General features: G+C 46.2%; 1 protein-coding gene and 1 long non-coding RNA gene across 2 annotated transcripts in view; both read right to left on the reverse strand.

Annotated features, from left to right (window-relative positions):
- Nucleotides 1–29,558: 29,558 nt before the first annotated feature.
- Nucleotides 29,559–31,371, reverse strand: LOC146176813 (uncharacterized). Its single transcript, XR_014701209.1, has 3 exons — nucleotides 31,110–31,371; nucleotides 29,752–29,895; nucleotides 29,559–29,649 (listed from the first exon to the last, which is right to left on the reverse strand). It is a non-coding gene; the product is annotated as an uncharacterized LOC146176813 (long non-coding RNA).
- A 37,784-nt stretch (nucleotides 31,372–69,155) lies between these two features.
- Nucleotides 69,156–72,089, reverse strand: part of LOC146176814 (uncharacterized) — a 9,362-nt gene continuing 6,428 nt past the window's right edge. Inside the window, exon 3 of the mRNA XM_084581400.1 lies at nucleotides 69,156–72,089. This exon is cut by the window's right edge and continues 1,564 nt beyond it. The gene's annotated coding sequence lies outside the window, so the exon portion shown is untranslated.

Below are 72,089 nucleotides of genomic sequence, written 5' to 3' on the forward strand. Positions count from 1 at the left end.
CTCATTGCTAACCTGGCCCATTGGTATCGGCCTCTGGATTCGAGAATCTGGTCGTCGAAAGGCCTTTGAATGCCAGCTTTGCTACCCATCTCCTGAGTGTCCCCACTCAAACTATTCTGTCGTACGAACTTTTGCTGAGCGATGTCGCGGAGACTTTCCGCGTATTATTTACCTAGAAGACTCCTTGTGAAAATGGACGTTGGGAAAGTTTTTCTGTTTTGTGCTGCCATACTGCAAATCCGTAAAATATGTTTATTTTATTAAATTCCGTTTGCGTTTTTTTTATTTCCTGATGAATGTACCACTGAAATTTCGCGGCAGGATGCAGTGTAGGATGCATTTACGTAGGACTAATCAATAGGTATGTCAGCCACATTAGTGCTCTTTCGAATGCAGGCCATAGTGGCACCAATTCTTGCTTGTTTACTGTTCCAGTGAACTGACTTCACGGCATCCTGAACTATGAAATTGTAGTTCTCAGCAATTTCCGCAAGAAATAAATTGCCTCCGTTGGTCTGATCATAATTTTCAGGGTCAGAATATATTTGGACAGAGCTTTACTAATAAAATAGTGCCGTTTCAATTTTTGCAACTTGTCGAGTAGATTCTTTATTGCATGTGCGGCTGATGCAACAATCGTCATCTATTCTCAGAACGCATTCACTGCGTGTATCAAATTTCCTCTTCTGTGAATTTTTAGGTCTGAAACAGTTTGTTGACTGGTTCCAAATCCGGACATCAGGAACATGCGCCGAGTATGTTCCTCTTCAAACGAGCCGAAAAAGACATCAGCTCTCACAACACTGCTAGATGCACAGAGCATATAACATGATCTCAACATTGTGGTGGTAGTCCCATTTTTAAAAACACAGTGTCTACCACGAAAATCTGCGGACACGCACGAGCAGGGCGTAAGGTCGCAAAACATTGAACGGATACTGGCAGCACTGGGTTTCCTAGCCCCCGTTCAACAAAAGCTTTCACAATGTTCAATATAAGCGAATCCGTTTGGCCACATTTCACAACATCATACGTACCAGGAAGGCAGTAGGATATTCTCTTGTCCAGGTTGAAATCCGCCATGAATAACTTACCTTCGGCCGGCAGTTGGCGACATCGCTGATCAAGGCTTTGTAGAATGCCTTTTGAATTTCGAAGACGTCTCGAAGAACCCGCTAAATGTTTGCCGTAACCAAAATAGGAACTTGTTTCTTAAATCGTTAAAGATCATGGATACAAGGCTGAAATTTCCGACATTTTTCTTACTAGTTCACATCTCATTGCAGCTCTGGAAGGAAACTAACACGAACCTGTAGTTCATCATCTGCTGCTTTTCGTTACGTATGGGGTTTGACACCGCATACTGTTCAGTTTGTCTGGTGCACAGCGGCTTACTTTGTTGTCATCATCCCATCTAACAGTGGACTATACTGCTTGTCCACATCGTCATGTGGAGATGATGGCACCCATAACCCTTCTTAGTCCAGAGTCTCGGCAACTTTGCTATTGTTTCTACACTTCACAATGCCACAAACTATTCAACTCTTGATTTGTTACTTTTCGACAGCCGCAGGCATGGAGCCTTATCACTGTGATTTCAGCGCGCGGATACTCTCTGTATCCTTTGTGTGCTCATGCTCATTGCCGCGAGACGTCAGTTTATCAGTTCCTTTTCGCCCAAGATGCATCGAGATGTGTCTCGAAGATTCCGCTTACTGGCATGTATTTTATGCAATGTTCGAGGCTGTGCTAGTCACCGTTTGCGGTTTTATCTAAATGTTCCTCGCCACTTTAGAATGCACGTTGATGGGTGCAACGTTCATTCGTAATTCAGCGACCAGTGAGCACGTTTGCTTCTATCGTCGCCGCCGAGTTCAGTATTTTGAGGGCGTAAGTACGCCTAATAAAGAGATAATTTCAATGCTTTGATACCTGTGTGTTCCCTTGTGTTGACTGTATAGTCACAGCCACGCGACACCTGGCAGAGGTGCTGAATCCCGACACCGTGACTTACCCCGAAGATAGCAGCCGTCGAGCAGAAATCACCTTTATTTTCGTCCAACCCCTTGAAATCCTACTTGCAAGGACGACCGAACGAGGGTGCGGAAGACTGACCCGACCTGTTCGAACGCATGGCAACGTTCAAAGCCTCGAACGACGAAGCGAAGTAAGAGAAATCTTTATTGCTCTTGAAGGATCTGCCCATATATGGTTCGAAACTCACGAGGCAGCTTTGAAAGAATGGTACATTTTCAAGCCTTAGTTTTTGACGGCCTTTGCAAGCATCATCCGCTATGAACGAGACCCGGCCCTACGTCATTCAAGAACTCTAAAATGATCCTTACGTTGAGGAAATAAGCATCTCTTTCGCCGAGCGGACCCTAACATGACCGAATGGGAAATGATGAGATTTTTTATGCGAGCAGTTATAATAGTCACCTTTGCAGGACTTGCCAGATATCTATCAAAGACTGCGGCCAAATTTGAAAGGGAAGCGTCCTCCATGGAGACGATGATGGACACCCGAATGCGTCACTGCAGCGCATCCTCGAGCGAAGACATCACTCGGAACTTATACGCGAAGTCGTCCGGGAAGCCGTCCTCAATAGTCCCATGTAGCGACCGCGAAGTACAGCAGGTCCTTGGTACAACGCGAACACAGATGGCGGCTCTTAAGCGCCCACCAGCCGCGAGCTACGCCGGTGAGCTACAGTGCTTGAATCCCCAAAGTGCGTCGTCAAGCTCCCTTCGCTTTCATCCTGTTTCTGAACGCCGCCCCTCTGTTCCCGCCTGCCAAGCCCATGAACAACGCCAAAACCCCCAAAAATGCGACCCCTGGATGACTTCCATCAACCACCCACTATGCTCTCGTTGCGGTGAGGCCGGCCACATTTTACGCCATTGCCTGTACAGACGCATAGGCCTGCGCGGCTTCGCCACCGACACCGCAGGACCTCCTCCTGGTGAACGGCCAGACGCTATCAAACACTACTTGCGCAGGACAGAGTCATCAAGTCGTCGGTACCACTCCCCATTGCCCTACAAAATCCGATTTCCGTCGCCGGGCCTCGGTTACGTGCAAGGAAGGTCCCCGGCCACCTTAAGGAAACTAAAGGCAGCAACCTTTATAGGTGAGGTTGTTCAACGGTGAAAAACCGAAGATCCTCCTGCGATGACCACTAGAGGTGACGACACCGCATTTACAACGACGCACCCTATGAAGACTACCTCGGCGATCACACGCTCAGGCTCTAAAAAACACATTTGATACATACGACGACATCGACGACAATACGACCAGAAAGAGAGCCAACACCTCCGCCAAGCAAACTGTTGACGGTGTGCCCCGGCTGTAACCTCAAGGAACGACGGATCCGAGACCGGACACCAAGGCCCACCTGCAATGCTATGACGCGAAAAAGCGACCTTGAAGTTGCTTTCGACGGTCGCACAGTACCCTCCCTAGTAGACACCGGAGCTGACTATTTTGTCATCAGTGGAGCGTTCGCCAACCAGCTTAATAGAGTGACGGTCACGTGGGTTAGCCCGCTAATCAGCACCGCTGGCGGTAACCTTATAACACCGTCTGGGCGATGCACCGCAATGTGGCAGTAAAAGGCGTACTTATCCTACGAGTTTTGTATTCTACAGAACTGCTCGCGTAACGTTATTCTAGGTATAGATTTTCCCAATGAACATCAGGCAATCATGTACCTTCGCTCAAAACTCGTCCAGCTCTCAACAAACAACACCATACCGGCCTTCATGCAGACTTGACCGTGCCGCCTCAATAAAGTGTTGTCGCCTGACTGTGCTACCCAGAAGCCAGAACCACCGAAGGCGTCGTAGAGGGAAGCATCCAGCTGCTTTTCACAGAGGGCTCACAGTCGCAAAAGGTGTCACCCGTATCCGAGGATGAAAGGCTGAGGTGCTGGTGACGGACTTCGCAGAAGAAACAGGTATCTTAAACCCGGCACGATGATCTCTTTCTCGAAGAGGTAGTGGAGAGTCGAGATGTCTTCGTCTTCCCCGGTAAACCCGAAGGCCATATAGGCAACCTATCAAAGCCGCCCACTTTCGATATCAACACAGCAGTACCTCAATTCGGGTCTTCTTAAAAGCTACAGAAAGTGCTTTTCTTCGGCGTCAAAGCTGCGACAGACTTCGTTGGCAAAACTCGACATTACCACAGACGAACACGCCTGACTACTTCGTCAAAGCCACTACAGTGTATCGCCTCGAGAACGCCAAGACATTCACGAGGAAGTCGACGAAATACTTTGTGGCGACGTCATCCAGCCATCTAAGAGCCCTCGGGCAGCAGCAGTCGTCTTAATGAAGGAGGAAGACAGCACACTTTGCTTCTTCGTCGATTACCGCCAACTTGAACGTCACGGAGAAGGGTGTCCACCCGCTGTCTCTGATCGACGACACTCTATACCGTCTCTGCAATTCAAGTTATTTCTAGTCCATGGATTTGTAAAACGGGTATTAGCAAGTTGAGACAGAGAGAAGAGTGCATTGATCAGACCAGACGGCGTCTTCGAATTCAAGGTAATGCTATTTGGCATGTGCTCAGCGCCAACCACGTTCCAACGAGTAATGGACACTGTCCTGGTTGGCTTGAACTGACAAATTTGATATAATAAAAGACGCTGTTGCCTTCTCGCAACATTTTTAATACCACATTAAACGGCTGCAGACAGTGCTGAATGCCATCAAGATATATGGATTAACGTTAAAACAAGAGAAATGCCACTTCGTCTACCAGGAACTGAGGTTCCTAGGTCACATTGTTAGCAAGGTTGGCGCTCGTCGAGGCCGAGAGAAAACCGCTGAGATCGCATAGTTTCCATCACTTTACGACAAGAAAGTTGTGCGGAGATTCTTCAGGCTGTGCGCTTATTATCAATGATTTCTCATAAACTTTTCGCGCATCGCCAAACCGTTTATGCAGCTTACAAAGCCTGACGTACCTTTTCAATAGGAAGCACTGCAAGGTGAAGCATTCGACGAACTTAAACGCCCCCTTTAGTCCCCTCTTGTTCTTTCCCACTTTGATGAAAACGCTGAGACCGAATTTCTTACCGACACGAGAGTGTGGGCGTAGGCGCCCCTCTCATTCAAAAGAGTGTCGGACAGGCGAAAGTAGTCGCCTATGCTAGGAAGTCCCTCTCAAACGTCTAAATCAATACTCGACGAACAAAATGGAGTGCCTCCCGATTATCTGGACCACTTCAAAGTTCCATTCATACCTATACGGTTGACCATACAAAGTGGAAAGCGTTCAGTATGCGCACTTTAGACTGGCTGATTTGATGGACTCATCCTGCCGCCTTGCTCGGTGGTGCTTACGACTTTGACATGACAATAGTGTATATGTCGGGTCGCAAGCATTCCGACGCAGTCTGCTTAACCACGATCCCGTCGACGCTCCCCCGAAAGACGATGGCGCCTTTCTGGGACTGGTAAGCGCCAGCAGCTTTGCACAACAGCAGTGAATTGATCCAGAGTTGAGACCCAGCCGATTACTTGGAAGACGAGACCGCTTCCCCTCCTGCTGTGTTTAGGCGTTAGTAGTCATCGTCCGCCTTGAGCAAGGACGTCCTCGTGAAGAACTTCGCTCCCAACAAGACCGCGCTGCTTCTTGCGGCGCGTTAAATCCTCAGGCAGACAATTCTTTATGCTTTGCACGACGAGCCAAAAGCAGGGCTTCTACAGCTTGTACACACATTGCATCGAATTCAGTAGTTCTAGTGGGTGCGACTGCCAGCCGACGCTTCCCATTATGTGAAAACGTGCCTTGAGAGCCACCGCCGATCAGACCAACTGAACTACTGAACCCGATACCGCCAAAAACCCTCCTCTTTCTACAAATTGTGATGAATTCGCTAGGCCGCTTTCTATCATTATCTGCGGGTAGCAAGTGGATCATTTTTGCCACCATCTACTTTACTCGCTACGCAGAAGCAAAAACACTTCCCAATAGTACCGCGGCGAAAGTCGCCAAATTTTGTAGCGAGAGCTATACTGCCCACAGTCTCGCTATTTCGCCGTGCCTCTGTCCTAAGAGCATGTGCCTGCTCGGAAGAAGAAAAAGAAGAAAATTAAGAAGAGAAAGAAGAAGGAAAATGTAAGGATAAGAAGCAAAAAGAAGCAAAAAAAAAGAAAAAAAGATAAGACAGATAACTCGGTAGTTCGTAGAGGCGAACGACAACAGCGAATTGCTAGAACAGAAGATCTCTTCAATCGTTGTGACGGCGGTGTACCCAGGTTTTGATGTAGAGACGATTTCACAACACTAGAAGTCTTGTACAGCTGAGTGAGAATGGTCAACTACGAGAGGCAAGGGGTGCTCATACGTGAAGTGATTGCCTCTTGGTATACAAAAGCTGAAATCATAGAGTCAGCCATGTCTTTCCTTTCAAGCCGAATTTAGGCGTAACCACACAGATTGCTCTCGCGTTACTCCAGGTTTAACCACAAGCTAAATAAAGCACAGCTAATTTTTTGTCGAACAAATTCTTTTGCGACACAGAGCCCCAGAAGTGGTCATCACGGGCAGGAGAACGGAATTTATGGCAGAACTGACGCAAGTCATCCTGGAATACACCCATACAAGTCATTGACGAAAAATTGCGTACCATCCTCAGAAAAATGGACGTAATGAGTATCTCAACAAAACTATTGCGGACATTATTGCAATGTACGTCGACGCCAAACACAAGACATAGGACGCCAGTCTACCCTACTTAGTCTTCGGTTATAGCACCACCGTCCAGAACACAACTAGGTCCACACCATTCAGCCTTGTGTACGGCAGGGAATCTCTGGCGAGGAGAACATGGACGTCGTCGCCTATCTTCAGCGCGCAGCGGACAACTCGCCCGGATGCACATTCAAGAGCAGCTACGCAGCGCTGCCCGACGATACAACTTGAGACGACGCGACGCAAAGTAGTGTGGACATCTAGTGTGGGTTTGGACGTCGACACGCCGCCGCGGACTGCATGAAAAGCTCTTGCGGCTTACTTCGGCCCATACCTGTGTCCTTCAACGCATCGGACAGCTTAACTATGAGGTCATCCCCGACGGCACGACCATATCGCAGCGGCGCCGGGCGCACCCAAAAATCATCCATGTTGTTCACCTCAAACATTACACGCGCTGAAGCCTTAGTTCTTTGAATTTCTTGTATTTTGTTTAGCTCTCTGTGTTAATTTGTAAGCATCGAGACGATGCACTTTAAGGGGGTAGTAATGCGCGAACTATTGGAGTCTTTTATTTGTTCTTATTCGACTGCCGCCTGTTCACTGTGATTCTATCGGGTGGATAGTTTTGCACTCTTTGTTCACGCTCGAGACGCCGCTTTACGAGTTCCTTCTTGCGTAAGTTGCGTCGAGATGTGTCTCGAAGAATCCGGCTACTCGCATGTGCTTTCTGATGTTCGAGGTTCAGCCAGTCATCGTTTCTGGCTTTTTCTTGATGTATACTTGCAGCCCCTACATTGAACGTTGACGGGTAAACGGGCATTCGTATTTCGGCGACAAGCGAGCACGTTTGCTGCCATCGCCACCGTTGAGGTGTTCACTGCCATCGCCCCCATCGGAGGCGTTTAAATCTCATCAAGCAGTGCCCTCAAGGTTCTGTCGGACGCAGTAACTTATGTTCCACCAAAACCCCTGGGCTCTGCGCGCCGGTTCTACTTGTCGGCAAGAACACAAGCTTCCAAGGTCAGAGTCCCCCTGGATGCAGTCGGCTAACCACGTTCTTGTAATTACGGCCTCTGACGGAAAACAAATCCATCCTTTCTAACTGCACAGGAAACAGTCTTCCACTATCCTTTTCTTTCTGGAAATAATATTACGTCCAAAATTGTATGAAATGCAAGAGATGAAAACTATGAATGCAATTTTCCAGCAAAATTTGAATATCAAATCATGCCTTATAAAACAATTTTTTTTTTGCAAAAAACATTTTAGCAAACCTTGAATAAAATTTGTAAATATATCTCTACCTTAAAAAAAATTAACTTTAGAAATATGCGAATTGATAATGAAACTATATTAGTCACTTTCTGTTAACAAAGATACTACTAATCTTTTATCTACAACCAGCCGTTGTTCTCTAGCTACGCTAGTGAACTCGAGTTTCCTAACTACCTCCAGGATGCTCGAGTCAACGTGGCTAGGGTTCCATCTTACACTCTGATAAAGGTAATCTTCATCTAATACAACCCTGCGGTGTGCTCGTGTGCGTATCTAGAGAGGCTTTTCTTCATTTGCGTCGCTTTTAACACGCCCACATCGCGCTCTTCTCAATAACGTTCAGCCATTTTATCTTTCTTGCTTTCCTTCTAGCTTTTAAAAATATGAAGAGCTTCAAAAGTTTGTTATCGCACTAATGGCAATATAACTGCCCAGTTTTTCGAACGCACTCAGGTTGCACCTTTGTATTTGTATGTATAGCAAATAAGGCAAACAGGTCGGTTCGCTTGAAGAGCATTAATTCAAAGAAATATTTCGCTAGGCTGCTTGTGGAAGCAATCGCTTAACTGTAACCATGGCTTCAATTCAATGTGAAGTTCTGACAAGGACAGCTGCCCAAACAATAACTCCGTGCTGGCATATTCCATTAAGCCCTTTGAGAGTAACTGCGCCAGAGAAAGGCTTTAAAGAATCCAGAAAGCAAGGTAAGATTTCCTAATGCCGCTAATAGTATTAGTACCACCTTTTTTATGTTAGCATTTCAGTGATGTATCAAAGTGTCGACGATATAATACCGAGTATCAGTATCGAAACTTGATATCGATCCTGTATCTTGTATCGGTATCAGAAATACAATTTTTCAGAGTATCGAGTATCTGTATCGAAGATACCTTTTTAAAGTATTTTTCCCTGCCCTGCCGACAACTTGCGACCCGATTGCACACAAATACCGCGTGTCATGGGTCCATAGCAAACTACTGCACGGGAGACGAGCGAGGTGCGCAACAGGAAGCTTCAGCGCTTAAACACAAACTTTTTTTAAGAACTAATGTCTTCCCAACTACAATATGTAATAAAAAAATTAAGTAGGGCTATGCTATAGTTAAGCCCGGTAGGTTGCGAAATCAATAATAGCGTGGCTACGCTATAGTACAGCTCATAGTGTAGACAATTGTGGTGTACCATGTTGACCGTGCAATTAACACAGGACACACATTGTAGTTTCGAGAACCTAAACGCAAGGCTGCAATTTATTTCTGTAAACTTCACCCGCCAAGTGCGCAGTCATAACAAAGATGCGTCTCTTGATGTTCACAAACACAGAGCGTTGCTCCTCATTGCCTCTAGGCAGTTGTTTCGCGGTGTTCGCGGGAACGTTCACAGTCCGACCTTTGATTCCATATTGCCCGTTCTTCCAGTTCGTTAGCCGCCTGATAGGTACAAATGGAATGCGTGGATACAGTAGTCGTTCAGCAACTGGATTCCAATGTGGCAGGCCCTCGGGAATAGGCGGGTAACGATACCCGTTTGAAACACTGTAGAGGGGGACCTTCTGACCTTTAAGGCTCGCTCTACACGTTCTACACACCACAGCACTTCTCACAGTCTTCTCGTCCCATTCTGGATAAGCTAGGTGAAGAGTAGGATACATGAGCTCGCTTACCGGAGCCAAGCAGTATTTATTCAATAGGCGACCACACACTGAGCGCACACTTCCGGAGGGGTTATTCATGAATCGTCCATGAAATTCATGAGTACCCGAGTCAAATTCACTAACTCTTCTCGCATACTCTGAACGTCGTTGCTCTTCCAAATCCCCCGTTGACAGAGTGAAACCAGCCTTCAGAAGTGACGCCTCCCGTCTCTTTTTCAAATGTACAGCTCGTTCTTGCGACAACTCTTATGCACGCTGTTTCCTCCCGGTCTCGTTATTCTTTACTTGTCGAGCAGCACGACCAACTTGCTCCTTTTCAAGGCGTCGTTGCCGTTCTTCTGTGTCCTGAACGTGTCATTGCCACCTTGTTGCATTTTAAAGTTCTTAACTGCTGTGTGAACACGTTAACAGGGTCTTCTCTATTCAAAGCGTTAATTACAGTGTCGTTTTTCCCGTCTTCCTCCCAACTTTGACAAAAGAGGTGACAGCAGCGCCTCCACTCGGTATCAGCTCGGATCCAGTTGCAGAGCGCCGTGCCTATCTACCGCCGCCACCACCCGACGACTCGACTTGGCAGCCCTCTCCCATATCTCTCTTACCACATGTCGCTCAGCGGGAACACTCAGGTGGACACTCTCGCTCGAGGTCTCAACTGCCGAGCCGAGTGTAAGTTCAGCCACCCTACTTCCGCTGACAATAATATCTCACGCACTTCTCTACTCATCCCTTACACGAACATGGTAAAACACTACCGACTCCGAACGCGCACATAATCTACCGCACGCCACGATCTAACAAGACGCTAGGCTGTCCAATGGCGCAAACTACAAACTGGCAGCTAACCACACCCCCTCTTATACAGCAGGATCTTTTCGTAACAGATAACCCCCATGTGTAAGCAGTGCTCAAATCCGGCCACTCTCATACACACGGCATAGACTTGTACACAATAAAACACAGACAACTCAAACATCCCAGAGACGTGGGAGTCTCTCCTGCGTACGTCCGAGCCGGCCGACCAGCGCTGGCTTATCCAGCGCGCGGTGGAGGCAGCGACATCCAAAGGGATCCCCACCGACCACCTCTAAGCGAGCGCAGCCGGTTCCTTGACTGGTTCCCTGTTTTTGGGCGCAATAAAGAGTTCACCATTACCACACGGACACATCTTCGTTTCGCCTGCACCTTTGCAGTTTTATTGAGAAGGCAAAAATACTTCCTTTTCCAGCCCTTCGCGTGGCCACAGTCGGTAGGCACGTGATGACTGTGACCTCAATACCAGCTGCGAGAGATCAGCTACTAAGTCGAGTCGTCGGGTGGTGGCGGCGGTCGATAGGCATGGCGTGCTGCAGCTGGGGCCGCGCTGCTACTGAGTGGAAGCGCTGCTGTCTCCTCTTTTGTCAAAGTTGGGAGGAAGAGGAAAACGATACTGTAATGGACGTTTTGAACAGAGAAGACACTGCCGACCTGTTCAAGCAGCAGCCAAGAACTTTGAAATGCAACAAGGTGGCAACGACGCGTTCAGGAAACAGAAGAAGAATGTCAACAACGCCTTGAAAAGAAGCTTGTTGGTCGTGCTGCTCGACAAATAAAGTATAACGAGACCGGGAGGAAACAGTGCATAAGAGACGTCGCAAGAACGAGCTGTACGTTTGAAAAAGAGACGGGGGGCGTCACTTGTGAAGGCTGGTACTCTGTGTCAACGGGGGACGTGGAAGAGCAATGACCATCACAGTATGCGAGAAGAGTTCGTGAATTTGACTCAGCTGCGCGTGAATTTCATGGACGATTCACGAATACTCCTTCGGAAGTGTGTGCTCGGTGTGGATCGCTTATGGCCGGTAAGCGCGTTCATGTTTCCTGCTCTTCTCCTAGCTTATCCAGAATGGGACGAGGAGACAATAAGAACTGCTGTGGTGTGTAGAGCGTGTCAAGCGAGCCTTGATGACCAGAAGGTCCCCCTCTAAAGAGTGTTAAATGGGTGTCGTTTCCCACCTATTCCCGAGGGCCTATCACATTTGAATCCAGTAGGTGAACGACTATTGCCTCCACGCATTCTATTTGTGAAAATCCGGCAACTAATGAACTGGACGAACGGGTAATATGGCATCAAAAGTCCGATAGTGAAAGTTCCCGTGAACAGTAATGACATGTTGAAAGAACTGCCTAGATTAATTGAGGAACAACGCTCTGTGTTTGTGAACATCAAGAGACGCCTCTTTGCTACGTCTGTGTACTTAGAGCATGAAGTTACAAGAGATAAACTGCTTTTTTAGGTTGAGGTTCTCGAAACTACAATGGGTGCCCTGTGTTAATCGTACGATCAACATGGTACACCACAATTGGCTGCACTACGATCTGAACTATAGCCATGCTAGTATTGCTTTCGCAACCTACCGGGCTTAATTAAAGCTAAGCCTACCTAATTTTTTTTATATCTTGAGCAGAAGAGGTGGTCCAAACTTTGGATTACTGCAGAAGTTAAGGGATCTTAGCCCTCACGTGGTTTTTGAGCCCTCCACATGGTCCTGGATGGCGGCGGTTGCGTTTCGATTATAGTGAACTAAATCTATTATATTCTAGTTCACTGTAGTTTCAAACAAAGCGAAATGTAGTGGCGTCCGCTGTGCAATGTCAGTCCACGTTATAGAATAATAATTGGTTCACATGAAGGGAAATTCGCAGTGTCTGTCACATTTGCTCTGTGGACACCTGAACCACGCAGTAAGGGAAGAAAGGAAGATGGGAGTGAAAGTGGAAAGAGAGAAAGGGGAGCCGTAGTGGATGGTTATGGAGTAATTTCGACCACCTGGGGATCTTTAACGTGCGCTGACATCATTGCTACTGTGGCAGTAGGAAGGAGGAATAGAAAACGGACTGGCCTGCTACTGGCTCTGTAGCTGAGCCACCTCCGCTGCCTCGTGCGGACAGAAGATAAAACTCAGAATAAAAAAAACTAAAGGTACAGAAAGACGCGCGCCACAACAGCTTCGTCCACCACCGAAGCGGTGGCGGGTACAATGATGGTCTACAACAGATAAAAATTCGGTGGCAGGCTAGCAAGGATCAGGCACAGCCCACGGACACAATCCATCCTCCGTATCTGAGTGCTGTATTTTCCTTCACAGATGCCGATAAATCGTGCGAAGTATTTTTGGACATCTTCAAAAAGCACTACTACGCATGTTTCCCAATAAGAACACAACGGGCAGATAAAAAGTCACGTAAGCCTTGGATTACCAGGGAACGCCTAAAACTCATTCGTGTAAAAACTAGAATGTATCAAACATTCATACAAAGTCGGGACGAGCAGAAGATGCATGAATTTAGAACATTTAGGAACAAATTAAATAGCCCCATAAAAAGTTCTCGAGAAAATTATTACAAACAAATGTTTCCGACATGTGGACATTATAAAAGTGACGTAATGTGGAATAACCTAGATAAGGCTCTCAATAGGCAAACAGCACTTAGCAGCAATACCTGCATTGTAACAAATGGCATTGAAGTTTCAGGGACAAGCCTTGCAAACAAATTCAACGATTTCTTTGCCGAATTAGGTAGTTCTAAAACTTCTCCAGAAGCAGCACTGTCCATTCTGCCTTTGCCACAATCAATTTTTTTTTCCACCCTACGAGTGTCTCGGAAGTTACTTCACTTTTCCAAGCAATTAAATATAGCTACAGCCGAAATTCAAATGATGTGGAACTCAGGCCGGTTAAATACGTACATGACATAATAGCTCTTATGTTAACAAATATTTATAGCTGCTCACTTTCCATAGGTGTTTTTCCAAACAGTACGAAAACAGCAAGGGTAACTGCTATCCACAAGCATGGTGACAAAAATGCTCTTGGCAATTACCGGCCAGTTTCAATACTGCCTATTTTTTCTAAGGGCCTTGGGAAGGTGATTAAAATGCGCATTGACAAATTTTCCCAGAAACATTAACTCTTAACTAGGCATCACTTTGGCTTTAGGAAAACCCGTACAACAGAAACAGCCTTGCTGGTACAAACCGAACTAATACTAAAAAATTTCGAGAATAAATTACAGGTTCTCGGACATTATCTAGACTTTAGTAAAGCCTTTGATTGCGTGAATCATTCAATTTTACTCGATAAACTTGAGATATGGCTTCAGAGGAACGGCTGATGGTCTTATCTTGAAGGTCGGTTCCAATTCACTGATATAAATAATAACAGGTCACGTTTGAGATGTATAGAATCAGGAGTTCCGCAAGGTAGTATTCTTCGGCCTATTTTGTTTCTTTACTATATTAATGACATTGTAAAAATATACGATATTTGCCGTTTGTTATATACGCAGATGATTGTACTGTTTTTTTCTCGGAAAGAACATGGCGAAAATAGAAACAAAAGCAAGTGCTTTTTATTGTAAACTGAAAGCTTGGAGTGAAAACAATTCGCTTATTTTAAATGAGGCGAAAACGAAATGCGTTGTATTTCGTTCCCGCGGCTCATTAGTTGGTGTACCGAAAACACTTGTTTTAGGTCCGTATGTAGTTTGTACAGAAAAATGTGTCAAATCACTTGGAGTGATCTTTCAAGAACATCTGTCGTGGAATGATCATGTCGACTACCTTTCATCAAAATTAAGTAGGGACGCAGGAATGATAAACCGTTGTCGCCATTTTTCTCCCAGCTGTAGTAAAACGCATGATCTACTATGCTCTTTTCCATTTCCATCTGTGTTATTGTGTTTTAATTTGGGGCAATACCACTGCGACAAATATACATAAACTTTCCGTCCTCCAGAAACGAGCTCTCCGCACAGTTGGAAATGTGTCAGCCTTGGAACACACTGCACCACGTTTTCGTACACACAGGATCATTAAGGCGCAAGATATATATACGCATAAATTACTTTGCACCTATAAACTGATCATTAAAGATACCTCAGACCTACTTTTAGATTTAGTTCAACTAACAAAATCTTCCGGTAACTATTGTTTTCGTAATTTATCAACTTGGCTGGTTCCGTCAACACAAACTGATTATGGTATAATGATGACTCAACATATGTTACCAACACTACTAAATCAGTACGATACGCTTCAGATTGATATTGTAGAACTGTCCCAAAACGGTATTTCTGAACTGTTTATATAGTGTCGTTTACTGCCCCCGTATATAATGTATTTGGGTACAATATACTATGTGTGTCCTAGAAATTGGAGTCTTTGATCATGTACACATTTTTACTTATGTATTTTGCATGTTCAATTCTCTTTGATCATGTACACCTTTTTATTTATGTATTTGGCAACTCATTTTTTTGCGTTATGTGTAAGTGTGTTATGTATAAATAGTGTAGTCGAATTATGTATAAACGTAACTTGTGCATCGTTCGTCAATGCTGCTGGGTGACTGGAGCTCAGTCAAGCTGCAAAAAAGCAGCTTTTTCTCCAGTCATTCTTTTTCGCTGTATATTGTATGCGAAAATATACTCATTGATTGATTGATTGATTGATTGATTGATTGATTGATTGACATATCTACCGGTCAACGTCTGGACTACCTACAGTCGTGCCGACTTATAAAAGACCCCAGTGATGCCGGCTGCCTTATAGATGGAAATTTGCGTTCCCTCATACGCATCATGATCAGAGAGGAGCATTACGGCCTCACCAACCTAATTGTATCTCCAACCCTTGCGCCAGCAACCGTGAATTTGTGCAGCATTATCAAAGATGAACTGATCAATTTCAACTGCACTGTGGCGCCTGCTCCGCCTCCCATCGCCTCCCAACCTCCCTCGCCAACCTCACGCCCACCCTCCCTGCCTTCTCCGTCTTGTTCGGCACCCGTGTGCGGTCACGTCGCTGTCATGGCATCATATCCTACAGTGCCTCGTCCTATTTCCACCTGGCGCCCTTCCCGCCCTGTGTGCTACTATTGTGGGATGTGGGGCCAAATTGCCCGTGTCTGTTACCGCCGCCGGCAAGACCAGCAACGGTGTTATGCTCCCTTTGAATGTGCCCGCGTGCGCCATAAAAATGATTCTACTCTGCCCTACTCAGAGTTTTCCCGGCGTTCTTCATCTCCTCTGAATTCCACCGATGTTTCTCGGCTCTCGCGTCCTTCTCGGCGCCGATCCCCTTCGCCTTTTCGCCCCAAGTCACCGCTTCGTCCTGCCTCGCAACCCTTCCAACCTATAACCGAAAACTAACCGAAGCAGTTTTTGGAGGGAAAGCTGCTTCGATTTCAAACTCTACAATTCCTTCTGGGCAACCGTTGAATATGTTAGTAGTGATTATTAAAAGGTTCTACGTTGAGGCCCTCATCGACACCGGCGCCGCTTATTCCGTCATGCATTTCTCTCTCTGTTCTCACCTGCGAAAAGTTCATCATCATCATCATCATCATCATCATCATCATCATCATCATCAGCCTGATTATACCCACTGCAGGGCGAAGGCCTCTCCCATATTTCTCGACTTAACCCGGTTCTGTGCTAGCTGCATCCACTTGACCCCTGCGAACTTCTTAATCTCATCCGCCCACCTAACTTTCTGCCGCCCCCTGCTACGCTTTCCTTCCCTTGGAATCCAGTTTGTTACCCTCAGCGACCATTGGTTACCCTCTCTTCGTACTACATGTCCTGCCCATGTTCATTTCTTCTTCTTAATTTCTACTAGAATGTCGGTAACTTGAGTTATTTCTCTGACCCACTCTGCACGCTTTCTATCTCTTAATGCGAAAAGTTCACCTTACAATATAAACTCGTTATACTACATTCAGCTTATAACAGTTGTGCGTTTATTTTCTTATTGGCCAGCGCTTTCATTGGCACTTTTTCTCTTCCTTAAAGCGTAACAGGTGTCCGATGCCTTCTAGCAGTCAAGCGTTCTGAGTGTCTTTTCCATGAAACTGCGAAATAATTATTTCTTCTTAGACCTCTTCACGGGTTTTGGGACCATAAACTCCGTCGCTGCACACAAACTTCGCCTTGCACCTCAAAGAAATTACGATAACGTGTCTTGCATTTTGTTCCCACTAATTGACTGCGGTTGCTTAACGTTATATGGCTTGTTCTCTTGCCTAAAAGCGCTCCGCTTTTTGCATAAACGGAAATAAAGCAGAAATGGAACCTGTGACAAGTTTACTAAAGTCGCACACGCATGGTTTTCATATACGGCACAAGAGGTGTTTTTTAGCAAGAAAGGTTTTTGTTTTGATGCTTACCGAACCCAATCTCAATCATTGTTTCCATGCATTGCTGGCTTATAACGCCAAAACACACGCAAAAAAACATCTACCTAGGTGGTGCGAGTACAAACTGAGAAACTTCGCTGCGAAATAAAATGATTAAGAAAATATCATTTCTGCAAGGTTATGAAAGGTAGTCTGCTGCTGAGATCTCTCTGACGGAGCTACGACACATTATACCTGCCCGTGGGGAGCCCCGGAAAAAGTATGTCTTTATTTTCTCTTTGTTTCTGCAGACGCGATATTTATTACAAGGACGACATCAACATCGCTAAAATACAGCTATTAATCATCAGATGAATTCCCGTGGCAATCGACCACGGCAGAGGCCGGAAGAGACATCTGGTAGAGTTGCTTTCTCAGATGGCACCTGGAACTGCCCACCATTTAGCCCCTTGCTCAGTTCTGCGACAATACCGGTGCCGCAATTCGAAACCGCCACACTCACTAGAGACCTAAAGACAGGTGTTGCGTCCCCTAAATCGCCACTGGGCCTTCCAGTGAGCCTGGCACCGGTCAGAACTTCCGCACCGGACCTTATTCAATCCTCTGAGCCATATTTGCGCGCTCTTTTATTACTAAATAAAAAAACCATCATTCACAATACGTATTATCTGTTTACTACTTGCCTTCGTTCAATTTCCACTGAGTTGCACAAACAGCTCTATGCATGTGAACGCCTCCAGCAAAGGATTCGCGAAAAACATGAAACCAATATATCAATCCCGATCCCAACATTATGCATGTCAATAGGTAGACTTCGCTTATAAATATTGCAGCGCCAATGATCTTGAGAGCATGAAAATATTTAGAAACCACTGAGACATCGGACGGTAAATATTACGACAGCCGACAAATGCGGTTGGGTTCCCAATATAGCACAACCATTCAATACGAATATATATACCTATGGCTTTGAAACTCGAAGACCAGCATCGTATATATATGCCGACTTTTTCGTAGGCTAAATATGGGTCCTACATCTGTTTTTAGGCCGGCTATATATTGGCTGGGGTTGCAATTGAGTCGGATTCTAATGAAGATGCGACGTTAGTGCCATTTTTTCAGAGGCTGAGCCGGTATTGGTCCAATGCTGTTGTGCTATTTCGGGTATGAAAACGACCAGTAACCGCGCCTCGACTGAGAGCCATCCATGGATTTCAGTTGTGATGTTGCTACGTTTAGTGCATTGTACCGATGCCAGTTGAGTTGGACTAAGAAAATTCTATCTAGCACAACCATGCTCTGAAGATTTTTCTGAATACGATGTTTACCTATGCTAAAACTATGATATTTTGTCGGCCGCTGAAAGCGCGCACGTGGTTCAAACTTTCTGCAGAAAGAACCACTCCTGTCCGCTCAATCACCCAGCCACCGTATGCGCTGACCCCTGTCGCTAGTGAATAGCGTCGTCTAAAAAAAGCACAAAATTCGTCTTCCGCTTTAGATTGCGCTTACCCCTTTTGATGGTTCAGGTCTTACCCCTCCCCTACATGAGCAGGACGTTCGTTTGCTGCGGCGGTTCTTCATGAGCACTGTGGTGCGTGCCATTACTCGGTCGCCTCTGCTACAACTCGCATTTCTCACCTGTGGCCTGCATTTGGCGAGATGGCGACTTGCCACACTAAGGGTTGGGGGTCGATGCTGTGATATTTATGAATGCAAAGCTGGTGCGGAAAGGCGGGGACCACGTCTAGCCGTTCTGAAGCTTTATTACAGATATAGCATCACATCCATAAAGGGTTTGGCATACCTAATTTCAGGCCGTAATTTTATATTTTAAATAGTGCGTAGTGATTCTGAAACCTAGAACACGGTTTTAAAAGCCCAAAATGTCATTATATAATTCAATATTGTATTATTAGTACGCAGCAGTTTCTGTTTCGGTTTGTAGTTGCCAGATTTTTACTTGACGTCAAAAAACAGACACAACATTGAAATATCACGTGGGCCAAAAACTCGTGACGTCCACTAATAGGCCCATCATCTGCTCTGTTCCAGTGCGACCCTGTCATGTGCCCTCATGACGGAGTGATAATACGGAAAATGTAGCTCCACTGCATCCATAAGCATAATATTTGCGTTGTTTGGCGGTCCTGTCACGCCGCGCCAACAAAACATCTAAATCCGGCTCATACATTCAAAGATATCGTAAATTACTACCAATCTAGCCACAGCCTTTACCCCCGCCCATGTAAAGGCCTTTCAAATGTGGATGAGCGGCTCTTACTCCGCCTCTATACCAACACACTGCTGTGCCCGGCAGCTCTAAAACACTTCGACCCTGCTTTCTCTGGCAGCTGCCCGCACTGTGGGGTGGTGTCTTCGGACATCTACCACATGGTGTGGGCCTGCCTCTCAAATACGGCTATCCCCCCTCACCCCAACCCAACCCGGGAGGACTGGGAGGCAACCCTGCTCGGCTGCTCCGACCTGAAGGCCCAACGGGCCTTAGTCGGGCTAGCCCGAGCGGCGGCAGACGCCACTGGGGTCCCGAACTAGGGACCTCCACCTAGTGTTTGTGAGGGTTGGCCCCTTCAGGGTCAGCTCACGCATAACCTCCTGTATTTGTCCTATATAAATGTTTTCTGCCACCACCAACAAAACAGATTCGGAAACATGCCGTTATCGCCTGTGAAGAGGTGTCACCAACTCACTCTCCGACAACTTGTTGCTCGTATTAGCGACGATGTCGGTTGCCCGTTTAGCTAAAGTTTTGCCCAAATTCCAACGCAATGCGAGCGGCTGGGACAAACAGCGGGAGATGCTTTTTTTTAATATTGTAACCCGCGCTAACCGTGTCAGTTCTGGAGGGAGAAGAAGACGAAGTTCTGCGGAGTGCGCTTGGTTCTGGGACGCCGCTGCTTTTGCCTGGTCAAGCGCTTGCTCTCTGCCTCATGTGCCTCAACCCCGTCCTTTGACCCTGTCCTTCTGGACTGCCGTCCGGGTAGCGGTATAACCCGTGACATTCTGGTGGAGGTGCGGGGTAAATGCAGCACAGCCCCTCAAAACCCGCTACTCTGAGTTCGCCCCCAAGTCTCAGCCGCCGCCCCTTCGACGAGGAGGCCGAGATACGTGCCAGCCGGCGACTTCAAGGGCTTCCTCCTGAATTTGGTCTGTTGCCGAACTCCGGCTCTCCACAACTTACAATGGCCCGGAGTACCACGACCCAATGTCAACAGACGGACTCGTTTCTCGAACCGTCCGTGGTGTACCTACCGATGGCTCCTCGAGCGGCTGCCACGTTCCATGGCGATGCCTCCGAAGATGTGGAGGATTGGCTGGAGCAGTAAGAACGTGTGGCCCGCCACAATGGTTGGAATGTCGAAAACTGTCTTCAGAATTTGTATTTCTGCCTGGACAGTACGGCTCGGCACTGGTTCGAAAACCACGAGGCCTCCCTTACATCCTGGGACACCTGTAAGGAAGAGCTGCGACGGACGTTCGCCAATCAGTATCGGCGACAGCGAGCAGAAGACCTTCTGCAAATAAGAGTACAACGACCCGACGAAACTGTAACGAGTTTTGTTCAAGACGTCCTACGACTTAGCTCCCGTGCCGACCCCCGTGCCACCGAGGAAAAAAAGGTGCGTGCACTCATGCGGGGCGTCAAGAGTGACATTTTCGGCGGGCTTATTCGTGATCCGCCGACTACAGTGGCACAATTTGTAAATGAGGCGACGAACATTGAGCGAGCCTTGGTTACGCGAGCGGACCATTATCGTCGCCTTGCTGGAGGTCCCAGCGTTTCGGACCTTTCAGCTGCTCGCTTCCCTGTTGGTTCCCTCGACACCGCAAACCTACGCGAGATCATCCGCGAAGTTGTACGCGAGGATATACGGCAGCTGCTTCCACCTGCTGATGGTACGGCATCCTGCGCCCTCACGGATACTGTCCGCGAAAAATTACAACGTGCCTTTTATCCACAGTGCTCCGTTGCTTCACCTACTCAGCCCATTGAGACGTACGCGTCCGTTGCTAGTCGCCCGCCGCCGCAGCAGCCACCACCGCCGCCTGCTCGCCGTCAGTACTTGCCTGCACAACCCCGTATCCCTGTGTACGATCTTCGTCCGCAGCAGCAATGGATGAGCAAGGCTGACGCATGGAGAACAACCGCCCAACGCCCACTATGCTTCCACTGCGGAGAAGCAGGCCATGTCTACCGTCGCTGCCCTTACCGCGAGCTTGGTCTTCGCGGTTTCCAGCGGAATGCTCCCCGCCCGGAGTTCGGCGAGCAACCCCGTGACATCGCAAATTATCTGCGCCGTTCACCACCACCCGACCGGTCTTCACGTCGCGACCTTCGCTCGACACCGTCCCGTCGATACGAATCTCCCCTTCGCAGCAATCGACGGCAAAGCCTGTCCCCTCATCGGGAAAACTAAACCCGGCGACGTCTGGAGGTGACGTTGCCGAACCCGTTCCTGTTAAAGAGCCTCCACGTTTTTCGCCCCGCTCCCCCACGCGAACCGACGATCAACCCGACGACCTTCCCGACGAACTTCGCGCCGAACTTCTCGCCGAACTTCCCGCCGAGCTTTCCGACGAGCTTTCTGACGAGCTTTCTGACGAACTTCACGACGAACTCCCCGACGGAGCTTCCGACGACCGTCGCGCCACAGTGTACAATAACCTCGATGTTGTGATCGACGGATACGACGTGATGGCGCTCGTTGACACCGGTGCAGACTATTCTGTTATGAGTGGGGAGCTATGCAGCCGACTTCGCAAGGTAACGACGCAGTGGGATGGCCCCGATATCAGAACCGCTGGAGGCCACCTCGTGAGACCAATCGGTAGATGCACTGCTCGTATTGAGATTAGCGGTCTCAGGTGCCCGGTTACCTTTGTTGTACTATCGAAATGTTCCAGAGACATTATTCTCGGCATGGATTTTTTGAGTGATTGGTAATCGACTTTACCAACCGCCGCCTCACGCTTCGTCAACCTCGATATACCTCGGCGTAAACAAAGCCCCAAGTTTGCACGGCACGCGTTTTGGCGGAGCACGTAACCGTACCGCCCCAGTCTAGCGTATTTCTCCCTCTCACGTCCGACCACGTTGCTTCTGGCGAAGTTCTGCTGGAAGGAAGTGCTCAGCTTCTTCTTGAACGGGGTCTTTGTGTTGCTCGAGGTATCGCGCAGCTGGATACTGGCTGCGTACACGTCCTAGTCACCAACTTTTGTGGCACTCCACAGCGCCTTACGAAAGGCACGGCTCTCGGTACCATGGAGAGCATTACCGCCCCTATTCAAGTTGTTGCCCTCTCCGAAGGTGCATTCTCCTCTTTCTCTTCGCAGCAGAACGATGCACCTTTGGGTGTAAGCATTGCACCTAATCTCTCTGTGAGCGAGAGGGCCAAATTGATAGCGTTGCTTGCAGAATTCCAAGACTGCTTCTCTACGTCATCCGGAGTTCGCCAGACGACCATTGCCAAACACAGAATAATTACCGATGACGCTGCTCACCCTGTTCGTCAGTCGCCTTACCGAGTTTCTTTCAAAGAACGTGAAGTTATTCAGAACCAAGTGCAAGAAATGCTGGCCGACGATATAATCCAACCCTCGCACAGCCCATGGGCAGCTCCAGTGGTACTAGTAAAGAAAAAGGATGGCACTCTTCGATTCTGCGTTGACTACAGCCGTCTCAACAACGTCACCAAGAAGGATGTTTATCCCCTTCCTCGCATTGATGACGCACTGGACCATCTACGACATGCCCGTTACTTTTCATCCATAGATCTGAAAAGTGGTTATTGGCAAATCGAAGTTGATGAGCGCGACCGAGAGAAGACTGCTTTTATCACCCCGGATGGTCTATATGAGTTTAAAGTGATGCCGTTCGGCCTCTGTACCGCCCCAGCAACCTTTCAGAGCGTTATGGACACCTTCTTGGCCGGAATGAAGTGGCAAACTTGTCTGGTCTACCTTGACGATGTTGTAATCTTCTCAAGCACGTTCTCCGATCATCTCCTTCGCCTGAGAGCAGTACTACAAGCTATAAGAAGCGCAGGCCTCACTTTGAAGCCAACAAAGTTCAAGTTTGCCTACGATGAATTAAAATTTCTTGGCCACGTCGTCAGTAGCGCGGGCGTTCGTTCAGATCCCGATAAAACAGCCGCCGTCGCCTCCTTTCCTAAACCATCGGACAAGAACGCCGTACGGAGGTTTCTGGGCCTCTGTGCCTACTATGGGCGCTTTGTTCCCAATTTTTCTCATGTCGCTGCACCACTTACTCATCTCACGAAGGAGAACGTCGCCTTCCAGTGGTCGGATGAAAAGCAGCGTGCATTCGACCACCTTAAACAAAGCTTACAGACCTCCCCTGTACTCGGGCACTTTGACCAGGACGCCGAGACTGAAGTTCATACAGACGCCAGCAACAAGGGCCTCGGAGCCGTGCTCATTCAAAAACAGAACGGGACCGAGCGTGTAATCGCTTACGCAAGTCGAACATTATCGAAGGCGGAGACTAACTACTCGACCACTGAAAAAGAATGCCTCGCGGTAGTTTGGGCGATTAATAAGTTCAGACCCTACTTGTACGGACGCCCATTTCAGGTGGTTACCGACCATCACTCTCTATGTTGGCTCAGCACTCTGAGAGACCCTTCAGGGCGACTTGCACGGTGGGCCCTTCGGTTGCAAGAATTCGATGCTACAATAGTTTATAAGTCCGGTTGCAGGCACACAGATGCTGACTGCCTCTCGAGAGCTCCTATAGAATCAGCGTCTGACGGTCAAGACGACGAGTATGAAGATGCTTTTATAGGTACCATAAGCATGGTCGATATGGCAGTGCGGCAGCGACACGACACTGAACTCCGTGAAGTAATCGCCCATCTGGAAGGTCAAGAAGGCACCATTCCACGCGTCTTCTTGCGCGTTCTACCCGCATTACGTCTTCGCAACAATGTGCTATACAAAAAGAGCTTCGCAGCGAGTGCGAGGTCTTGGCTACTGGTTATTCCGGCTGACCTACGTAATGAAATTATGGACGCCTGTCATGACGACCCAACTTCCGGGCATTTGGGATACAGCCGAACACTCGCACGAATTCGTTCCAAGCATTACTGGCCTCAACTTGCTAAGACTGTTCGTCACGATACCCGGACCTGCCGCGATTGTCAAAGACGTAAGACCCCGCCCGTACAACCCGCAGGACATCTTCACCCCATTCCGTCGCCTATGACTCCATTCCAGCAGGTAGGAATGGACCTGCTCGGACCTTTTCCTACGTCCAACTCGGGACACCGCTGGATTGCTGTTGCTACTGATTACCTCACACGATATGCTGAATCGCGAGCTTTACCTTCTGCAATAGCAGCTGATGTAGCGAAGTTTTTCGTCGAGTCCATCGTCCTCCGTCACGGTGCTACCGAAATCTTGATCACAGATCGCGGTGCCGCGTTCGTGTCCCAGCTAATGGCAGAGATCTTGTGTTTAAGCAACACGCACCACCGGAAAACTACCGCATACCACCCCCAAACGAATGGGCTCACAGAGCGCCTTAATAAGACTATGGCCGACATGATATCTATGTATGTGGACGTCGAGCACCGTACATGGGACGATATTTTTCCCTATGTAACTTTCGCTTATAACACCGCAACTCAGGAAACAACCGGGTTTTCGCCGTTCCGCCTGGTGCATGGCCGAGAGGTGACTACCATGCTTCCCCATGAGCCGGAGGCCTACTCTTACGGCGATGTCCAACTGGTAACCCAGCATGCAGAAGAAGCCCGACAGTTGGCACGACTACGCATCCAAGACCGCCAGCACGTCGATGCACGCAGGTACAACCTCCGGCATCGTGAAGTTCATTTTGCACATGGTGATAAAGTGTGGGTGTGGACTCCCGTTCGCCGTCGCGGTCTCAGCGAGAGGCTGCTAAAACGTTACTTTGGCCAATACGAGGTCGTTCGCCATATAAGCGACGTGAATTACGAGGTGATTCCGATTGTTCCGAGCACATCTCGTCGGCCCACTCATCCTGAAGTGGTGCATGTGGTTCGCCACAAAACTTACTGTGAACGCTAGAACCACGTATTCTGACTCTGAGCTCTGCTTGATTTAACGTTTCAGTTACGCTGGAGCGCGCATCGGGACGATGCGCCTTTCAGGGGGAGGAGTAGTGTAACCTGCGCTAACCGTGCCAGTTCTGGAGGGAGAAGAAGACGAAGTTCTGCGGAGTGCGCCTGGTTGTGGGACGCCGCTGCTTTTGCCTGGTCAAGCGCCTGCTCTCTGCCTCCTGTGCCTCAACCCCGTCCTTTGACCCTGTCCTTCTGGACTGCCGTCCGGGTAGCGATAGAACCCGTGACAATATGAATAAGCACGCGTTGATGCTCGCGAGTATTATTTTAAGTCGCACTGATCAATGCACACGGCGTACGCCGTTTTGAGCGCCGCTTCATGTGTACGAATCTGGCCATTGTTGAGAGAAAAATCATAAATTTTACCGAATGAAAAGGGTCACCGAATGTAGTTTTGGCAACAGTTAACTGAAATCGATCTTTGCGTACAAGCACCATGATCCCATGAAGCGCCGGTGTGACACGGGTGCGCCGAGAAATGCTGCAAGCAGCCCGGAACAGTCGTCGGCGCTTCTTGTGGACAGCAAATCAGGCCAATCGAAGACAGTCGCCACACGCTGGTAGGTTTTATCGATGTTATTTTATTGTGACATAGGCTTCCTATAATAAAGCGGTGACGGAAGACCAACTTTTATTGCAGCGTTGAGTCGCTGACCCGTTCCGAAGTGCCGTCCGGCGTAAGCGACTAGGCGTAGGGACGAGTAGGGCAAGCAGAGATCAGCGTATTTCGTCCCCTGGAGCGCCCGCGGGAGGCGCCATTGCCGAAGGCTCCGCAATTATGCAAGCATGCTACTGTTGCACGAGTACATCAGCATTCCTGATGACGTTTGTATATTTTGATACAAATCCGAGGGGTGCTACGTTGCCTCATTGCTGCGCCGACCACCCCGGTCTGGGCATACGGCGACAGAGAACAATACCGTCCGACGACCATTGACGCGCCATTGGTGGTAGCCTTCGTAGATTTCAGTGAATGAATATTGCCATCGAGCACAATTCTGGCTACAGTGAGACATCGTGCTGTCCGTGCGTTATATATGTTAGAGCGTTGCCAAGAACAGCCGTAATGAGCTTACCAGCAGCATCGTCTCTTACTTCAGAAAACTATACAATGACGTCACAAATAACTGATTATGGTTTTTTCAGTGAACCTACGGCACAGTCAATTCGCCAGCAATGAGTCTGTAATGCGTGAGCGAACATTTCCACAATGGTTATAAAATGAATAAATTATTTTATACGGCTCATTTGAGTCTAATACTTGGCTGAGATGGTCTTCAAACATAAAGGAAGCACGTGACAGGCTTTGAACAACCTTGGAATTCGGTGTCTCGTTCCCTATAAAGAAACGCTGAACGTTACGGAACTTCAGAAAAGACTTGTGACCGAAAAGGAAAGTACCAAAGCACTATAAACAACTAATCACAATTATGTCTAATTTATTCACATAGGCAACAGCCCAATCTTGTTATCTCTGTTAAACCTAAAGCGCCAATCCACGGCTTTTTGTATTTCTTTTATTTAGGTTGAATTGCTGTTTTCTATATGATACTTGCTCATACATAATTAGTGGCCTACGAGTCTAAAGCAAAACAATTTCAGGTGTGCATGTAGAACCATATGGGAGGAACCGTGACAGGTTGATCCGGCGCAACAGCGCACTGATGCCTTTGGGCAAAGGTTAAAATTATAGTTACTGTATACACATTGTCAGAGCTGCGCAAAGATGGCGTATGAGAAACGAAGTTGTGCAGCGAAGCCATACATCGTATTTGCAGCTGTCGAGCAGCGATACTGGAAAGAGAGTTGATATATGATTACTTTGGTAGTCCTAATTAAAATACGCCGGCATCGGTGCCGTTCGCACTGAGTGCAGCACTCCGTCCCCACGAACGTTGACATACTGCTGTCGTGTGCCCGACGTGTGGGTTTTACGGTTTCACGCGGTCGCTTATCAACGAAAGAAAAGAAAAGCGGAATAGGTTAACCCAATTTGCAACTCCACTTCGGAGCCGCTCGGCTACGGAACGCAAGTACCCGCGCTCGAACACGGCCCGTTGGGATCTTTCGCGATCGTTCGATGTGAAAGCATTACAATGAGACATTGTCAGTTATTGGCCAGTCATAAGATCCATCGTTCTCATTGTTGGCTGGCGTACTTGTAAGACCAGACTCGCACGTTGGAGCCTCCATGTCACGGTTGTCATCTCCTAAAACAGATTAGCAATTAGACTAAAGTCACTAACAATGTCGAAAAAATTTCTGATCGGTGGTCAAGAGCATATTAATTTATTCGCAATAAAAGGTCAGGCCACGGCGTAGAAGCCACAAACCTCATTCATTATCTTTGAATAATACAAAATCCATTATGGCGAATTGAAACTTAAAATTTTTCATCGAACTTCACAGTAAATATATAGAAGCATTGCTGCGAGATCTCACATGCAAGGGTTTAAAAAAAATGATAAACGTTCAAGGCTGCTAACCGAATCTGGAGTGAAAGCATTCGCGGTGGGCACCAAGCGTGCTTCTTTCACTTCGTCTTCTTCATGTTCGTGTGCTTCTTTATCTTCTTCTTCGTCTTCTTCTTGTTCTTTGTCGTCATCTTTGACTTCTTCATCATCGTCTTCTTATTTATCGTCTCTTTTTCTTCTTCTTCTTCTAATTCTTCTCGTAGCTACGCCTGTTCAAGACGTAGCTGCGGCTACCCGAGGTCTCGCTTTAGGTGTGGTAGCGTTGAGTTCCCCAAAAAAACATTTTATGAATAAACAAAATGTGAGAAGGATGCAGCTCCCGCAGACAACAGTCGTGCGACTATTGACATCCCCACTGATATAACCGAAAACACCCACCGAGATGTGAACATTCACTGCCTCGTCAGTGTGAACATTCATAGTCGCATGCCTATGTAAAGTGTAATGGATTCAGAAGAGCGAGCCCTTCAACCGTCGTCGAATGTCCGGGCCAACCGCAGGTGTCCTCAGACCGATGCACGCACAAACGGCGGTGAAGGCCGGTTGACATTCGTGCATACGAGCTCAGCCCGTCTACGAACCCCTGCACCGCACACGAGTAGTCCCAAATCAGGACCATCACACACCCAGCCGGCGTAACCATATCCACAATATGAACAGACACCTGCCCCAGAAAAGCCGATATCAAGTTGGAGTGTTAACATCCCACACATTATAGACACTGGCCGCCTCCCACAGCCGCAAACGTCCTATAGAGAACGTATAACGATTGTGGTGGTTAACAACACTTTATGGAGCGCTATATATGTGACCCTTTCTGGGATGGAAAGTAACGTTCAACGCAATATTGCCCATTACCATCTATGATCGTGCTGAAACTATACTCCTTGCCTCTGTTAGTGCCAGGTGCATGTCTCCACTTGCCCGTGGTGCATATACGTGGAGCATTTTGCTAGACGAAAAAATGTGCTCCTTCGATAGCATTTATCCGCTATGGTACGTAACATGTGTCTAGCCCCACACGGGCATGCACTGTTATGATTTTTCCCTTAGCACGCGCAGTTAAGTACATCATGAAGAAAATTAATTCCGTTGCTCGCAAGAAATATGAGAGATGAATAGGTAACTTCTGACGGCAAAGTAATGTTATGGACATAAATGTCCCACTCCGCAGAATGTCCGTTGCGGTCGGAGCTGTGTAGTGTTCTGCTGGCATATTCGGCAACACACGTGGATTAGGCCTTTGCATGGGGTGGATGCAGTGACTGCATGCGATAAAATATTGTTATCTGACTTGAAAGCAGTGTTGCGTAGTGCAGTGGTTTTCTGCAATGGCTCGAAAATTGAGCCGTGATTTTATTACGCATCCTTGGGGGAGTCGTCAAACGCCTTCCCAAGCAGCACGCCGTCAATGGACCGCCAATGGTCCAATATTGGGATATATTGGTCCCAATATTGGTCAATATTGGCGTCTGATTGGGGCGCACAAAGAGCCAAGATATATGCCAACCAATTTGATCGGCTCTCCTATCAAAACCAGTATTGGCATACTACCTTGTTTACTGGCATTCAACGGCACTCAATGGCTACTCAATGGCTACTCAATATCTTCCACCCAAGCTCACTCACTGGCTGTTATATCACGGCCATCCCGCCAAGCTCACTGGCCATCCAATATCTTGTATCCATGCTTATTCACTGGATATTCACAACTGGCATCCAGCCAGATTTATCGGCTACCCATAATTTTCAATCCAATCTTGCCCAGTGGTTTTGCATTATTGGCATCCAGCCAGAGCAATTGGCAATCCGGCTAGTTGCTTTTTTGTGCTATGACTAATAGGCACCTGCAAAGCCATCCCCTACTTATGCAGTGCAGATATTTTTCATGCAGCTTTTTATTTAAATAAAGCATGCTGAGGATATCCATGCACAGAAAATAATACAGCTGAAAGGTTCACTGCATGGTGATTTATTAGGTGTGCACGTGTTACAGGGCATGGTAACATTTAGGCAGAACTCTTAGACTTCAGTGCTCCTTCTGTCTTTGCGTCCCTTGGCAAGGTGTTCTCAGGTCCCAGGTTGGAGGAAGGCGCTGCGTTCATCGCAGATTTTTTTGTGGTCGGTTGTAGGGGCAGCAGCTCCATGCAGCCTTTAAAGATATGGACTTGAGCAGCGTGCATAACAATGTATTTCCTTTCGCAGATGGCACCTGGAAATAAAAGCAACATTCATAAATCCATTAAGACAGAAAACTTTTGGAAAGTGGAAGTGCAGCTAGACCGTGGAGTAAAAATGCAAAATAAAGCACTACCTGTTGGCCCTCAGGCAACTTTCTTGTCTGATTTACTCAGGTTGAAATAAGCTGCATGCTCAGTGAGGCCGGCCATATTAACTTGGTTACATTGGTTGCGACATCTGGCAGTGCACGGCTTCCCATGTGGATGTGTTGTTGACGCTGGAAACATAAAACAAAATGATATTTGCCGTTATCTATTCGGTAAACGGTAGTCAGTGCTTGCCCCCTTATACTTGCAGTGCCTTTGTGATCGAACACCTGTAGAAGAAAGACGTCGTCATAACTGGAAGCTTCAAATCAATAGCTTTCCTTTGAATAGATTGCAGCAAGAACTAAAAAGAAACTACAAAGGAAAAAACAGACACAAAAAATGGCAGTCGCACTCCGACCGCGGCTGCTAAATTTAGTGTGCACCGCATCATTACTGCAAACAGAACGTTTTAAAAGTTGTCAAAGCTGCAGCCAAAACAACGTACGACACAGATGCTTTGGGGTTTGTATGATACACTCGAACTGAAAAAATAAAGAAATCCGTAACTTAGCATCACGTTTGTTGTGGGAACAAGTTTGTACATGTAGTAAAGTATAAGAACTATGGTAACAACTGTAAATAACCTATTTTAAGCGGCTATTTTGTGACACTTCTACTACTCGGAATTAGCCCAATAGAAAGATCAAACAAGTTAATAAGCTACGCGTCGTTTAGACCATTCCAATAGCGCATTCATAACGGCAAATTGCAATATTAAATATTCGCTCGCAACTAAAAATCATGTCTCAGAAAGCTAGACTTAACTCTGAGTTTATGGCCACTTCAGACACACAACACACGCGCGATGAAGTTGTAACCTGAAAATCACACAAAACACGCGTCACGTTTTACAGGACAACGTTTTTCTTTTGCAATACAAATTGGCCACCTCTGCGCCGTAAATTTTGTCATTATGACCAGAGTTTATGCATACAAAATAGTGCGCTGAAAATACAGTTCGGAACTGACTGGCGTGGTGCGGTCGAAATAAATGACTTTCCGTTCTCGCAAGCATATCGGTTATTGACATGATGATCAAGGCTGACAACATACTGCACCAAATAATGCAAAAAAAAGTTGGTTGGTTGGTTGGTTTGCGGGGTTTAACGTCCCAAAGCAACTCAGGCTATGAGAGACGCCGTAGTGGAGGACTCCGGAAATTTCGACCACCTGGGGTTCTTTAACGTGCACTGACATCGCACAGCACACGGACGCCTTGCTTTTCGCCTCCACCGAAAAGCTGCCGCCGAGGCCGGGATTCGATCCCGCGTCCTTGGGAACAGTAGTCGAGCGTCGTAACCACTGCGCCACCCCGGCGGGGTTGCAAAAAAAAGTATCTTACCATACGGCTAGCGCAGATTTGCAGACCTCAGTTGCAACAATCCAAAATGAATGCTGCCACGCAAAGTACATCCCAGGGATCTGATGCTTTATACACCTGGTAAGAAAAAGTAGCGATCTTACAAGGAGACAAAGCAAGAAATAATCTCAGAGAGCTCAGTTATGAACAAACAACTTAAAAAGCTGGTGGTACTCACAAATATCCTCTTTCAGGCATGGCCATTAAAACGAATCGGAACTTTCACAAGGCTTGGTTTTTCGGTTCTGCTGTCCAAAGCTGCTGGAGCTCGAGCAGCTCGAGCGGGTGGGGATTGTGTGGCCGACCAGACGCCTCTGAATCAGCGGCTTGTGTCGAGTTTTGAGGCACGGTTGGAAGGGGGCAGAAGCATGGTTGTGTTTTCTCTCCCTCTTTTTTTTTTTTTTTTTGCTTGAGATCTGTCGAAAGAGTAGGCATAAAGCTCGAAAGGGGGTGAGAGAAATGAAAGAGGTCCCGCAGGACCACGTGAGCCCAGAAGGCTGCCGGCCAGGAAAGTTGGCGGGAAGGAAGGGAAGAGTGAGGGGGAGTAGAGTGGGGGGCATTGTGAGCAACGCCTGCCTAGCCGGGAGGAAAGAGAGGGCAGTGAAGGTCGCTGCCCTTCCGCGATGACTGCTTTACGGGGAGAAAAGGCTACAAGACGGGAAGTTGAAAGCGGTTTGGAGAATTGCTTTAGTCAAGGCCCTCGGGCGGAGAGGCGACAAAAGGACGAGAGAATGGAAACCATATGTTTTTTGCGCCAAGCTTGTGAGGAGGAAGGCGCAGAGTTTTGCCCTTGGCTTCGCTAAAACAACGAGGAGTGCGTTCGGAGCTCTTTGGTCGCCTCGACTGTTGGCTCGGTAACATTTTCAGTGGAATGATAATTTCGCTATATTTTTTTTTTTTGTTAATGCAAAATACGTTTTACCTCATAGTTTCAAATAATGATCACATACGTAAAACAATCTTCAGTTTTCACGGAATCGTCCTCGGTTCAAACAAATGGACATATTTTTTTTTTATTAAAGATGGCACACAGGTCGCTGTTCATGACGGAGTGCTCTTGAAACGTCATCACGCGCAACTGAGCGATGCAACAGCCCGTATACTTGCTGTATTCCTATTAAGGAAAAGAAAAGCGAAAACGACCATAACTACGAGTACTTCAAGGTTAAAAATTCCCATGTTATTCATTTTTATTTTTTTTAATCAGGTGGACATTTAGAGCAAGAAAAAATCCGCGTAGAACTAAGCGTGGGCATATCAAGAAATACAAAATACTCGACGAGCTAAGATCTGAAGAACTAAATTTGCAGTAAAGAAAAAGTAGAAAGAAAGCAAGGGTCAACATTGAAACTATATCTACGAACTTGGGACAAGGTTGTCCTCAGAAAGAAGCGCGGTATAATCATCTTTCAGCCCGCGGAAGCAGCGCTTGTGAAAGCGGCAGAATATTTCACAAAGGAACCCTAATTCTCAATCATGTGTTAAATTATTCGAGAGTGGTGTTCTCTAAAAATGCCTCAAAACTGCTAAAGTAACGCACTCGCATTATTTTTAATATATATGAATTGCAATTAGCTGTCTGGTTGACATGATGGGATAGAATTATTTAGTTCTCTGAAGGGAAACGCCTTCGGTGCGGTGATTATATGGTTGGATAATAAGGCAATGAATGTTTGAAGAATAGTTTCTGAAGAATGCTTAAGAGAGCGCTGTCAAACGCTGTGGTCAAATGCATCATTATGAGCTATATATTACAGCTTTCGAACAAAAATAACTTCCGTAAAGAACATCGTTATTATGCAATTTCAATTTTGTTACCATATAGGGAGCCCAAGCTCAAGTTTCGCCGTGCGATGGCAGCGCCGCATTCCTGGCAAGGTGGCGAAATGTGAAACGATGGGGCTTCGCCGGAGCAGACGCTCCGCTAGACTCCTGTGCACGCGCGGCGATCGCGTTGCGTCTGGCGGTTATTTGGCAATACAAAAACGCTTCCGCTGATGCGGAACGGATGTACTAAGTAGCATTGTGTCATGGGAAGCCAGAATAGTAGGCGAAGCACCAAAATTCGAGGCTCACGTGTGAAACTTTGCAGATTCCTGTGGAAGCGTGTCCGCAAGACCTGTTTTCCAACACCATGACAGCGTTCTGAGAAGTCTCGCGTTCTTTGTGGAAACAAATAGAGCCAATTTCCCCTTTCTTCGTAAACTCAGAAATGTTGACAGTTGACAAAGACGGCTTGGAGAGCCATCAAAAAAGTACAGTGGTTAAACACCATGCATAAAAAGTGAAGAGGATGGAAGATTATCCTGCTCGTCGCTCTCCGCGTGTCTAGTTTTGCCGATTTTTTTGTGCTCTCTCCCTGCTTTGAGTGCTCTGAGAGCAACCAAATCAACAGATGTGACGTCCGCAATCGAGACTGATGTGTGAATGTGCCCTAAGTGTCCACAGCTGCCTTTTCATTTTTAGATTGACCAAGAAAATATCTAGGAGGGAGGCCTCTTTTTTCTTTTTTTTTTGGGGGGGGGGGGGGGGCGGCGTTGGAAAACATGCCTTGCTGAGACGCTTTTACAGATTTTCGCAAACTGGCCAATAAGTGAACCAATTATTATTATATTATTATTATTATTATTATTATTATTATTATTATTATTATTATTATTATTATTATTATTATTATTATTATTATTATTATTATTATTAACGAAGATACGTCGGAAGTGCAGTACAAAAGTGATCCTGGCTATGGCTCGACTAACACTACTCGCACGGAGCATCCCATTCGCGTCGCAAGGTTCGTGAGTGCAAACCAAATATTATCATAAATGAAGCGCAACCATTTAATAAGAACCGAAATAAAACACTGTGTAGTACAAGCTTGGATTTCACCTGCCTTCCGAGCCAGCGAGCCGGTTATATCGCGTGTAGCGCACGGAGCACGCATGTGCTTATGAGATTGCTAGCGTTCTTGTCTTTGATGAAACATCTCCTTCGGAGTATATACTTATTCTTCTACTGCGAAATTTCCTTTGCTAACGTCGTAATAATAAAAAAACAAATCCGTATACAGATCGCATGCTACCGGCCAAAACGATGGTCAACGAGCGGGCCACTTTATTCCACAGTACTGATGATACTTTAGCAGTTTTTAAAGATATTATGTACGACAATATAATTACATAGCGGACTTGCCTCGAGATGCATTCCTACCTTTTTGCTAATGTGGGACGCATTCACAATCAATATTTGCTCATCCCCGTCTGTCGTCTGCTCTACAGTGCAGACGTGAATAAAAAGTTTCCCGCTTATAATAAAGTATCATTCATGGAAGTACGCGTCAGGTTGCCCAATCAAGACGGAATGCGGGTTGCATGTCGCGGTGCGCCTGCGGGGGCGCGTCAATGCGCGTGCTCGTGCGAGAGAAAGCGCACGGCGCACGCCGTGAAGGCAGCTAGCGAGCCGGCGGCGTCCAGTGAGTGCCCGCGCGACAAAGCAGCGCGAGACGTCTGCACGTGCGCAGAAGCGAGCGAGCGAAAGGAGAAAACTTGCACGGGATGCCTAGGTGGTGCCGCCGCGTTTATCCCCAGTTTCTATTTCTCTGTCAGAGATGGCGCTCCCTGTTAGGAGCAGCAGCGCCGCACGACGGTGCTTTGGAAGCCTATATGCTGGCGACACATGTGCGCGCATTCATTACACTGTAGGTAATTGTTTTAAATTTTTTTTCGTTTGCCTTGCCCCATGCAGTGCTGTTGATTTTTTTTATTATCTTTTACATGTACACTACTTTTTGGCAGTGTGCGATTTACGTCGCATTAGAATACGAACCATTCCAGGACAGTTCAGATTTGTTTTCTTGTCATCTAGACATAACGTAGAATACATGTTGCTTGTATTTTTTCTTTTAGCTGAAATATTTTACGCGCTGCTGCACCGATGGCCAAAGTCGTTCAGTCTTTGTCTGTTGCTGAAGCCCACAGCAGAGCGCAAAAGAGTACAGTGCAAATTTGTGTTTCGTAGATATTAGAACTCGAAGGCCCTGAAAGCAGCCCAACATATCTGTCTATAAGAACAGCTAGTACTGAGGCGTGGTATAGTCGGTGCTTATGCTGAATGCCGGAAACAGCTAGGGTAATGGCGAATCATGCAGTGCGTGCTTGATTGGCTAGCGCGATCAATCTCTCCCACCTCTGCTTAGCTTGAACATGTTGGGTTTCTTTCCATCGCGTAAAAAAAGACGGAAATAATGATGCTACGTGTGCGTGTTTCCAATCATGGGCAAACGTTTACAGGATGTGGATTCACCGGATATATTCGATCGTTTCTGCGTTTCCTATCCAAACGTGACCCCTGGTGTTTGTTCAAGCGACACACACACGTTCTGTTGCGTTCTTCGCATTTGAGTACCTTGCGTTTCTTGACTGCGCAGGATTTTTTTCGCGGACACGCATCTATTAAACATTTGCTTGTCAGATCAGATGTGTGCTTGAGCGTGCGCGTATGCTTGTACTCGCATGCGTATAAATAGGCCCATGGAACGAAATCCCGTGCGCGAGAGTTGTGCGAGAGATATGTTCGAGATCTGTGCATGGATATATCTGTGCATCGGATCTGTGCATTGATGTGTCAATCACTTTCAATCATCCTGATTTGACGAGATCAGAAAAACAAATCGTCTCCACCGGGAATCGAATTCCTAGCCTAGTTAACGCTTTAACCAACTGCGCTAAACCCTGGATCGCGAAACTAGCCCCATACGTAATTCTCCTTGTCTACCGTGAGGATAGCGACGAGAATGACGCTGCAGTTAGTGATAATGACAATGATGACAGAATCAATGGTAATGACGCTGCGTTTAGTTGATAACGGTAATGATACGTAATGCACCGCATGCAGTAGCATTTATCTCGCCTTCGCTAATTTCTGCAGTGTAGATTCCACGTGCTGTCAGAATTTTTTCAACACTTGGCTAAAGTTTGGAACACTATCTGTGTTAGCTACGTCCACGCGTGATCGACATCCGGGCCTCTAGTCTGCAGGAATTGTCTCGAAGATATTATATGGAGAATTTTATATAACAATTAATCGTGCCTAAAGTCGTAAATAAAAGAGTTCTTTACCAAAATTGTCAAGTATAATCGCAGGTCATCCACAACAATTAGCGAATCACGAAAAATGTATTCAGAAAAATATATTCTACATTTTCCGTTATGGGCACTTCTGTTCATTTTGTCTGGTCAGCTCAGTCAAACAATTTTAGGACAATCTATACATTAACCCCAATAAACATTATATATATGGTGGCCCAAATTACGTATGGCGTATGAATATCTTCTACAGTTGAACGTAAACTGACGTCCGGGCCAGCGAAAAATTTAGCTGCGAAGAAATTAGCCCCAACACACTGTCATATTGAGATGCAAGCATTAGAAATGTCTCTGTCGGTCAGAGCTGCTTCTACTATTTTTTTAGCGCCGCCGCAGCCTAAAATGTGCAAAGGTGGCCAGCCATCAAAGCTCGTTAGACAATATCGACCACTAGAAACCATGATATATACAATGTTGGGATGCCATCAAAGCTGATGGGACAATATTGACCAATCTATGTCAAGATATATGCAATGTTGACAAGCCATCCATATTGGCAGAACATTATTGCCCAACCTATGCCATTAAGGTGCAATGCTGGCTAGCCACCACAGTCCATCGAACAATATTGAACAATATAATGCATATGTATACATTGTTGGCAGGCCGCCATGACAGGCGGGTCACTATTGACCAATATATGCCATGATTTATTTATTGCTGACAAGACAACCATAATGGCCGGACAATATTAACCTATTTATGCCATTATATGTGCAATGCTGGCCAGCCATCAGACCTCATTAGGCAATATTGACCGCTATAATCCAAGATATATACAATGTTAGGATGCCACCAAAGCTGGTGGGGCAATATTGACCAATGTATGCCAAGATATATTCAATGTTGATGAGGCAACCTTAATGGCCGGACAATATTAGCCAAGCTATGCCATGATATGTGCAATGCTGGTCAGCCATCAAGGCTCATTAGACAATATCGACCACTAGAAACCAAGATATTACAATGTTAGGAAGCCGGGAAAGTTGGTTGGACATTATTGACCACTGTATGCCTAGATATATTCAATATTGAGAAGCCGTTGTTATTGACCGGACAATATTTACCAGGTTATACCATGGTGTGGAAGATATTGGCAAACAATTGCAGCTGGTTGGCCAATAATGACCAGGCTGCCTCATTGTGTATACAATAATGGCAAACTGTTCAATATGAATAGGCATTATTGACCGCTCTTAGCCGGTTGAATGCCAATAACGGATATGGGTGAAGTTCACTGGGCCAATAATGATTATGGTATAGCGTGGCTGCACATTATTGGTACCTCAATGGCACCATTGGGCCACTTGTGGGCCAGTAATCCCCAATCAATCCCCATTATTGGGCCGATGAAATGTGCTGCCTGGGTTAACTCCTACATCACCACGGCGGGGCTTTCGTAACTTGATACGATTTGTAATAGCGCTGTTGTGCTGAGAGATTCCATGATTCGCTTTTTGCAATAAATAAATATCATGCTACAGTGTTTAATTTAAATATAAATTATTGTCAGCGAAATTTATATCGAATTTTTAATAAGGCTTTTATACATTTAGCTTAGTTCAATATCGTTCTTTTCAATATTTTATCAGTCGATGTTGAATGAAAAGCGCTACAATGCGAAGCATTCCCTCTTTGTCTTAGTGGGGTGTATAGCAGCGAAACGCTAATACTATGAATCAGTTATGGTTTAAAGCATCACTTGAAATATTTTTTCGTCCGGCGAAGTTGACGTCCCCTTCATTGCCACGTGTCCTTCTTCTCGACGGAAAAAATCATGCCATTCTCGAGGTTTGGGAATTGCTTTGGCTATTTCATGACCTATGATTAGCGATTGATTTTCTTCAGTTACGACACTGTTGGCGACGCAGTTGAATTTCACACGTCTCATCGCTAACCTCGCCTAGTTTGTCCAGAATGGGACGAGGAAACAATGAGAAGTGCTCTGGTGTGTAGAGCGTGTCAAGAGAGCCTTAAAGACCAGAAGGTTTCCCTCCACAGAGTGTCAAATGGGTATCGTTTCCCACCTATTTCCGAGGGTCTATCACATTTGAAGCTGTGACAGATTTTCTGTTCTTGGGCGCCGAGATTACCTCGGAAGGAGACTGCAGCCATGAAATTAGGAGACGCCTGCTACTGGGAAAGAGAGCAATGGTTAGCCTTGCCCGCCTAGTAAAGAGCAGAGACATTAGTCTGCCAACCAAGATCCGTATAACCCGTGCTATGGTCTTTCCAGTTGTGATGTATGGATGCGAGAGTTGGACTGTGAAAAAGGCTGACCGCCGAAGAATTGACGCGTTTGAATTGTGGTGCTGGCGAAGACTCTTAAGAGTTCCTTGGACTGCCAGAAGATCAAATCAGTCGATATTGTCGACCATAAACCCTGACTGCTCATTGGAGGGTCAAATTCTAAAGTTAAAGCTCAGCTACTTTGGTCATCTGATGCGAAGAGAGGAGTCGCTGGAGAAAGATTTGATGTTGGGAAAGGTTGAGGGTCGCCGGAGAAGGGGTAGGCAGCGAACGCGATGGTTAGATGGCATTCTCGAGGCATTGCAGATGAAGCTATGTGATGTTAAGAAGATAGTGAGAGACCAGAAAGCGTGGCGTGACATGGTCCATAGGGTCACGAAGAGTCGGACACGACTGAACGCCTGAACTGAACTGATCACATTTGAATCCAGTGGCTGAACGACTACTGCCTCCATGCATTCCATCTGTCCAAATCAGGCGGCTGATGAACTGGAAGAACGGGCAATATGGCATCAAAAGAAGATAGTGAAAGTTCCCGTGAACACTGACGACATGTTGAAAGAACTGCCTAGATGCATTGAGGAACAACGCTCTGTGTTTGTGAACATCAAGAGACGCCTCTTTGCTAAGACTGTGTCTTAGGTTAAGGTTCTCGAAACTCCAATGTGTGTCCTATGTAAATTGCACGGTCAACATGGTACACCACAATTGGCTACAGTACGATCTGAACTATAGCGTAGCCATGCTATTATTGCTTTCGCAACCTACCGGGCTGGACTAAAGCTAACACCATCTATTTGTTTAATATATTGAGCAGAAGAGGTGGTCCAAACGTTTGGATTACTGTAGAAGTTAAGGGATCATAGCCCACACGTGGTTTTCGAGCCCTCCACGTGGTCCTGGCTTGCGGCGGCTGCGTTTCAATTATAGTGAACTAGAATCTATTATATTCTAGTTTACTGTAGTTTCGATTAAGGCGAAATGGAGTGGCGTCCATATGCTGTGCAATTCCCCCCCCCCCCCCAGTGCACGTTATAGGATAATAATTGGTTCACAGGAAGGGAAATTCGCAATGCCTATCACATTTGCTCTTTGGACACCTGAACCGCGCAGTAAGGGAAGAAAGGAAGATGGGCGTGAAAGTGGAAAGAGAGAAAGGGGAGCCGTAGTGGATGGCTATGGAGTAATTTTGACCGCCTGGGGATCTTTAAATTGCGCTTACATCGTTGTTGTTGTGGCAGTAAGAAGAATGAAAAGAAAACGCACGGGCCTGCTACTGGCTTTATGGCTGAGCTCTCTCTGTAGGAAGGAAAAGAAAATGCACGCCCCGCCGGGCCCGACTACTGTGCCGGAGTACCTGGGTTCGAACCCGACCTCGGCGGCTGCGTTTCGATGGAGGCGAAACGAAGAGGCGTCCGTGTGCTGTGCGATGTCAGCGCACGTTAAAGATCGCCAGGTGGTCGAAATTACTCCGTAGCCCTCCACTACGGCTCCTCTGTCTCTCTTTCCACTTTCACTCCCCCCTACCTCCCTTCCCTTACAGCGCGGTTGCGGTGTCCACAGAAAACAAGTGAGACAGTTACCGCGCCTTTCCCTTCCTATAAATCAATCAGTTGAAAGAAAATGCACGGGCCTGCTACTGGCTCTGTAACTGAGCCACCTCGGCTGCCTCGTGCAGACAGATGAGAAAATAGAGAAGAAAGAAAAGGAAGAGGGAAAGACGCGCGCCACAACAGCAGCCGTCGTCCACCACCGAAGCGGTGGCGGGTACAATGATGGCCTACAAAAGATAAAACTTCGGTGGCAGGCTAGACCCCGCCGCAAGCGGCGTTGTTGTTGTTGTGGCTGTAGGAAGAAAGAAAAAAAATGCACGGGCCTGCTACTGGCTCTGTAGCTGAGCCACCTCCGCTGCCTCGTGCGGACAGAAGAGAAAATAGACAAGAAAGAAAAGAAGAGGGAGAGGAAGACGCGCGCCGCAGCAACAGCCGTCGTCCACCACCACCGAAGCGGTGGCGGGTGCAATGACGGCCTACAACGGATAAAAATCAGTGGCTGGCTAGCCCCCGCCGCAAGCGGCGTTGACCTACCGTCCCAGCCACGTAGGGACAGGAACTGCCACCCTTCGCCACCTCTCTCGCCCGCAAGCGGCGGTGACCTACCTGTCCCAGCCCCATCAGGGGGTGAACTATAGCTGAGCCACCTCCGCTGCCTAAAGGTATTCCCCTGATGAGGCTGGGACTGGTAGGTCACCGCCGCTTGCGGCAGGAGTCATTGCACCCGCCACCGCTTCGGTGGTGGACGACGGCTGTTGTTGCAGTGCGCGTCTTTCTCTCCCTCTTCCTTTTCTTTATATTGTATTTTTTCTTCTGTCTGTACGAGGCAGCGGAGGTGGCTCAACTACAGAGCCAGTAGCAGGCCCGTGCATTTTCTTTTCCTTCTCCCTACAGCCACAACAACAACAGAAGAAAAAACAGAGAGTAAAAAACGTACAGAAAGACGCGCCCCGCAACAACCGTCGTCCACCACCGAAGCGGTGGCGGGTACAATGAGGGCCTACAATAATCGAAAATTCGGTGGCAGACTAGCCAGGATAATGCACAGCCCACGGACGCCACTTCGTTTCTCCTCCATCGAAATGCAGCCGCCTAGGTCTGGATCGATCCTGGAACTGCGGCAGGGTAGTCGGGTTTCTAGTCTGCCGGAGTTCCCGGCTTCGATCCCGACCAAGTGGTGGAAATTTCCAGAGTCTTCCACTAGAGTTTCTCTCTAGCCTGAGTCGCTTTGGCAAATTTAAATTATACAAATCAGACCAAACTTTCATGTGGTCGTTTTGGCGAAATTTCGGTCTCTTGCCACTTTTTTTTTACAAACCCATGCAATTAAAGTCTAGAGTTCAAACACAAAATAAAAACAAAAAATTGGGCATACACAAAACATTTAAAATCTTAGCGATGTATGCCTGTAAACAATTATGTCATTGAAGTTGCATATTTTTAGTATGAAAGCGCGCACATTTATATTTTCAAATGTCGCCATGGACTTTAACATGTTTTAACGAAAATTGTGAGACATTAAAATATGTATCGCATCTTCCAAATGATGTAAGCCAACATATTTTATTTTTCTAAAAAAAAATAATAGTTCTGCCACTTTTTTCACACTGGTCTTAAATCGAAGTAATATTAGCGACTCAAAATAAAAATACTTTCATTTTTGTCTCCTTTCACATGGAATGACGCACATGTAATTCTATGGAATTTTGTCTTCGGCGCACAATAATACCAATAAACGCAAGCACGCTCTAGCTGTTCTGAATATTTATTGCAGGCATATATTGTTTCTTGGATGGTGTACAGAAGTCGATTGTGGAAGGTCACTGTGCTTTTGGTATCGACGAAATTTGATAATAAAATTTTCCCGAACTTCTTCACTGGCCATGTTTGAACTTCAAAAAATATTTATTTCAGTTTCAAATTGCTCTTTCAATGACATGGAGAGATCCGGTAATGAAGGCACAATATTGATTACCTGGGTATTATAAGTAATACTTTTCAAAACATCCTAATAGAACTCCTAAACACGGCACGTAATTCCTACCCCGGTAGATCTATTCTTTCAGCATGGGTGTAAGGCTTTAAGCAACACTAATCACTCCGAAGACCCAAAGTCAATTTTCTTTCAATTTTGGGTGTTTTGTGTCTCGAAACGGGAGAGAAGCATTAAAGCGCGTAACACTCCTGCGGGCCGGATACGTGTTATAGACACTTTAAAACTGCCGTAAATATGTTTTATTTTCACAGTGTTGCCATTCTCGTATTCTGCGGCGACTGTGTAAATTGATCCTGGTTACCTCTCCAACTAGTACTCCAACTTTCTCCGACTCCTACCAGTACGGACACGCAGAAGTCGCTGGCACTGGAATCCTCAAAACGCTTCCATGTGTTCATTGACAGAGTTGGATACTTTGAAGCATAGAAGCTTGCTAATGGACGCGTTTTGAGGAACACCAAGTGTCGTTTTAGTCCACATGTTGATACCAAATGTCCTGCTGCTCGTTGTATGCCTTGTCCCGCTTTAGGCAAGGGCAGCCGTTTATAATACTGCTGCTCACGACACACTGCACCAGTCTAAGGAGATTGGTCTCCCTCATGTCAGTGTGCCACAAAGCTGTTTTATCGAGAAAACTGCACTTTTGGATCAAGCTGGCTTCGATTTTTCTGGACCACCGAATAATTTTGCAATTCACCTGAACTTGCAATCCCATGACGCGCATACTCACCGCCCTAGGAATGATATTGCCGTTTATCCTTAGAATAATCCTATCATTCGACTTATAAAACCCCGGCCCTCAGTTGCCAGCGGCTTCGGAGCAACTGACCACGGCGGCGGTCAGACCTGTGACGCAACCGGGGTTGCTAAAAATTTCTGGCTCCGCTGGACAGGCTGCCATTGGATATTCACCCTGGAAACGTTTAACGCTAGCACAATAGCTAGTGAAGCTAGTTTAGCAGTGTTGTTAGAGGAACTAGAGGGTATGAAATGGGAAGTCATAGGGCTGAGTGAGGTTAGAAGGCGGAAGAAGGCATATACTGTACTGAAGGACGGGCATGTACTGCATTACCGAGGTTTACCGGAGAGGCGAGAACTAGGCGTAGGTTTACGTGTCAATAATGATATAACGTGTAATATAAAGAAATTTATTAACATTAATGAGAGGGTGGCCGGAATTGTAATTAAGCTTAATAATCAGTACAATCTGAACGTTGTACATGCCTACGCACTTACATGTAGTCATAATGACCAGGCATTAGAAAGCTTCTACGAAGACGTAGAATCGGCAATGTGGAAAGAAAAGACGCAGTTTATTGTACTAATGGGCAAATTTACTGCGAAGGTAGAGCACCAGCAGGCCAGAAAACAGGCAGTGGGTGACTGTGGTATTGGTTCTAGGAATAGCAGGTGTAGTTATTATATGAGTTCGCACAGCGCAATGACATAAGAATCATGAATATCTTCTTCAGAAAACGGAAGAACCGAACATGGACATGGAAAAGTCATAACGGGGTGACTAAAAATGAAATTCACTTCATACTGCGTTCTAACCCCCACCGTTATGCAGTATGCAGAGCTAATCGGGAAAGTGCGATGCAATGACCAGAGGATGCAGGTACGGTCTTGCAATAGTCTAAATCTGAAGAGGGAAGGAAACAGATTAGTGAGAAGGAAGTACATCAACGAATTAGCGGTGAGGAGGAGAGCGGAAGAGTTCAGTATCTCGCTACAGAATATTCTAACCGAGAATGAGTACATTAGCTGAGAAGCAATGAACAATTATTTCAGAGATATCAGTACTGAGAGCTGTGTTGAAGAAGGCGGTAGGATAGTTAAAGAGGATACCGGTACGCGTATTTGGGTTTGCTCGGTACGGTGGCTCCGCAAGGGACAAAACGACAGAAGAGACGAAGAAAGCGGGCTGTTCCGACTAGCATCTACCGCCCCCAGGAGCCGAGCAGCCTAGCGATTAGCTGCGCATGCTTTTTCAATGGGCGTCACGTTTGACGCGGCACTAGCTTGAGAAATCCTATACTATACTACTACTACTACTACTACTATTATTAATAGTAGTAGTAGTAGTAGTAGTAGTAGTAGTAGTAGTAGTAGTAGTAGTAGTAGTAGTAGTAGTAGTAGTAGTAGTAGTAGTAGTCGTAGTAGTAGTAGTAGTATAGAGGAAGACTCGTTTCACTAAGTTGGCACTGAATTGTCTGTAGGTAACGGCCAAATTAACTGGCTAAATATCTTCTCAGTTTTAATTATTAATGATAATAATATTAAATGGTTCACAGGAAGGGAAAGGCGCAGTATCTGTCACACTTGTGTCTGTGGACACCAAGGGATGAAGGTGTCCACAGACACAAGTGTGACAGATACTGCGCCTTTCCCTTCCTGTGAACCAATCATTATTATTATTATTAATTAAATCTGTGAAGATAATATTTAGCCAGTTAATTCGGCCGTTAACTAGACCATTCAGTGCCAACTTGAAACGAGTCTTCCTCTATACTATTACTACTACTAATGATAATAATAATAATTAGCAGAGAAATATTACTGTGAATTGTTATTATTATTTAGTAGTAGTAGTAGTAGTAGTAGTAGTAATAGTAATAGTATTATAGGCCATCTCAAGCTAGTGCCGCGTCCAACGCGACACCCACTGAAAAAGCATGCGCCGCTAATCGCTAAGCTTCTCGGCTCCTGGGGGCGGTAGATGCTAGTCGGAACAGCCCATTTTCTTCGTCTCTTCTGTTGCTTTGTCCCTTGCGGAGCCACCGTACCGATCAAACCCAAATACGCGGTTTTCTTCGTCTCTTCTGTTGCTTTGTCCCTTGCGGAGCCACCGTTCCGAGCAAACCCAAATACGCTACCGGTACGCTGTCTGAGGAGGCGAAAGATTTGATTAAGAAACGCCAAAATATGAAAATTTCCAATCCAAGAGACAAGGTAGAATGGGCATAGATATCAAAGCTAATCAATAATCGCTAAGTGGCCAATATAAGGAAGTATGAATGAATGAATGAATCCTTTATTTAAATGGAAGGATGGCTCTCGGCCGCTTTTTGGATAATAACATAGAAAAAATTGATCATGCTGTAGAAAATGCGGCATGCCTTAAAAAAGCGATGAAGAAAATTGGGCATAGGCATATCTCAGATGTATGCTCTAAAGGACAAAGCGGGCAATGTCGTCACGAATATGGACAAGATAGTAAAAGTATCCGAGGAGTTCTCTACTGATCTCTAATGTAGCCAAAGAAGGCAGGACAATAATGAGATTGGCAGTAGGCAAAAGCAATCAGACATTCCGCCAGTGACGAAGGACAAGGTTAAGAAAGCATTAGAAACTGAAAAGGGGGAAGCAGCCAGAGAGGATCAGGTAACTATAGATTTGTTGAAGGACGGAGGTTATCATTCTAGACAAACTGGCCACCTAATTGTATACGCAGTGCTTGATGTCTTTGACGGTACTGGAGCCATTGAAGACCACAAACATATCTTAATGCTAAAGAAAGACACGCTAAGGACCTGAAAAATTGCATACCAATCAACTTACTGTCGCCCCGCCGGGGTGGTGCAGTGGTAAGACGCCCGACTACTGTGCCGGAGTTCCCGGGATCGAATCCCGGCCTCGGCGGCTGCGTTTCGATGGAGGCGAAACGAAGTGGCGTCCGTGTGCTGTGCGATGTCAGCGCACGTTAAAGATCCCCAGGTGGTCGAAATTACTCCGTAGCCCTCCACTACGGCCCCCCTTTCTCTCTATCCACTTTCACTCCCACCTTTATCCCTTCCCTTACGGCGCGGTTCAGGTGTCCACAGAGCAAGTGTGACAGATACTGCGCCTTTCCCTTCCCATGAACCAACCAACCAACCAATCAACTTACTGTGTGTTACGTATACGATATCTACTAAAGCAATCGCTAATAAAATTCAGCACAACTCTAGCCTAAAATAAAGCAAATATCAAGCAGGTTTTCGGAAAGGGCACTCTACTATCTATCATGTCCATACCAACAACTACGTGATAGAAAATTGCTCTGAATATAACCAGCCATTATACATTGCATTCGTTGATTACAAAAAAATTATTTGACAGTAGAAATCTCGTAGTCATGCAGGCACTGCGATATCAGGGTGTAGACGAGCCGTAGGTGAAAGTGTTGAAAGATATATATAGTGGCGGCTGCATACTTCTGCATTAAGAAACACAATTCCTACAAAAAAGATGTTAGGCATTGAGAATTGATCTCCCTCGTATTACTCACAGCTTGCTTAGAGGAAGTATTCGTAGACTTGGAATGGGAGCAGTCACGGATAAGAGTAGATGAAGAATACCTCAGTAATTGCGATTTGCTAAAGGCATTCGTTTGCTAAGTAATCAGGGATGCACTGCAAAGAAATATTGATGACAGACAGAAAAAGCAGAAAGGTAGGCTTGAAAATCAAAATGCAGAAGACTACGATAATGTTCAACAGCCTCGGGAAGGAACAGCAGTTTACATTAGGTAGCGAAGTACTGGAGGTTGTAGGCGGATATATCTACTTAGGACAGGTAGTAACCGCAGATCCGGATCATGAAAAGGAAATAACAAGAAGAATAAGATTGGGATGGAGCGCATTTGGCCAGCACTCGCAGAATATGATAAGCATCTTACCGGTATCGCTAAAGAGGAAAGTATATAACAGTTGCATCTTACCTGTACTCACCCCCCCCCCCCCCCTCAAATTGTGATCCAGCGTAGTTTGGCTGGTTTCTAACGTGATCGTTTTCATGGGGTCCGTAATCAGGATCAAGCCATAAGGCTGATTACTGTTTCAGAGCTCCGTGCCGGACAATTTGTTTGGCGGCGGCAGCCACAAGCAGTATCCCCGATTTCGGGAACTTTTGCAAAAGCATCGTCCAAGGCGCAGTTACAATTCTGTCTTGGCAAGCTATATAATATTAGCACCAAGCGTCGAGTATTACCGTTTATGAAGTGCTATCTCGTTCAGTACCTGGTCCAGATTCGTTATGCTCTCTCATGGTGCGACATCGCGACATTTCTCTTGGCCAATGTGACCACATTATAGAGTCTACCTGGCAAGCACACCGCTTGTTACTGATGCATCAGCCGTTTCGGCCACACTCCTGCACAGCAATGGTATCAGGTTAGTCCTCGTTGGGCAGCAATGTCCGAAGAACCAAGCGTTTGCGAAGGAAACCCCCCTGCAAAATTTCAAATTTTGTTCCTCTCTTCAGCAGCCGTGATAAGAATATAATATATATTTTTACATTTTGACAAAGCACCTTCATGTGTGCAGACTACTCTTCAATAATCACTCCAATCCTTTAAAAGGCAGTGCTAACTTGCTTCTGAAATAGCTGACAGTCGTGCTAAAGCTGCGCAATTTCCTGTTCCTTGTTAATTTTTGTATGTACTAAGTTGTTAGTATTATCCTTGCCCTTCATTTTCCTTTTGGCAGGAGGAGGATCTAATTGGAATCTTTCCGCTTTCGTTCGAGACTGCAAACTTCCGTACTGATTTTGATAACTGATCAACAAAGTGACTTCGTCTTAAATTCTTGATTATGGTGTCCAATTGATTTCATTTGAGTCCCCGTCAACTTTATTTGATCCTTAAAATTTCTGTTCTGCTCCTGTATGGCCTCATTCTGTTCCTTCCGCGCCTAAATATTTTCTGCACCCAAGGAGACCGTGTTATCTCGAAATATCTTCGATTGCAGGGCCGTCTTCTGCTCACCGTGTTGAGCAGAAAAAGCCTTGAGCAGAAAAAGCCTACCGGCTCCTTGATATCTAAGAGAATTCTCGTGGGGGCTCCCATCCCTTCGACTGAAGCGCACGGGAGGAGGGAGGTGGTGAAGGGTGACTCATCCTGGACCTGATGGGGCTGGGACTGGTAGGTCACTGCCGCTTGCGGTGGGGACTAGCCTGCCACTATATTTTTATCTGTTGTAGGCCGTCATTGCACCCGCTACCGTTTCGGTGGTGAACGACTAGCTGTTGCGACACGCGTCTTTCTTTCCCTCTTCTTTTTCTTTCTTTTATATTTTCTCTTGTGTCCGCACGAGGAGTCGGAGATGGCTCAGCTACAGAGCTAGTAGCAGGCCCGTGCATTAACACGCCAATTACACGCACTTCGTCCACAAACGATAACGCGGCAACTAAAGGGCCCCTGAATTGACCGAAGCGGAGTGCGTTAATTTCCTTCGTGTTGAGCGGCGCTCCAGATACACCTGCGTATTCTGTAAAGATGTTCAAAAACAACGAAACTTTCACTGTCACTGTCATCCGCGTAAGCAGATACAACGACCGTCTCCTGTCCTACTGATGTAAAACCTCGAATACGACTGTCCACGGCGACCCTAGGCAGCAGCGGGTCGAGCGAAAGTATGAAGAGTACCGGCGAGAGCGGGCACCCCTGACGTACTCCCCGCATAATCGAAAAGCTGCCGACAATTTGGCAATTCAGTACTCGTTCGCTGCTAAGGTTTGTGTAACGGCCGCGTAGGAGCTGAACGATTTCGTCAGGAAAGCCAAATGGGCTGAGCACGGCGAACAAGTAACCATGTTCAAGGCAGTCGAAGGCCTTCGCCTGGTTCAAGACAACGAAAATTTGGAGGACGCTTAAGCATCGCCTTCAACAGTGGAACGCGATAGCGTATTCGCACCTCGTTCGCACCGCCCACTCATTCGCTCGATATGCTGTTGAGTCGCACAAAGACATAGTTTTCATACTCAACACTTCTAAGTGCACTCGGTGTCTCGGAGGGAGAAAGCCGGGCAGCGACGCGCCATGACGCGATCATGGGGCTGGCGGCTTGATGGGATCGTCCTCTATCACGCTTGGGAGCACCACGCAGAAGCATGATTCCTCGGGAGCAGCTCGGCACACATCGCAGGGGACGCTTTCCCAGCAGAAGCGCTACGGCGCAGCGATCACGTCAGAGGCGTCCGGCATCAGACGCTGCACCTAGCAATCGCGCTGTGAGCGGAAAGAGGAGCCGCGTCGCCTAAACACCACTGTTCGAGGGACGCACGCTGGATGTTGGAAGGGGAGAGAGCGAGAAAACTTATTAACGCGGTAGCGTTAAGGAGCTCGTGTCGCAGAAAAGCCGGTGTCGTCGGCGTCCAGTGAGCGATAAATCCCGGCATGCACTTCATAAATAAACATGCACTTCATAAATAAAAAGCAACTTCCAAGAAGGGCTGGGTGGGAATCGAACCAGGGTCTCCGGAGTGTGAGACGGAGACGCTACCACTCAGCCACGAGTTTTTTTTTTCTTTATTTCCTGGCTTTGGTTCATACCATTTCACAAGAACACAACACGAATAACACAAAACAAAGTACATATTGGAAGGTCATCATCAGCCAATGTCAGGCTGGCTTCGTCTCAGTACATTAAAACTCCCGCAACGACAGCAAAGGCTCTACCCTTGAGAGCCATTCGGGAGGTTCAGCAGCCACTTTCTGTATGGCAATAAACCAATTCACACTTTCTCGAAAGTATATTCTAGCGGGTCGAGCATCCCTGTCGCAGTGATAGCCCACCATTCTGGAGCGCCATATAGAGTGGAGGCCCATGAGCATGATTAAATCATACGGAACGCCATCTTCATTATCAATGCTTAAATACCGGATGCCGTGGGAGTCTAGTGGAAATTCTTTCTTTATCGTACGTTGCAAAACATCCCAGAAATAAACCCCTTCCCAACAATGCAAAAAAACATGGTCTATTGTTTCCGGCTGCTTGCAGATTAAACAGTGCGCCCCGCTTTCAAGCATCGAACTCGTGGCTGAGTGGTAAAAAAAAAAAAAGGGATTTTTTTTTTTACCACTCAGCCACGAGTTCGATGCTTGAAAGCGGTACAAAAGCGCTTCTAGTGAATGCGGTGTTGCCTTAGAAACATGCCGTAGAACGTTATACTGCAGTGTATATCGGTAATTATGAGCATGTTACTTACAGAAGTCGCAGTTACACGAGTAGCGAAGTACGTTTCCGCTACATTTCTTCTGCGCTCTGCGCACATGCAGAGCCATCTTGCGGCAAACACAGAAGAACCCCTCCTCGCAATGTGCGGCGCTGCCCCGACACGTGGCGCGCCACTCGCCCCTGACGTTTCGCCGTGCACCCTCACAGGTTGTAGAATCAAGCGTCTTTCTTTAGATCACTATCTTCGCTCACCCGCTTCTCCCCTTCGGGCCGCGCGGGTACCAGTGCGAGGATGCCCCAATACCCTTGCGTTTAGTAAGTTTTCTCGACGAGGTGCAATAACGCTGTCGCGTTCCACTCTTGAAGGCGAAGCTTAAGCGTCCTCCAAATTTTAAACGCAAGGGTATTGGGGCATCCTCGCACCGGTACCCGCGCGGCCCGAAGGGGAGAAGAGGGTGAGCGAAGATCTAAAGGAAGGCAAAGACGCTTGATTCTACAACTCATGAGGGTGCACGGCGTAACGTCAGGGGCGAGTGGCGCGCCACGTGTCGGGGCAGCGCCGCACATTGCGAGGAGGGCTTCTTCTGTGTTTGCCGCAAGATGGCTCTGCATGTGCGCAGAGCGCAAAAAAACTCGGGACACCGCTGGATTGCTGTTGCTACTGATTACCTCACACGGTATGCTGAATCGCGAGCTTTACCTTCTACAATAGCGGCTGATGTAGCGAAGTTTTTCGTCGAGTCCATCGTCCTTCGTCACGGTGCTCCCGAAGTCTTGATCACAGATCGCGGTGCCGCGTTCGTGTCCCAGCTAATGGCAGAAATCTTGCGTTTAAGCAACACGCACCACCGGAAAACTACCGCATACCACCCCCAAACGAATGGGCTCACAGAGCGCCTTAACAAGACTATGACCGACATGATATCTATGTATGTGGACGTCGAGCACCGTACATGGGACGATATTTTTCCCTATGTAACTTTCGCTTATAACACCGCAACTCAGGAAACAACCGGGTTTTCGCCGTTCCGTCTGGTGCATGGCCGAGAGGTGACTACTATGCTTGACCTCTTCTTTATCTCTGAGGCTTCAGTGAGGTCCTTGCCTCGTTTGTGCTTTATCACGCCAAGCTTAGCACAGAAGCTTCCTTTGATATCTTTGATTGTCTTATACAGAGCTCTTGTGTTCCTTAATTGGCTGTTGTCCTCATTACTATGATTTTGTTCCGTCCTCGCCATCTTACAGTTTTCAATCCGGTTGCTACGCTGCTCTTCTCTACTTTTTACAGATTATGACCTTTTCACGTAACGGTAGCGAACCCTTTAGCCTCAATTGAAGACTCTGACGTTGAACTTGAATGGCTCTTTTTGGGCTGACTTGCGCCCTCAAAAGAACTAGACGAATCGGCGGCGGCGTCAACAGCAAAAGTGTTCGTCGGTCGTCAAACTAAGAATGCCCATCTCGGCGCATTTTAGCGACACAGAAACTGATAAATCTGCGCCTCGCGACAACCAGCATGAACAAAAAATACAGAATCGATCCGAGTGCTAGAATCAGAGTGATAAGGCCGCATTCTGGTGGCTGTCGAAAAAAAGAAATGAATATTTGAATGGTTTGCCGCAATATTAATGTTTACTAAATGCCTTGCAGCCCTATCCCTCTGTTAATAGCGTAATCCCCAAAAGCGAAACGCCTCAAGGAACGCTATATGCGTTTTGAAAAACACCCGTTGCAGCAGTTTTCTATCAAAGTTTTATACACCTCAGTTTTCATTGTCTGACGCTGCGAATAACCAGTCTCGCAGGGGCCTCATTGTTCTTGAGCACGAAGACATGCATTAGCACTTAATGGTTAAAAACATTATTGCTTACGTTGCCTTGAAACGTGTGTTCTTACTCTTGTAGATATCATGTTTGCGTGGTATTGATGGTTTTCTATTTCCAGCAAAAAGTGTTTCTGTGGGGCATAAAAGTGTTGGCACATATTACACATTTGACGCCATCTCAGAAAGTGTTTGTGTTTATGCTATATCGTATGCCGTCAGAAAAAGACGAGTCGTTTCGGCGTGGCCGTTTCACTATGTTGTTGCGAACATTACAATTCGGATATGGAGCTTTAGTTTTGGGTACATGGCAACAATGAATAATGCATGAGAGGAAAAAATCACAATGGAGTAAATTCTTTACTTCTTGCTTCGTAAGCAGTTTCTTAATTTTTCGTCATTTGCATAGTAAGCGTTAAATCCATTGCCGCTTTCTGGTCAAGAACCCGCCTACACGTACTTCGTGAAAGCATGTACACATATAATTAGGCATAGCTTTAAGAGCACAAGCGCAGCCTCTGATTGATGATATGATATTCCATTTTTTGTGGCTGATTAATAGGGCGAATTTCTAATGCGATCAAACAATTAAAAAAAATCATCCGTCGTTTCTCTATGACTAATATACGCCGACCCGGCACTCTTTCTTATTGACCTTGCCTGCTTGCTCAAAATGGAAACTGCCTTGTTTTATGTGGTCCTGGTCTTAACATTTGCAGGAGCAGTCCAGTAAGTAGACATCAATTTATCCAGGTGAAAAACAAGAAGCTCTTTTCAGTAATATACGTGCGCAAAAAGACGAGACAAAGAGGAGAAGTGGACAACAATCTGCGCCGTTGTTGTCCACTTCTCTTTGTCTGGTCTTTTTGCGCACGTATATTACTGTCCATCATGGTTCACCAACTCGCCCAATCAGCCGTTCTTCTAAAGCTCTTTTCATGCCGAAATTTAATTGGTCCCCATAAATACATATTATTGGGGCGGATAACAGTCTTTTTCTTAGTGAGCTAACACGTTTTTGTAAAATATTGAACAATAGAAATAAGAGCCGTATTGTAACTAGAATAACAAAGAGAATTATTATTTCGCCCGAATAGAAATACAATTTATCCTTTACAATTGGATTATTATTTTTATTCAGAGCAAGCAAGCTCGAATGGGCTCAGAGAAACAAAGCCAGGTGTGTTTCAATGTTTTTTTATAACCGTTGAAAATATGCGGACTCCAACAACAAAATAAAAACACGATACGTGCACGAAGACAGTTTTATAATGTTGTCAGATTTTTCTTTACGTAGCAGATAGGTATTCATTTTTTTTTTTTTTGAGCAGGACCTTATGTGTTTCATGGAATAGATACATTTTACTTCTTCTAGTCTGTCTTTTTACGCAACTATAAATATGGTTTTTCTTTTTTAAAAGGGAGGGAGGGCGGGGTTTAACATTTCAAATCGACTCAGGCTATGAGAGACTCCGTTTATTCCGGAAATATTGATCACCTAGGGATTTTCAACCTGTACTGACATCGCACAGCACGCGGGCGCCTAGCTTGTAGCTTCCATCGGAAAGCGGTCCCAGCGGTCAGATTCAATCCTGCATTTTGGGCACAGCAGTCGAGCACCCTAAACACTGCACCACAACGGCGGGGCTAATTATAAATTTGTTGCAGAACAAACATGATTGGAGATTTGAGTTTCTTTGCATGACATACTCATGGTTGCATTGCTTGATTTTCTGGCTGTTTGAAAGCGATGCGCACATGTGCGGGCCAACCAGTGCGCCAACTCAACCAGAATGCTAGCAGGAAGTACTTCAAAATTAAATGCATGTCGAAGGAAAGCTAGTGGAAACTGAGGACTAATGATATGGCTCGATGACATCTCTGGCTGCACCAATAGTTGTTGTTTTTTTAAATTTTACCTCAATGTGTACCATGTAACGTTTTCATTCACCTTCTACATAAGAAAGCTAGATCAGCGCAAACCATTAGCTACGTGAATCAAAGGTTTACTCTTAGTGGTTTCACCCCAGTTCAGAATTGCGTATGCATGTTCAAAAAAAGGTAAATTGAAAGGAGCATATACAGACACTTTAGCAATATAAAATTGGAGATGCCTAAAAGCTGGTTATCATATCATGCCGCGTGGCTGACGGGTTCATTCTTGGCTCTCTTGCTTCAGTCGTTTTGTATTTTCGTGTTTTCGTACTCCCAAGCATGATTACAGATTTATTTTACTGCGTTGCTGAGTCATTTACCGACAATAATTTACAGTCCCTATTTCAACATGTCTGTTCGTCTTGACAAATTAGGCATTGCTAGCAGTTTTCATTTAAATAAAACGAAACAGAGCATTCAAGTTCATAGCCAATCATCGGTTCTAGACTGTTTCTTCTTGGTAATTTCAATCGGGGATAATAATATGCTGTCGCTTTTCCTTACAATTGGTGCACTGAAGGAATGGCTTTCGTTTCAGAGAGTGAATACATGTTCCCGAAACTATTGAGAGGAACATTGATAACGGGTCTCAGGTGCTTGTTTCAGACATTCATCACTGCCTACCTGAGAGCTTTCGACACCACTTTTATTTTCAAACTACGTGATATGGCGACCTCCTAAACCTTAATTTCGACAGACACATGGCAGGAATTACATGTTTCAATTTCTAATGACCGGAATGATCAGTATCGTTCGGAGTATTTAAAATTGGCGCAAAAATAGTGCCAATATTTTATTTCGAGTGGAAGGAGCGTGACGAATTAGCCTGTCGTCAAGTATCGACGATTTTCCCAGGACCCTCCAGGGATTTCTGTTATAAAAACGATCATTCTACTCTTCCTTCCTGCACCAACCCAATTTTAAACTCTGTCTGGGATATATATATTCACAATGGACGCCCAGGACGTTTTTGGACCACAGGTTGCCAAGACACGATGGCGGAGGAGAAGGAACGCACCGTTTGGCATAGGCAGGGGAGGATGTCTTCAAGTGTTGCGACGTCTTGGGTAGTGTGGTCTTTGGTAGCCACACCTGGTCAGTCGGGTCACATATGGTCGTTCGGTTCTCTCGAGGTTTGCGGTCATAATTGGCGTCTCGCGTGAGTGTCTCCTTCGTCGTGTCTTGTGGTCGGGGCGGGGGACAGGGCGGAGGAACGGCAAAGTCTTGCTGGGTCCGGTAGGCTGGGGACCAGCCATACGTTGCCTCCTAACCTTCTGCCGATGGAGCAAGAAATCGCAGCAAGCCGAAGCTCTGGGGCAGGTGAAGATGACATACCCCTCAGCTCCAATCAAATGTTACGGAGCGGCAAACCGATGAAAACAGGAGGACAGAGAACAGAGAGATGTTCGATGACCGTGAGATGGCATTTAATGAACTTCAGCAGGCCTAACGCCAGCGCTCCGGTTGCTTCACTGCCCGCTTCTTTGTCGTCCATAACAATATATAAATTTTTATGATGACTTAGTTCCATCACTTTTTTGAACAACTCAGGATGACTGCGTATCCCTTCTACTTTTAGCAAATAGCGAATAGCTATTTCCAAGCAGAGGTTTTCATTAAATAAGAAGGAAGTCAGGTTCTCTTTCACCTTGGATATTCTGTTAGTGTCTGTGGCTAAAATTAATCTTCCCCTGCAATAACGCATGTCATACTGATGCAGCGCTCTGATGCTTTTTGGCGTGTAGCTCTTATGACACGAAAATAGCTATCTGAAAAATTCACTCGTATATATTGGAGAATAGTGTACTTTTTTCGGAATGCAATATCGTTCCACAAAGCATCCCGTTTTGCCAAACTCCGGAAGCCACTCACCTTTGGTGGTGCCAGCTTGCTCAAATATTCTCGCTTCTCGCTGGGAATCATGGCCATGTACAATAGTAAAGAGATAGGTGTACAGTCGGTCCCGAATACAATAAACCAGGATATATCAAATTATATCGAACTATCAGAATATCGTCTTCCAAATTCAATGAAAAAGTATAGACGTGTTCGTGCTTAACGAACTCCATACAGCATAACATTGTATATAACGAAATTATCCACATGCCCCAGCAAGGTACGTTTCTCCTAATGGCGCCCCACGATCAGCTCTCCCGCTTCGATCCGGTTCCACAGTGCAACCAGCTTCGGGCGCTTACTGACAACACTAACACGAAAAAAATTGCTTTTTCAGATGAAGTAAACCCAGTTGAAAGTGGCTTTTGATACTGTGTGCTTGTTTTCAATACAACACTGCTTTCATACGAGAGAGGCGGAGTTCAGTACACTGGTAGTCATGCGGAGAAGCCGGCCTTGATGATCGAAGATTTTCGGCGGCTCTCGCGCCAGCTTGGGTGCTGAAGTAGACTAAGTAATAAAACATTAATTTTAACGTAATTACCATAGCTCATACAGTGTGCCTGTAATAGACGTAGACCTCTTATGACCAGTCGTAACTTTTCCCAACGTACTGTCCGCGGCATCTTTGATGTGAATCCCAACCTCAATGGCTTTTTTGCCACGCGGCACTAAACACGAAGAGCCAACAGCTCGACCTCCTGCCTTATTAAATATCTGCCCCTATTAAATATTCTAGAAAACGCTACACTAAGCTAGCAAAGCCAGTTTCGACGTGCCTGTACAGCACATGCGCCGTAACCATGGCAACCAGCCCCGCCGTTCCACAGGTGATGCGCCCCTGCGCCGTACCGGTCTTCACTACTGCACCCACTCTTGACGTCACAAGCCTCGTTAAACAGCTCCCTGCGCATTCGCAGACCTTCTGTGGACCCCCAGTCACTCGTCAGGTACGGGGCGCTCGCCACACTGAGGAGAAGCAGGTTAGCCGCATTCCAGCAGATGCGAGCGCCAGCGCGGATAAAAGGGTAATTACCACGCTGCGCATGCGCAAGCCGCTGCGAAGAGCTGACCGAGTGGATCCAGAACGAGTGCTGCATCGCACGCGCAGGGAACAAAAATGGGTTTGATGAGAGTAACGCTGGCTGTGTTCGATGCGACGCTCGGTTGCCCACAGCAAAAAATTTCACTCCACATTCGGTTCTGTAACGTTTATCGATTGTAATTTTGGAGCGCGTGCTTTCGTCCACGGACCGTCACATGAAGGTGCGCCCAGTTTGACTCTTTTTGAAGCTTTTCACGGAATGACGCTCAGCGTGAGGATGCGCCTCACGGCTCACAGCACCCACAGCGGACGGTGGGCTGCCACTACTGTATAGTGTAGCTGCCACCATGGCGGCGGGCAGCACATCGCTTAAGGAAGTGGCCCGCTAGTGTGGGTACACCTTATTCATAAATCTATATTATGAAGGAGCTGATCTTAGCATATATTATATATCGAATCATCGTTATATCCAACTACTTTGCGATCCCCTTTGAGTTCGCTATATGCTAGATTAACCTATTTTATTATTTTTAGTTAATTACCGCACCAAAGCTTGTGTGTGAGCTACTGTGGAAGACAAATGCGTGGCCTTTTATGCCATAGCTCGAGACATTATTACCAGTTTAAGACACAATTTCTTCTTATAGCGAAATCGCTTTCAGGACATCCTCCTGCAGTACATGATGGCAATGGCAATACCACGCTCTTGCGTCAAAACATGGGGAATAATTTTAAAATGGCTTTTTATAATACCGTAACTTGAAGGCATCGCCTTCAGAAAAGGGGTCCATGAGCTATGGTCTCGCCCCATGAGTGACAATTAATTCCAGCCTCTTTAAAACCGCCGGTTTATTTCCGGATAAACGCAAATCATTCAATATTTCAATAAAAGAGACAACAATCAAAAGAAACGCTACTGCGCTGGAGACATACTGCCGACGCGCACGATAATACACTGCCAAAAATAAAACCTAACGAGGGTCAGGGCTCACCGCAGCAAACAAAACACACTGCGGCGCAAACAGGGTGCGTGTTAAGGCCAATTCACTAGCTGCGACACAACAGACATTGGTCCTCGCGTGGCAACAACTCACGCGAATACGCCTAGGCCATTCCTGCAGGCACTCCTTCCAGCTTCGTGTCGCTGGTCTTCTTTCCGTCGTCTGTGCACACCGAGTTGGCCCGTGACGCTCGCTGGCCGCCCTGCGCTGGCCTTCCCGCTGGGCAAAAGGCTTTGCGCTTTGCTTCCGACGCGCGCATCTACCCTCGTCTTTTCGCCGCTAACATCCAGCCCCCAAGATTGGCTGCTCGCTCATGCGCTCTCACGCTGCCCGCGCAAACACAATACAAGTAGGAAAACGCGCGCGCGGTTAAAACAACTTAGAGGGGCTGCGGAGCCCCACAAACTGTGTCATTAATTTCCATGCGAACTGTTTTCTAGGCAGCTAGCTGTTTGTAGCGAGGCATAGAGGAAACCAAGCTGCAAACAAACGTTTAGTTCACCTTTTGATGCATTTGTAGTAGAAAGTGGTGCATCTGCCCTTTAACTGTAGAAAGCTGGCAATGAGATCCAATAGGTGCACGTGAGGCAAATTTACAACACGTATCCGTCCGAAACGGCGAGAAATCAAACTCTTTTAATGAAAACGCAATTTGTTAAGAATGACGAATGGAAATGTGTAACTTTTGTCTATAGTGTGCTGAAGCCCCAATTAATTTCATAGGTGGGCGATCGTGAAACTGAGCTCCAGTAGCTTCGCACTGTCCCTTGCACATAGCGTTTCACAGTAAATGAAGGCAATGCACATCTTGCAGACTATGAAACAGATTTCTAGATGTAGATTACAATTATCATCTTCAGCAAATATACACAGCATCTCCCGATTAATGTCAAAACACGAAACATCCTATCAATCCGCATATCTGTTCAAAATTTGCAAACCCTTAGACTGTTACATTCAAAAGCCCTGAAAGCCGATATTTCGCCCTACAGCTGTGACTGCGGATATTTTTGTCTCCACAGGAGTCTTAGTGATCCTCATGCAGTGTACTGATTAAGAAAATTGCCAGTGTTTCATTTACTCACTGAACGTGACTATTTAAACTGACTGCAAGGTAACGATTTAGATAAGACCGAAAATTGATGGAGTATTAATAGTCAAAAGAAAGCTAAATGAGCTAAGTATATCGAGACCGAATTCTTCCTGCAGAAAAGAGTGCTATTGCCTCCAATACACATTAGAAAACGCTGATAAGAATGTATAATTGTGCTAAAAGCTTCATATTTCTGTTTTGTTTTTGTGTAATGATAAGGCCGCATGCCGGCGGCTGTTAACAATAAATAGAAATTTGAATTGTTCGCGGCAATATCACGCAGATTTCCCAAAAAAGGATCCGTCGACCTGTGTAAGGATCCGTGGACCTGCAAAAATTTTAAATATGTGCCACTTTTAGATATGCGTCAAGGTAACCATTAGCGGAAACGCGTTTATTATTACGCGCTTATGAGAGAGACGAATTGAAATACTTTACGCTCAGAATAGTACTTCAAAGAAGGCTTAAAGCAAAAGCATGATTTTTACTTTTGGGTCGCAATGTGATTCCGGGAAAAGCCAATTTGAGCCCGTATTGTATATTTTTCTTCTCTTTTTTTACGTCAGCAAAGTTAAAGCAAGAATAAGTTAATACCTTATTATTTGAAACTTACGTCGCATAGTCGGAGAATGCCAAACGAAGATTCAGAGTAACATCCGCTTCTTTCGAAGGAACACTGTGCTCAGCTCTGATGGCTCTGATACATCTATGCGTTTTTCTGGCATTGCTGTTCAACATTGTCAAGTATGTACAAAAACATGTTTGGCGACTGCATGAGTATTTGGAAAGGCATAGCGTTCACCTGTGTAGTGAAGATCGATACAATACAATGTGGTAAACTACAATATTGAGAACAAGATTCAAATTAAGCTGTCCGTGGTATTAAGCAAGCGAAAAATACTTAACTCACACATTGGACACTTTGCATTGGCTTATGCAAGTCTACTTATAGCACAGTCTTTTATTAGCAATTTATTGATGTGTTAAACGTTTTCCGTCACTACATACGAGAGTTTGGTGCGCTGTCTAAAGCCGCATACAGCGGCTCTGTCTCATTAAGGGGGCATTCTTCGGGGGGTGCATCCTTAATGTCTGGAAAGCGATACATTACGACATACTGCGCGTAGCACTTTCCTTTAGCAGCGGATTGTGCGTTGCAGGGCCTATTTAATGAAAGGCACGCTTTTGGTAAAGACTTTGCTTTCTGTGAACGATACCGTCATATTGTTCTGCGACGGACTGCCACTGCGGCTATAGAACCAAAAACGGGATTACAGTTTTTTTGTGCCTCGTCTCACATTCAGCTAATGCTGGACTAGAGAATCGCCATCCATCCAAAGAAATTGATATCCTACTCTCTTGTTCTTCAAACAAGTAGATTGTGGGAAAGATTTGTGCTCTATTTATAGCCTCCTGTCGGTGAATTACTACTAAAGACGGAATTTTTGTCTCTGAAATGTTGCCCAGGGTTAGGCTCGAACAAGTTCCAGGAATATTCGGAGGGCTCCGAAAGTATTTAAACTAGACTAAGCAATGTTCTTTGCCATCTCAAAAGCGGCACCATATTCCATCGAGTACTTCACCCATGTTTTTTTACTCGACCAGAACAATATTTGGCATCGAACATGCATGTCGTTATTACGTCAGCAAATAAGTCAGCTAAGACAATGGACGCAAAATGTCGACCCCTGACAGGTCCTATATTTTGTCTAGAATATGGTGCCGTTTGGACGAAAATGGCTCAACATTTTGTACGGGTTCTTTTTTACGCTGAAAGTTTAAAACCATGCAGCTTCATCTCTGTTTTCGTCGCCTAATAAGACCAATTTTAACTAGAGAGATAAAAGCCACCCTTAACTGCTGCCTCTTGTATAAAATTGGTATATCTAAATGCTTTTTGCGCATTGTTCCGAATGTATTTAGCAGTTTAAAGTTGAACTGAGCAAACAGAGCCCGATATTTGGTTCTTCGACGACCGCCATGGACGTTGCTAAACGGCCGCCTAGTGTAACTATCTTTTGGGCGCAGAAGCAGCCGCAAAAACACCTTACTTAGGTAACATTTCACACTTTTTTGCTTTTCTCTGCACACCCGTCATCACTTCGTTACTATGCGTGCACACAATCTTGATTCCGTAAAACGGGCCGCTGATTACCGCGGTGGTTTAAAATAAAGTTACATTAAATATAGATATTGTAAAGAAGATGGAGAAGAAACAACGCTGCGGCATCGCCATCACCATCGCTGGTCTCCGGCGCCAATCTCTCTCGTGCTGAAGCTGTGCCCTGTGGCTTGTATTCCGATCCTGCTGTGCCCGAATTACTGCAAGCGCTAGACATTCCAATCAACTATTAAACCCACATTTCAATCCCAGCACCTCCACCAAGTGAAATGTGGATTTAATAGTTGATTGGAATGTCTAGCGCTGGCAGTAATTCGGGCACAGCAGGATCGAATTACCAGCCGCAGGGCACAGCTTCAGCGCGAGAGAGATGGGCGCCGGAGACCAGCGATGGTGATGGCGATGCCACAGCGTTGTTTCTTCTTCATCTTCTTTACAATATATTAAAAGAGAGGTGAACTGCTTTATTGTCTCTCTATGTACGTCAAATTCCTTATTGCTGTCATTCAGTTTGGTCGAGGAAAGTAGTGGTTCCATGGTGTAGTATTTTTAGGTTACAAATTGCAGAACCACTGAGCCGAAATAGTGACGCTACGCAGCCCTATGCAAAATAATAAATTCAAACATTGAAGAAGCGATATTGATGTCTATTGTAATGGTATCTCGAGAAAAATCCAATGCACCGTGCTTGCGGAGCGTTATTGGCTTGAATAACGCACATACCAAAGGTGAACGCGGTGTTTTTTTTTTTTTTTTTTCACGTTAAATGCCTTCATTCTTAGGCATGTATACGTATATTAGGTTTTGTGTGACGGCTGCGTCATGCATATGTGGCTGCTGGAATACTATCGCCGATGCCCGCTGCTGGCAGCCTTTGGAACGAACGCCGCTCTCAGCGAAGCCGTTTAGCTCTTATTCCCAAGTGCGTTAATACACTTGCATTACAAGTGGTGGAGATAACATGTGTAGCTCTCCTGGAGCCAAGCGGTACCATTACCAACTAATGAGCTCTGCCAAATGAGTACTTCGCGGCTTACCGTCCGCCTCTGCCGGTAGTCTGTTCTCGCGCGCCTCTGCATCCAGACTCAGTTGTCTTCAATGAGACCGCCCACTCTGATGTTTGAAGATTGGCCGACTTCAAAGGAGCGTATCGACCCATTAAACTGCTGGCCCATTCTGACCTGATTCCAAGCCTTCCTATGCAATCTGTACTATCACGGCTGCCGAAACTAAGGCTCTAGTTTATGACAAGCATCTTGGTTGTGGTACGCTCAGTGCCGCAGGCAGCGTACGCGATTTCGTTGGCCACTTCCTCCTTCACCACTTGATTTTGTTTTGCGACTCTCCTGTGTTATCACGTCAAAGAACCGAGGGCTCATTGGAGCGAAAATCTGTTCTGCCGGCGTCGTCGCACAATCCGTTGATTAAACGTTGACACGTGTTCAATCAACGATGGCTCGACCAGTGTGTGAAGTAATCAGACTACCTGACGCAGCAGAGGTAACGTGGTGTGGTAACAAAACATAACACGGTAACGGGCAAGGCTCCATAGCACTTGCACTAAATTGTATGCAGATGTTTGCAGAACATGTCTACTTACCAGGCTCTATTGAAGCAAAAATCGTAGTCGAGTTTCTAGCGAGGAGGAAAATTTCCACATGTGGGTGGCGACAATGAAAGTATGATTTCGAAAATGCGTCTGTAAATGCAGCGCTCAGCGAATTTGGCGAGCAGCAGAATGGCAGGAGAATTATTATAAGTGTATAACAGGGTTCACTAATTTAGCCCTCTAAACACGTAATCTTATTATATGTCCCTAAGTTGTGTTGAATCGAGGGAAGTGCTTGCGATCAAATTCAAACACAGGTTAATTTCACCATAAATATCACTGAAAATGGCCACAACCACCGAGACGCATTGGTTGTTAGAGCACTGCACGCGAAGTATGGCGTTCACCAATCTGATTCAATTTCAATTCTGTTTTGTCTTTCTTTTACTCTCCAATAAATTAGCGCCTTAGCCAATACGACTATAGTGGCAAACACATATTGAAAAACGCATAAAAAAAAACAGGTCGAAGACATTTTTCTCTGCATTATATCATTTCAGTTAGTGTTATTGTCTTGAGTGTTTCAACCAGATATTTTTATGCGGGTTTCAGATTTTCTTTCGACGCTCTTCTTCACAACTTGAATGCTTCATTAGCATATGAAGTGTGTTGATATGAGAGACAAACTTCGTACTGAATCAGGCACCCATCTGATGTTCCTTATATTTTCTTTTCTTCTCAGTTCCAGACCAAGCAAAATCGATTTGAAGTTCGCAGGTCACCTCCACTGTCTGAGAGAGGTATGATTAACTGAGCTTGTTTCTCCTTGTGAAAGTAGCGCAAATTATAAATTTATTGGCTCAGACTTGTGCAGTCCTATTAATTTAAACCCCTGACCAGATTCATATCACGAGGGAGGTACTGGGCCAATTCAATAATTGCGTAACTCAGAGTCGACAAAAAAAAATTGTCACCGCATTGCAATGCACAAATGCCATTGAGTGCTCATGTCTACTGTGTTAAAAAACATATCTAGAAAGAACAAACTATAACTTTTATTTGCCTACTTTTGCTCTATCACCAAAGTGTGAGAGGCATTCAGTCATTATGACGTCCTGGTGCTGAGAGAACTTCAATAGATTAGATTACAGGCATCACTACTAGCTATATTCAGATGTGCTGAAACCTTTCGTCATTTTTGCCCTTGATTTACCGGATAGAGAAGGCCCAGTATCTGTCACAATTCTTCACAGGCGTATGTACCTGGCCGTAAAGGAAGGGAGGAAGGTGGAAGAAGAGATGGAGATAGATGTGTAGAAGTGTCGTAGTGGAGGGCTATGATCCACCGCGCTATGGCTTTCTACTCAGCGCACTTTGTGGTCCAAAGTGCCCTATAGAATTTTTCTTTTTTTGTCGCACTGGGAGTGAAAAAAATATTCTTTAAAGATGTTGGACCTCTTCCATAAATTAAAGCCACCTTTTCGTTCACAGTGTTTGCCAGCGCGACGAACGGAGCAATGCATTCCAGGCTGTCACTGTGCCTCAAGACACGGTCATCCATACAGAGGAATGTGCCTGTCTCGATTCCTTCCTCCGCCACAAGGTTTTTACTTGGTAGGCAGAGGGTGATACTGAAGTCTCTTCTTGAGACGAGAACAGAAAACAAACGAGTAAATAAATATTTGTTTTTAAAATCAAACAGCTTATTTAATTACGTCTCTATATAAGCATTAGATGTACTAATATTTTCTTTTGTTCACACAACTTATTAACTAATGAAACATGTAATGTGCTAAGCGAAGTAGTTGAGAGTAAGCGGCACCAAATAACACTTTTGTCAAATGTGTATTGAGGACGATGTTTACTTATAGGCCATGAATGAACATCTTTACATACAGAGACTACCAAGTCCTCCTCTTTTCCAGGCTTAGAAACTTCTTCGACGACTTCGAAGTAACCATTTTTTGTAAATTTCGTACCATGGCTGTATAGATTTATGTATGTAGCATCAGCATGCACTCTAGCTCAGCCCCGCTGGATGCTGTCTGCTGAAGCGGAAGCAGAATGAGAGGTAATCATGACAGTTTCGGCTGTAGATTTCACGCCTGCAGTTCTCAATCACCATAGACAGCTAGGTGCAATAGCTGAACTCTGCTTAAGCACCCGGGAAGATGGCGTGGTAAGGCTTCTCCAGTTATGATTATCAGTACCGCATGGAGTGCTGGTAGATAGCTGTGCTCAGTTGGTTTTCAGCACATGAATTCTGCTTTCAATGTGGTACAAACGAGGGATCCAGAGGGCTATTTCTGGCAACATAAACAGAGCATTTGGCACAACTTTATATCCGCATAGTCGCCACTCTGCCTAGGAAAGGAATGGTGCAGAGAATAACGGCCGGAAGTGCAGAAGAAGACAAAAGCATTCAGACTAAAATAAATGTATAAACTAATCTGGCATAAAGTTTGAAGCAGACTGTATCAATTCTAAGAGAAAAGAAAGGAGGGTGTCCAATAGCTTTCAGCTTACCTCCCATAATTCGCTGTACTGAGATACAGCAATGATGAGCCATAAGCTGCAAAGAATGTTTAATTCTGAGCCATTCACACAGCACCGCAAAAGAAGATCACAATGGAGTGACCACAAACCATCAGATCTATGCTTGAATAAACATTCGACCACAATAGTATGTCCATCATATGAATGCATTTCTGGACTGCCACCCTCTCATGTAATAAAATGAGTGAAAAGTGATAATTGGTGGAGGTAAAACCAATTGTCCCTTTTGTTGATATAAACGCCGCGAAACCTGATTAGCGCGACTGCGCTGAGCACAATTTCACTCTTTCTATTAAACATTGATTACAGCCATGGCGCAAATACACTGAATATCGTTGGCCTTCAAAAAACATTCTTTGCAATATAGACGAATTTTTGAGTGCAATAGTGCTATAACGAGGCACGATTGCTTTTCCACTCGCAATAATGATGGCCGCTCTTTGCACGTGCCGCTACTTCTTTCTTGTTGGCATGCCCATAACTTTTCTGCATATGAAAAACTATAGCACTCAATATTTCGTGTGCTAGTTACGTGTTTATTGTACGTGAATATGGCATGACCAAACTTCATCTTTAGTTGAAAATCTGTATGCCTTGCTGGAACAAGTGTCTACAATCTCTGTAATCACACTTTCAGGCATTCCCCTGTCTGCGGCGCCGCGCCACGCATGTTCCGCATATATAATAAATACTTTATGTTAGAGAGCCGGATTCGAGCCCTGGTCGCCGCACTTAAATCACTTTGCATGGCCGTTTCATTTTCACGCTATGCCACCGTCACATTGGGAATGATGTTACTGTTGACCACGTGCTTCGAAGCGCACTTGGATACTGTCTCATTATGCTCACTGCACGGTCTTTGGTATTAATCCTAGCCTTTCAAGACTGTGGGGTGCACCTTTATCTCGCCCTACTGGAGGTATCTCTTTTAACGCTGCACTGCTACCAGACCTTGTGGCAGTCTATTCTACGGATTTTGAAACGTTTCTTGTGTCCGTAGGCTGAATTATGCCTGCCATACATCCTCCGAGATTGTGGAAAGTTGTGGGTTAATAAATATGGTTGGACAATTTGAATGCCCTAGTGGAACCTACTGCGATTTCCTGCGCTGGATATGGAATACATTGGTGCTACACAGCATAGTTTCGGTGATCTTGAAGCATGCTTAGCCATGGACTGTTTTAGATTACGATGAGCCAACCATAGCACTCCATGGCAAGAAAGCCACGCATATTCAGCGACGCTTGTTGTTTCTGTATCCGCGCTTTTTAAACTAACAGGACTTTTACACTCCTGCATATTATTATTATTATATATTATTCGCATGCAATAATATTTTAGTAGTGGTAGTAGTAGTAGTAGTATTAAAGTGTTGATGCCTCAAGCAAGCACCTAGGTTTAATGACAGTACGTTTGACACAATAGTATTCAAATTGTGCAGGACCGTGATACGCCGTATCCAGCTACTTGTACTTTTCGTGTGGTAGATGCTGGATCGGCCTTTCTAACAACGCAACCTGAACGTGGTTGAGCGCTGGTAAGATAATAGAAAACCATTAATCCAACTGGCACAGACCCGTAAACTGTGGGGCCTGTAGTGTTTCTATTTATATCAATTTTGTGAGTAGTCCTCGCGGCTAAACTCTATAAAAAGTTGTGTACCAGCTTCATCGCATAGACCATGCAAGCAGTAGATGTTTCGCGACTTTCCTAAAAAGCTTCGTTGCTGATTTTTGATGATCTTACTGACGTATGCCAATGCAAGCGTCATTCAAATGATGGTATTTAAAACACTGAACTAACCTTACAGTTAAGCGTTATGCCTTTCGTTTAAATAATATATCTACTGTGGTTGAAGCAATTGCGGAATACTTTTTGCGCAGGTTGAAAATACAAATTACTTTGCCATATATCCCCAAAATGTAGACGAGCGGAGCTGATTCCATTTTTAATGTGTTCTTGTCCTCTTCACATCTGGTCCGTTCGTACAAGCATTTTCACATTTCTTCATACTTGAGAGCACATGTGGCAATAGTGCCTGCCGCCTCGCCTTCATCCTTATCAGCACGAAGAGAGAAGGCCATCTGTTGAAGTCCAATAAATTGGCACACGCATAAACATGGAACGAAATACAATAAACACGATCGCTTTAGTGTTTTCACTGCTCAAGAATTGCTTCTAATTCGAATTAATTCTTAGCCACACCTACTGAAGCAAGATCCGACACACTCAAGAGACCTCACACAATAAACGCTACCGGCTCCGTAACATTTTGTCCTGTAGAGCATGCAGGCGCTGGGCTGTTATACCCCGCGTGAGGTCTTCGCTCTGTATTGCCCGCTAGCTACACCCGCACGTGATGCAACATTTATGCGCAGCTTCGTCCTTTCTCTCCGCCCGCGCACCATGATGCGCAGCTTAGACCTCTTCTTCCGTGTAACTTCATCGCTATGCATCACCCCCATGCTGCTGGCGTAATTCCGTCTCCTCGACGGTTGGGTCCCGCAACTTCTTTCTCCTCACTGGTTACCTCTCAGTGGGTTAAACGGCGATAGTTACCGAAAGGTGTCTCTGAACGCAACCTAAAGGTAACATACACTCACTGAAGACAGGAAATGATTACGGTGAAGGTAATTGATTAGTGTTACCATTGTCATGCCATCACCTCGTGGCTCTGTTCAAGGCTGGTTTTGCGGCTAATAAGAAATAAAAACACTACATATTGTAACCTAAAGGGGAACACTCTCAGGAATGAGCTTGGTAGCTTATTGTAATGTTGCATTAAAAAAAAATAAAACGAAACAATAAAAAGTTGCTATTACAGGATTCGAACAGATGTTTTAATCGCTTATTGCTGAGGTAAGTAGAGTCAATCCATTGCGCCACGGACATTTTTTTTCTTTATTTCCGAAGTATACATGAACAACAAATTGTCAAAGTTCTGGATGACCTGGTAAAATTGAAGAAATTTTAACCTCACACGCGTCAGCTCAAGGGCATTGCGCCACGGACGCAACGGTTGCGGCGTGCTTTAAACCCACTATTATTTCTTTTTACAATATTTCCGCTATCAGTCGCCAGGTGACGCTGCTCAGAGAACCCTACTAGGGTGCCTCGATGTAGCGCGCCGCCGTACAGGGTGGAGACACCGCCTTTGACGGCGCCATGTTGGGGCAAACCCATACGGCGGGCTATGGAAAGTCTTCCTGATTTCTTGTTCAGCACGTGCTTGCGCTAGCAGACTCAGCTGTGTAACGTTTTTACACAGATACTCGCAATCCTGAGCGCTATTTTGCTCGAAAAAAAAAGTGAAAGCAACTACTGCTTGCTAGCATGCGTAGTTCTAAGAGGAAATGATCAAATTGCAGATGGTAAGGATTTACTCTTTCGCCGACTCGGATGTTCAGATGCGGTTATTTTGACGACTGGCTATTTTATAAAGCAATGCATTTTGTACTGCCGGACATGAATGAGTTTATGAGGTGCATAGCATTCAGTTACGTCTATTGCTATAGATCAGCAACCATGTCTACGTTTCAGTCAGCCGTATATCGTAAATTATTTGTATTGCAATGGCCCATCGTAAACCGTAGAAAAGACACAGCAAGAAACGATGCGTAAATCAATCTTTGACACCTGTCACACGCTGATGCACACGGCATTTTATTCCAAAACAATCCTCATCAAGACTTTGAAGCTGAGTTTGGATGCACGCCTAGGAGACATCTTTTAACAAAGTTGGCGCCAGCTGCAGTTTTACTGCCGTATCCATCATTCGATTTTTCTGGCTGACTTAGCCAACTCAAGTAAATACGCCAGCGCATCGTCCCAAACCGCTCTAATAGTTCGTTCATCAGCTTTGGGTGTTCCGCGCAATCGACCACTGGAATCGGATCGGTTTGTTCGATGAGGCATAATTAAACAGTAAGGCGCTGCTTGCCACAGCATGAAGTGTAGAAGCTGCGTCGGGTTTAGTATGTAAAAGTTGGCGCCACCCAAAATGCACAAGCAATGTTCAGTAATAGCGGTCGACGACAGAACATTGATGCTGTTTCAGAGTGAAGGCTCCGCCTTCTAGAATACGGGTCCGCGAGCGATGGTCTCGCCCGACGAGTGAAAACTAAGTCTTGCTTAAAAATACTGGTTTATTCCGGATCAACAGAAAAGTATAAAATAGAAAAGAAACAGTATTGGTCAAAACTGCGCTGGAAACATGCCGTCGAAGTGCGCGACAATGGACTATGCAGAATAAAACGGAACATGGGTCAGGGCTTCACCGCGACAACACAAAACACACTGCGGCGCGGATAGGCGAGTACAAAGCGTTGATTACGGTACAAAAGCATTGCTACTCGCGTGGCAGCACTCACGCTAACACTCCTAAGGCTTTCTTGTAGGCGCCGCTTCCGTCTTTGCCCCGCAGGACTCCGCTCCGTCGTCCGTGTACATCCCGACGGCTTGGGACGCTGCCACGCCGCCCTTCTGTGGCCGGCCTCCCGGCGAAAAAGCCCCGAGCCCTGCTTCCGACGCGCTTATCTACCCTCTGTCTCGCGCCGATAACATGCCGCCCCCGCTCCGGGCAGCTCGCTCATGCGTACTCTCGCTACCCGGGCGGACACCAACACAAACACAAAAAAGCGCGCGCGGTTCGAAACGCTAAAAGGGGCGGTGGGGCCCCACACTCCCCCCTCTCAAGACGGGACACCTCCCGACGTGTAAAACAAAAATAACGCGGGATAAGGACGGAACTGGTACTGCTGCTGGCGGGGCGCATGCTTGGAGGTATCCGCCGAGCGTGGGTACCCGTAGAGCCTGGTAGGTCAAGTGGTTCTATGTGGCCAGTGGATGGCCGTGGTAAGCTCGGAGATCGGCCACGTTGACTGGTCCGGCTTCTCGACCACCCTGCACATGGCGAATAAAGTAAGAAAGCCGAGACGCGCGCTTTGTTATCGTGTAAGGGCCAGTCCATCGTGGAGCGAGAGAAGCAGCAAACCCTTTTGCTGCATCACTTAGTGCGTGCGTGCGGCGAAGGACTTTGTCGCCGACTGTGAATTCCAAAGGTCGCCTTTTCTTGTTGTACTGGTTACAGTGTTGCAGGCGGGAAAGGTCCAAGTTTTCCCTTGCCTCCTTCAGAGTCTCGGCCAAGCGGCTGGAAAGATCATGCGCAAATTTAGAATGGCTAAGACCCGGTAAATCAGAGCGATTCAGAGCATGCTCAATAGGAAACCTGAGCTCACGACCAAGGAGAATGGCCGCTGGCGTAAAACCTGTTGACCGGTTTACCGTGGTTCTTGTGGCGAAGGTCATCTCCTGGATACGAGCGTCCTAGTCCTTGTGCCGCTCCGTGAATTCCACCATCATAGTCTTGAGATTCAAGTTCACTCGCTCTGTAATGTTTGCTTGAGGATGGTAGGGCGTAGTCTTTTAGTGCTGCACGCCAAGAACTTTGCAAGTGGCAATGAATATCCTACCGGTGAAATACGTGGCATTATCAGTGATAAGCTGAGCTGGGAAACCAAAGCGAGTGAATGTTTCTAGTAGCTTATCCCAAATTATTTTCGACTTTAGCCTACTCAGGGGATACAATTCTACCCATTTCGAGAAATGATCAGTAATTACTAACAAGCAGCGATTCCCTTTCACTGATCTGGGATAGGGACCCATTATGTCGCAAGCTACAATTTCCCATGGGTATCGGCTCTCTACAGGTTGCATGAGGCCCGGTGGTTTTCCTCCCCTCGGCTTCGCGGTCTGGCAGTTATGACAAGTGCGGACGAATGTCAGGACATCCCTTCTCATGCGGGGCCATGTTGCAACGCGACACAATTTGTCATATGTTTTCTTGCCATCGCTGTGACCTGCGAGGCGTGTATCGTGAAAGTATTCTAGAAAATGCTTACGTAGGCCCTTAGGAACGACCACACAAAATGCGGACTCACCACTATCGGTGCCCGCAGCAGGTATATACCGCAGGATCAAACCATCTTCTGCTTCCACGTAGCTGTCATAGCTTCCGTTAAAGGTCCCCAGAAAGGGGTCACCAAGAAGGGTAAACAACGCCATAGCACTGATAGTTATTGAACCACCCATCATTCTCCCGCAAAAATTTTCGATCTAGCTTCTGCAACACCAGAGATATCGGCGATTAAAAATGACCCTTCCAATTTTCCCCCTCAACTCGTACGCCGAAGGGAGCCATAAAAAAACAAAGAATACAAGCAAGTTCAAAGCTCCGCCCAGACATACGTCACTTCGACGAACTTCCGGTTACCGCGCGCTCGCTCGCGTACTCGCGCCAACCCATCCTCGCTCGCACACGCCTGAGGAGTTCGCCAGTTCGCGCAGCGACGGTTAGTGTAACCGCGAACCCATGGTTCCTATGTTACACGGCGGACCAAACCATGGTTGCACCACTAACCGCGGTTACCGCAAACCGAGCTTGACGACCTCGGTTTGCGTCGTTAACCGAGGTTATGACGGCGTCTGTTGACGGATGCTACTCGTCGGCGCCCGAGTGTGCGAAACGTACGAGCGGGTCTGCTTCACAGTTATTCATTTGCCCACTGTATCACGTTTAAAGATCGATGTATAGTTTATGGTGCCGCCCGACGTCTTCGATTACGGCCGACAGCGCAGCGACTGCGTACTGAAGCCTTGTCGTGCCTACAGTATCGTTTGAACGGCTTGTTGCTGAGCAGAACGCCAAAAAATACGCGGTCTTAGCTATGAAAGTACACGAGTTTGCAACGCTTGCAGCACAGGATGCCGCGAGCAGGTTGAGGTACGTTACACAATTACCGCGGGGGTGGAACGTGCGAGCGCGGCGAACGCCGGCGCCGTGCGTGACCGTCCCTAGTCGTCGCTAGGCCTATTGTTTCGCTTCGAAGCCGCGGCGGTCGACGCTTTGGAACATGATCAACGCTGTCGTAAATCGTCTACTTATGAAACTGCCTTATAGTGATTCCTATCCTGTCATAGTAAAATAATTATAGGATTAACTCTGCCGACGCATTAATCGCAGAGCTAGTACGAGCAGATCGGATCAGCACCAGCGGCAGCTGGCTTG

This window comes from Amblyomma maculatum, chromosome 10 (genome assembly GCF_055883805.1).
Source record: "Amblyomma maculatum isolate TAMU_Amacu chromosome 10, ASM5588380v1, whole genome shotgun sequence".
In the NCBI taxonomy this organism is placed as follows: Eukaryota; Metazoa; Arthropoda; class Arachnida; order Ixodida; family Ixodidae; genus Amblyomma; species Amblyomma maculatum.